This window comes from Tamandua tetradactyla, chromosome 10, assembly GCF_023851605.1.
Source record: "Tamandua tetradactyla isolate mTamTet1 chromosome 10, mTamTet1.pri, whole genome shotgun sequence".
NCBI classification, from domain to species: Eukaryota; Metazoa; Chordata; class Mammalia; order Pilosa; family Myrmecophagidae; genus Tamandua; species Tamandua tetradactyla.
In genome coordinates this window covers 11,179,552-11,251,640 of record NC_135336.1, presented here as the reverse complement: position 1 = coordinate 11,251,640, position 72,089 = coordinate 11,179,552, and the positions used below count along the sequence as shown (strand labels likewise).

Here is a 72,089-nt window from a genome sequence, read left to right as displayed (position 1 = left end):
ATCAGCCATAGATGAAGTTCACATGCTGATGATTTAAGTTCACAGCAACAGAATAACTGGGCACCATCCCCTGGCTCTGTTGATACTTGAAAGTAACTATCACATACACCAAATCAAGATCTTCCTTAGGATTGAATTGTTCCTCCAAGAATTAAGTTCTCACCTGTTTTGGGTTGCCAAACTGAGAGGAAATAAGTTTGGGCTACTAGGAGCCATCTTATCTAGGATATGAACAGTGAAGCTTTTTGCAAAATGAAGCTAAGCATAAAATAAGGAGAGAGAGAATATTTTAGTGTTGAGTGCATAATTCATGTCCTAAAGGATTCCATTTTTTTCCAAAATGCATCATTTAAAATTCTAAGCTACTAGGTATCCTATTGCTACTATGCAATAAGCTCAGATCATGCCCATCAGACAAAAAAAGTTCCCACAAATCCCTCCTGGATAATTCCATCTCCAATCCTGAATTTTTCTGAAATGGCTGACCGGTTCCATGTTTGGTTAAATCCTCAAATGGGGTACTATTTTCTGTGGTGTCCCTTTCTGGAAGCCCAGAATTTTTCAGACCATCAATTTCTGATTTCTTTATACCCTAGAGTTCAGTTATCTCTTTCCTGTCACATTTTTCTATGAACTGCAAAGAGAAGCAAGGCTGCCTTTTCCACACTTAGTTTGGAAATTTCCTCAGCTAAGTATCCTGGGTTGTCTCTTTAAATTCTAACTTCTATCCAACAGCATTACTCAATTTGGCCAAATTACTTGCCATTTTAAAACAAAGGTCACCTTCCTTCCAGTTCGCAATGATATTCCTCATTTCTATCTAGCCTCAGCAGAGGTATCTCTGGAGCCCACGTTTCTACCAACAGTCTCTTCAAAGCACTCTAGGCCTTCTCTATAAAGCTCCTTGCAATTCTTACAAAATCTTCTCCTTATCCATTTAAAAAGCCATTCCAACATGTTTGGCATTTGCAAACTGTAGCAGCACCCCACTCTCAGTACCAAATCTGTTAGTTTGCAAGCAGCCAGAATGCACTGTACCAGAACTAGAATGGTTTTTTAAAAGGGGAATTTAATAAGTTACAGGTTTACAGTTCTAAGGAAGTGAAAGTGTCCAAATTAAGGCACCAGCAAGAGGTTGCCTTCACTCAAGAAAGGCCAGTGTGTCTGGAACAGCTCTGTCAGCTGGGAAGGCAAGCTGGTCCCTTGCTCTTGGGCTTTGTTGTTTTCAGCCTCTGGCCCTGTGGGAGCTCTTCACTTTACTTCTCCAGGGCTGGCTTCCATCTCTTGGCTTCCTTTGGCTCTCTCCAGGTTCTGGCTTTCTTAAAAATCTGATGACATCTGCTGGCTTTCTCTTCAGGCTTCTTCAGAAGCTTCCCAGGGGGCTCTGTCCATCCTGAGGCTCTGTGGCTCCTGTCATTTCTCCAGGTTCTGTAATTTCTAAGGCTTCTCCAAAATGTTTTCTCTTTTAAAGGATTCCAGTAATCAAGTCAAGAACCACCTGGAATGGGTGGGGTCAAATCTCCATCTAATGACAGGTTAGTACCCACAAGTGGGTGTGTCACATCTCCATGGGGATTATCCAATCAAAAGATTCCAACCTACATTCTTGAATCAGGATTAAAAGAAAAGGCTGCCTCCAAAAGATGGAATCAGGATTAAATATTTATGGCTTTTCTGGTTACATAGTATTTTCTGGATAATGATATTTTCTAGGTACATAATAGTTTCAAACTAGCACAACTACCTTATTATTTTTTCCTAGCATCCCAGTCAGTGAAGTTTCTCAGTCAATTTGTTTGTTTGTTTGTTTTTGAATACTTGAATTTGAGCTGAGTTCCTGCCACTTGCATCTGAAATCGTTACTAATATACACACTAAAGCACTACACTTAAATCCTTTCTGCTCTTTTGCAATCTGATAACCAGAATGTCTCTGACCATACACAACAAAAATCTCATTAAAGTTTAAAGATAAAGGGTGGGCCACAGTGGCTCAGCAGGTAAAAATGCTTGCCTGCCAAGCCCAAGGACCTGGGTTCAATTCCCGGTGCCTGCCCATGTAAAAAAATAAAAAATAAAAATAAATTTTAAAGATAAAGTAGAGCCACTTCTTTGGCCTCCTAAATAGCCAAAGATGAGTTTTCAGGGGCTAGGTAGGATTTTAATCTATTTTTTTTAATTACAATATTTTGTTAAAAATTGAAAATCCTTTTTCTGGTATTAAATGAGAATTTAAAATTTGATGAGACAAAATCTATAGCCTCCTCTCCTACTGGATGTGTGTTTCAGAAATTTGTTACTTGGTGCCCTTTGAGAGAAAAATAGGAGTCAGAAAGCTATGGTTTCAGGTAAGCATTATACTGAGAAGCAAAGGCTTCCATGTGGACTATTAGTCAACCTTAAAGCATAGCTAATTCAGGTAGCTAGCTGTACAGCAGGGAGTAAATCAGACTTCTAGTCATTCATGGTTCATACATTCTAAGTAATAGTAACTTCATAGTGATAGTAAATCCAAAGTAACAAGTCTGATGCTACCCTAACCCAATTTATGTTGCAAGACTAATACATTGTTTGATTTATTCTCCTATTCATACAAAATGACCTAGAGACTTTAGCTATTTTCGGATTTTATCTACTTCATGTATGTCCCAATGTTGTGTTTCTTAATAGCCTTAGTCAATTAAAGCATTATATATATATTCAACACTTTAAATCATTAGTAGAAGGGTTGTTATTACTGGTGGGCTGATTTCTATGATCAGGCCATGTCTATGCAAAAAGTTCCTTATTTATATTTTAAAATATGCAATTATGCGTTTAGATTTCTAGAAAGAATACTGGTTTAAATATCTTTTTATTTAAATCATCTTAAAAAGATAAGCACCTTTTTAAAAAATAATTAAACCCAGTTTTCCTTTGACAACTCAATTGCTTTGTCTTGGTATGGGTATTTTCTAAGTTGGCACACAAAATTGTGGAGTTCTCCCTTTTTATTTTTTAACCTAACCAAGAGCCCTTGAAATGAACTGATGCTACAGCAGAACAATATTTTGCAGAGTAATAGTAAATAGTTCCAATTTACTACTGTTTTTTTCAAACATATTAACACAATTCTATGAGAAATATCTATTGAGCACTTCTGGTATGCAAAACTATGTGTCAGATTTCATGGAAGACAAAAAGATGAGGCAGAGACAACCCTATCTTTAGGTTAATGTATTGTCCAACAAAATGGATAAAATTAATATATACAAAAAGATTCATTCAATCATCAGATATTGCACATCTACTGTTTCTTGGCACCATTCTTAAGTGCTCTAAACACAGTAGAGAATGACTTAGGCAAGGTGTCAGCTGGCAGGGAACTTACTTTTTTTTTTATTGTGAAAAATAACATATATACAAAAAAGTAATAAATTTCCAAGTACATTTGAACAAGGAGTTTTACCACAGATTTTAAAGTTTGGTATGGGTTACAGTTCCACAGGGCACTTACATTTTAATGGAGGAGATGTACAATATACATTAAAAAGCAGTATGAGAAAGAAAGCAAAATATGATGATCTGATGGCCAGTGACTGGAAGGCTACTTTACATTGGATGCTCTTTTTAATGGTGGAATTAAAGCTAAGACCAAGAACAATCTAGAGAAGGAGTATTTCAGGATGAATGAACGACTAGGGCAAGGCCCTACGGCCTTCCTATGTCATATGATACACAGTAAAAGGAAGAATATATACTAAGGTGCCCTAGGGAAAGAGGCTCTGGGAACTCAGAGGTGGAAGAATATATGTGGAAGTAAAGATGGGAGTTAATGAAAAAAAAAGCATATAGGGATGTTTAATATTTACCAAAAAATACATGTATATGAGTAACATCAGGAGGTCATTAGTGGACTTCTCCAAAAATGTCAAAAGAAAACATGATCACTTTATTAAGAATTTCAGAGCAAGTATTTCTCGTGATATTAATATCAAAGATATTAATAATTTCAGGAATAAAATCTGATTTTAATTCTTAAAACTTTAATTATATCCTCTTTTTTCTCGTCTTTTGGGATTGATTTTTAATATTCATTTAGAAAATCTTTCTGTCTCAGAATGCTTTAGGGAATAATTGGGATTATTTGAGAATTAGTCATGAAAGGATTTGTCCAATTAGGAGCTAGAAGAGCTCTTGAAGGTTGCCTAGTTCAAAGTTTTTTTGTGCAATGAAGTTCAAAGAAGTAGGTCTTGCCAAGATCACAAAAAAATTAAAAGGATGACCAAAATTTAAACCCCGTTCCTCCTGATGTCCAATCCAGTGCTTTTTCATCTTTTCTCCATCTTGATTCCTTAGTTTGCCAGCTTCATTTGTCCGACTTTCACAGTCCATCTGAGAGCCTTCTTTACATAAAACTGAAATATCAGAGCAGTTTCAAGCAAACACACCATAGTGAAATATGAAGTGTATCAAATGCAGTTTGTTACAATGAAAATTTAAGGTGTTAAAATACATGGATGCCCTTTCATATTTTATAATGAGAATTGATCCAAGTTTATTTCTTTCAATAATGTGACACTTATTCACTTGCATTGAGATATGCTTTCTAAAGGGGTTAGAGAAAAGGGTAGAATTTGTGTTGCCACATTGACGGCATTATATTTGTAGTATAATATTCTTCTGGAGTTCACTCAGAATTTTTTAAATTTAGCTTTATGTTTGCTTAGAAACACAACATAAAAATGTGCAAATGTAACTTTTAAATATTTCATGCAAAAAATATAAATATTGGTAGAAGTTGAACAAGAAACTTGTTCTCATTTCCCTCTGACTTGACTAAATTAAGACTGATTAAGAAAACACATGGTTTTTAATTAATTTTAAGAATATAAAGATATTTATACGACAGCACAGAAAGTATGTTCTCAAAGGAAAAGTTGATTGAAATCTGTTAAAAAATGTATTCTATACCTCTTTTAATGACATTCACATTGTGAAACCTGTTTACAAATGCTTAATTTTCATCTTATTAGATGTAAATATGATCACTCAGTATATATGTAAAACTTTTATTTATTCTGCTTATAAATTGCCTTACAAAGGACAATGTGTGAATCATCTTATTAATCATTTCATCTATTCTGGAATGGCATGACTAGATCCAATACTGGCAGTGACATCAGAATTCAATTTTATGGGAATGCTAATGTTAAGTGAAGGACAGTAAAGCAAGAACAATAAAAACTTGACAAAGTCATTATAAAACCTCCTCTTGATACTGGCTGATTGATGTTTAAGGATTGCCCTAGATTTCTCCATTCACCCCATTAATTTGACTTTCCATTTCTCTTTCCTCTCGACATCAGATTCATTTTTACTGTAAGCCCATCATGGTGGCTTTCAAAACCAGAGATAATTTCCAGCAAGATGGGAAGAGGATGGTATAATAGCACCACCAGTATTTGTCTGAACAAGGAAAAGACCGTTTAATTCTCAACCTTCTATTTTTACACTGTGAAATTACAACATTGGACTCATCCTTTAACCTCTAACACTGTTTTGCTCCTATAGCTATAAGCATTTAGAATTATAGCATTTTCTCTGCCATATATATATATGTATACATATTGAAATTATATATATATAATCAAGAATCACTCCAAATCTCTTATTGGTTAAGAAATGAAGGCAAACAAAAGGAAAATGACTTCTCCAGATCTTGTGTTCATTAATGGCAATTAGAAATCACACCCCCTAAGTCACAGGGTGATATTCTTTACATGACATCAGGTATTATCTAGTCTGCTTTCAGCTAAAACACAGTTTTTCAGGCGTATTCAAACTCCTCAGCATCAATTCAATGTGGATTGGTATCATGGCACAGGTCTTGTAACAGATTTTGGAATTTTAAGAACATATTCCTTCTTATTATCGACCCCTGGATTCTCTCAGCACAGGCTGCTTGCTGGATCTCAGGATAACAACATTCTGAAACCTTGCCCATAGTTGGTAGATAATGAGTGGCTTATGCTTCCAACAGCAACAGTTCTCCCTTACTTTCTCTGTATCAAAATCTTTTACTTACCAGCAAAATCAAATCCACAATGAAGGTGAGCTTTTAGGGATCTTACTATACTTGGCTCAGTGTCAGTGAGGTCCTCTCCAGCACAAAACCTTCACAAGGTAGTTATATTTTCTGAGAAGGTGTAGTTGAATAAATGATTTACTTCTGTCCTTCCTTTGCCTTCCCCATTAGCTTCCTCATTGTTCAAACCTACCCACAAATTCACCCTTCTGATTTATAAACCTCTGACAGCTTTTGAATTATTTACCTTAATTGTCTTACCAAAAAGTACGAACCAGGAAGAGAAAACAGAAAATGAGATTAAGGAAGGAATTTATTTTTATTTCTAGAGAAAGCAATGGAGGTCAGGGAGGTCACGAGAAATATTCCTTTCAAATATAGTACTCATCATTGAGAGAAGAAAACATACAAGTAGTTAATACACACTCCGTCCATCCCCTCAAAATAAAATAAAACTTTCAAAAATCGAAATATTAAAAATGTGGCTGTCCCAATAGTTTGTTTTTAAACAGAGGGAATGATGCGCCTGAATCAGCTCAGCCAATGACGCCTCACATCCTGTCCTTGTTTGAGTTCAATAAATCCGACACTCGTCGGGCAGAGCTGATGTGATTCACGTCTCACCTCTCTTCAATTTGTTTGAATTCCTTTTATCTCAACTGCCATATATCCTCATGTTTTCAGTCATAAATAAGAAACAATATTTGGATGCTGCCTTTAGCATTCTTCCAAAATGAAAACAAGACAAGGCAGCCTTATTCAACAACCAACCCTCTATAGCTCAACCATTCCAAATACCTTCTAAAATTTGATTTGTATATTTTAAGATTCTAATAATTTTCTACTAACAATTTTTCTTTCCGTAATCAAATTGTCTGACATTTACTAAGTTTTAAGTTGCTATCCATTCTCTTATAAAGCAAGGAAGTCCAAAGCATTGCCATTTGAGATGCATTACCTCAAAATATAGCTTAAAAAGATCCAGATACCTCAGAAAAAATCTTGGGGGAAAAAGTTCTCCCTACAAGTTTCTTTTTTTTTTAGGCCACAAGTTTCCTCTTAATCTTTCAGGTAATACAGGAGCTTGACATTATGTAAGCTTCCTGGCTCATACTATTGGGAGAAAGATATCCTCATAAATTTTTCCCAGGAAAATACGGCAGTTATAACTGTAATAGCTAGAAATTGTGTGCAGTGATTGCAGGAATACCTGATCAACTAGTGATTCCTTTCATGGCCTTAGGTAAGTCAGTTAAGCTTTCTTGTCTTCATCCATTTTTCCCTTGTGACGTTAATAGAGATTTAACCTCTCTCTTTATTCTTACATGTAATATACTAAACAGTCAGCCTTGAGGATTGTTGCATGCTATGCTACTGTAGGTGATTACTAAAAAGAAGAATGTAATAAAAAGCAGAACAAGTAGAACCTAAATGTTCTCCAAAAGAAGCACTAAAAATTTGGGTTTATTGTGCTTGTTTCAGCTGAGTGTAATGTGTATGAGTATTAGCTTTGAAATGACATAGAACTGGGTCCTTCTTGATTGATGTGACTGGAGAATGGTAAAAATCTCCAATCTTAGCTTAGAAAAGTTTTCATCAAGCATACAGAATTGTTGTTTCTATTTGGCATTATCATTCTCCAGAAAACAATAACTCAGAAATAGTCACATTCTCAGAAATTTTGATAAGAATTAAATTTTAAAATTCTACAGGTATTCAGGCAGACAAGAAGCTGCAGGTATATGGGTAAAAATCGGAATTGTTTCTGCCTTTCCTTTAGCAACATAAAAACCATAAAATTATGGTTTCAGAAAATTGGGAAGGAAAATTTGCAAAATAATAGTTTACAACCAAAAAAATCCTAATTCATGTAAGAAATTAAATGTTTAGAAATGAAGGATTATTAAAGGTACTATCCAAATAAACTTTTCAAAAATACTTGGATGTTTTCATATACACCTTCTGAAAAAGAATTGGTATCTCAAAAATGTGAAAGTTGTGATACAAAGGATATAATAGTAGTCTCTTAGTTGATATCCCAAATTATGGAAAAGAGTTGGATTATGCCTTGTCAGTTAATATCAGCAGCACAAGGGCAAAATCTGTTCTTCTGTGGCATCAATGTTTTCCAAGTAGCAATCTTAATTCTAAAGTGCAGAAAATATTAATCCTTTACCATATTTAATAAGCAAATAAAGTTATATACAGTAGGTATTTTGTTCTAATATTTATAGTCTATGTTGTTATTATCAGGATATGATACTATGCCAAGAAAATGTCTGATTTAGTTGAGTTGAGCACATAATGGCCATTGTCATTGTCAAGGAACTTGATTAGTGGTTTTTTCCATTAAAGACATTCATTTGGGTCATCTTGTCACATTTTATTTGGTTAAAAGAAATAACCTACCGTTTCAGATATTATATGCAGCATATAACATTTTTATCTAATAACTGTTTCTGGTAGGTATACTTAAATAGCACTACATACAAACTAAGCTTAATGATTAAAAGTAATAATTATAGAAAAATATATAAGAGTTCCCATTTTTAGCAATATGGTAGACTAGGTATTAATGGAAATTCCTCCCACATTAGCATGACTGAAATTGAGGAGTGAAATGCAGAAAGAAGAAAAATCCTATCCACAGTACAGGAGAAAATTCTGTGAGCACTGCAGATTGCATTAACCTGAGGCAAACTGTCCATCACTGATGGCTTAAAGCCTCAATTACAATCAGCCAAATGCACTGGAGAGAAGAGACAAATGACCAGGAAGCTAGCAGAATGGCAGTTCAGTTAACAGATATTCAGAGAAAAACAGGACCTCTGAACAGTCATAATTCAAAGCAGGTTAGAAAAAGTCAGCAGAGATGTGCATCTGTCTCTCTGATTCCAAATGGAGTAGAACAAAGAAAAATAATAGAGTCTCCTCTGAGAATTCTTAGCAGCAAGCTTCCATTTATGTGAGTCTGGAGACAGATTTCTCACTTCCCCTGGTATGAAAGACCCCAAGCCAAAAATTCCTTTTACAGTAGTTCTAGATTGGTATTACCCCCAGAATCCTGGAAAAATAACAGCTTTTTTTTTTTTTGGAAGACTGTCCTTTAAAACAATGGTTCAGAAACTCAAACGCTATTCTAAGTCACATGATGAACCTAAAACAAAAATCAAATACATAGAAACAAAGGGGAAATTATTTAGGCACTTTTATCCATGAAAAACAGCAGGAAAAAAACCCTGAAGCATCAAACCCATAGAGGCTGCAGATATTGGAGTTATCAGAAATAAAACTAAACAGACTTCAGAACATAGCAAACTAGATGAAAACATGTGAGAAATAAGAATAATGTTGGATAGAGGAGACAAACCCAACTATTTACAGTTCCAGAGGAGACAACATAAACAATGGAGGAAAAAGCAAAACGGTTGAAAAAACATGGTGAGAGTTTTACATAACTGGGATGAAAAACTTCACTCCTCATATTTAATAACGTAACTCCAAGAAAAACATTTTAAATATCCAAATTAGGAACATCATAGTTTAGTTTCACTACAATGTGAACAGGTATGGATTGCTTTTTATTTATCCCACCAAGATTAATTTGGCTTCCTGAATCTGAAGATCAGTGCTTTTTAAAAATTATTGGAAATTTTTCAGTTACATCTCTTCATACATCCACATTTTTCTTCAAGTGATCCAATTACTTACGTTTTCTCATTCTCTTCTTTGTTTCTTAATCTCTCATACTTTGTACTTCCTTATCATTCTTTGCTATAATTTGATTGAGTTCTTGAACCCATTTTCCAATATATTAATTCTCTCCTCAGTTGTATCTAACTGCTGATAATTTCATGGATTCAATTATTTCAATTATTTTGTTTTTCACATTTAGAAGTCTTATTTCATCATTTTCAAATCTATTTAGTCATATTTGTAGTCTTGTGTTCTTTTCTCCTATTTTCAAACCCTTTAAAAAATCTGATGCCATGTAGCCACAAATCATTAAAGAAGATGTTTTCTCGCTTCAACTAACGTCAATTTTTGAGACAGAAATTTCCTTCGCAGGTCCCTATTGAATGCCCCGCTTCATGCAGACCTGAGATTTGTCACTTGTCCTCTGCATATCTTGAGGTCATAAAGAAAGAAGCTTCAGTTCTTTGGTTTAGCAGTGGCCTTCATGTAAAAGCCTACTTCAGTTCCCTGCTTACATCTCTGAGTTTCATTCTCAATTAATTTTTACTGTCTGAGAATTTCAAAGTTTTCTGCAATATTTTTGGCGTTTTTATAGATATGGGATGTTTAAGAATATTTTATCTAGCAATTGAAGTTGATTTCAGCAAAAGAATTTTAATTATCAAGTCTGCTACACTGCCAAAAGCAAATTTGATTTTTCTTGTTTATTATTTCTCTTCCGAAGTGGATTGAGGTGGATGGAAAACTTCATCCTAGGCCTATCTTTGATGTTGTATCTTAAGCACATAGAACAGTGCTTGGCACATGATTAATATTTATTGAAGGAATAAACAAATGATAAGTATTTCTACTTTATTCATTTTAATATTTATGTGTATTATATGATTTTGGTCAAATAAAGAAAAATGTTAATTAATACTTTGAATTTACTTCTTTATATTTTTCTGTATTTCCTGAATTTTTCTGGTGAGTATGTATGCTCTCTTACAAAGAAGATATTTTCAAATTAAAATTTAAATATGTAATAATATGACAAATACGCTTAAAATTATCCAAAGGAAATGGCTAGCAGGAAATGGAACTTTAAGAGAATATGGTTATCTATGGATGGTGGGATTATAGGCTGTTTTTTTTTAATCTATTCCATCTTCAAATGTTTCTACAATTATGCAGTTTTAATAAACAAAATATTAATTTTAATTCAATAGAAAAATCCATATGACCCAGAGTATTTATTTTCCTCAAAACCCTATTTCAAATCTAAATATCTATTTTTAAACTAAAATGTATTAACTGTTTAATATATGTCTAACTGATGCTGTATGCCTTATGTGTATTAGCTCCATTAGTTTCCACAAACCAATGAACTGTTTCCAATCTTACATACGAAGAAATTTTCAGTAAGTGTCCATGGCCATACTTTAGGAGAGATGGAGCCGGGACACTTAGATGTTCTGTTACATCACTTAAAGGTTAAAGCCCGGCCCTTAAATGCTATATGTACTCCTGGCTCCCTCTGAAGAAGAAAAGGTCTTCGTATCCACAAAGTATCAGTGGGATTTTACGGAAAAAGCAAGACCCCATCATGCTGAAAGAAGTGAACAGAAATGCAGCTCCACATTAATAATCACTCTCTGATATACCTTCATGCTAAATAAATAAAGTAATAAAAAAATCCTTGAAATTCTATAGCATATAATCTTTGACTAGTGAATACATATATTTCTGTATTGATTATGTTGACAATTTCCCAGCCTAGATATATAACTTTTTGTCATGGAATTTTGCTAAAATTTAATAGCTAAATTCAACATATAGCTATTCTGATCAAGGTACTATGGGCCATATAAAATAAGAACCCTTAACTGAACATTCAAGAAGAGTATAATATAACCAATATGGGAAGGGGGACAAAACGAAGTTGTTTATTAAAGTTTGTACTAGCAGAGAAAGCGCTCAATGAATAACAGCTGCCAAGTAAGTGTAATAGAAGAGACACGAAATACTTTAGATATTAATATAATTAATAGATTACATTTGTAAGGGGAAATATCATATCAGTCCACTTACTGTTTTAATTATGTGGTTAGTTTGTGTTGAACATCTTTTCCTCTTCCCTGATTTAAGGAGATGAAGAAAGTATCAACATAGCTTTTGGGCAAGCCATGTTTGTTCAGACACCAAAAAACGGTGCTCAAGGATTTCCCTTAGAGAATCTTAGGAAATGAGTGAAGAAGAAAAATGATTACACTCATGTAAATAATGTGGCTATTAACTCAAAAAATTCAAAGTTAAGATGATATTAACTATGTTTCTTAGAGTTGTATGAAATAAGCAATGAAAGTTGGATCATTAAAGGAGATACAGAAGGCAATAAAAGAGGAGCAGAGAGAGATTACTAATTAATATTTTAAACCTAGTTAGACAATGAAACCACACTTGAAATTAAATTAGAAATCAATAAAAATACAATATCCTGGCAACTTCAAAGTATTAGAAATTAAACTATGCACTTAAAAAAGGTCATATCAAAATGGAAAACTGGAAAAGGTTTTAAACTAAATGATGAGAAAAACACAGCAAATCAAAATAGATAATATCATAAAAGGTGAAATAAGGAAACCTGGAACATCAGAAGGAAAGAAAGAACAACGGTAAGAAAAAACACTGAGCTACATATGATATATTCACATACTCCTCTTGAATTTTCTAAATTATGTTTGATGTTAAAGCAAAATTTATAATGTTGTCTAGTGTGATTCTCATCGTATATAGAGAAAATATTTAAAATATACAATAAATAGGGATGGAATGGAGTATAAAGGGAGTTCTACCGTCATCAACGATGATAATTTACGTATATATGATGTATTACTTTTAAAAAACTACAAAAAATACACAAAGAAATATACTCAAACACACTATAGATAAATCAAACTTCAATCCAAAAAGATCCTCAAGAACCAACACAAAAGCATCTAAGTCAGGATCCACAAATGCTTAGAGAGGAAACCATTGGAATCAGAAGCTGGAAGAAATAGAACTGGAAACAAGGACCAGCAGATGTCAGCCACATGCCTTCCCATGTGATAGGCATCAGCCTTTCTTCAGAGTCAAAGTATCTTTCTCTAGATGCCTTAATTTGGACATTTGTAAGGCCACAGAACTATAAATTTTCAACTTAATAAAAAGCTGATCCATTTCTGATACTTTGCATTCTCGCAGCTTTAGCCATCTACAATGAAGGGTTGCAGTAACTGGGCAAATGCTGATTCAAGAAAATGCAGCTTTAAAAATGGTAGAAGTTCATGGCATCCTTGTGGGCTGCTCCCCAACTCCTACCCAGTGCCATGTGGAACCACCGTATGCTCCACTTAGATGTCCCTGGCCTTGTTCTGGAGGGAGCAGAATAATTCCTACGTGTATAGTGAAGCACCTGTAGGTTGATGCCAATACATAGGGCGCCAGCCTGAAAGACTGAACCATGAAATTCATCTCTGGCTTCCCCTCCCAGAATTTGCTCTGCTAGCAGAAGTAGCTTGTGTACAACTAAAGCAATAAGAGAAACATTTGAGTCAAAATGACCTGACAAAATGATTACTGCCTTGAAGAAATACAATAGAGCAACTGGGAATGGAGAAAAGTCTATTTAATAGGAAGTATAGGGAAATTTTGGATTCTTATAAATGTGTGAATTCCTAGGGCCACAAGCAAGTACAAGCCCAGGACAAAAGGCAGGCTCACAAAAGATGGAGAGGACTGTTTCAGTGTCTTTGGATGCTCATGAAAATACAATTCAATGGGTTGGACTAAACAATTGAAATTTATTAAATCATGGTTTTGAGGCTGTGTTAGTTAGATTCAGTTGTCAACTTGGCCAGGTGAGCATACCTAGTTTTGTTGCTGCGGACAGAAGCCAATGGTATGTGAACCTCATCTGTTGCTAATTACATCTGCAGCCAGCCAGAAGGCATGTCTGCTGCAATGAGTGACATTTGACTTAATTGGCTGGTGCTTAAATGAGAGAACGCAATGTAGCACAGGTTAAGCAGCTCAGCATTCCTCATTTCAGCACTTGCAGCTTAGCCCAGGCCTTTGGAGATGCAGAAAGAAGTCACCCCAGGGAAAGTTGTTGGAACCCAGGGGCCTGGAGAGAAGACCAGCAGAGACCATCTTGTACTTTCCATGTAAGAAAGAACCTCAGTGGAAAGTTAGCTGCTTTTCCTCTGAAGAACCAACAAAATAAATCCCCTTTTATTAAAAGCCAATCCGTCTCTGGTGTGTTGCATTCTGGCAGCTAGCAAACTAGAACAGAGGCTAAGAAAAACTTCAAATCAAGGCATCATCAAGGTGATGCTTTCTTCCAGAAGATTGGCATTCTGTGCCTGACTGCAAGTGATTCTTAGTCTTAGGCTCCTCTGCCACATGACAATGAATATAGGGGCCTCAACTGGCCTCTTTGTTCTCTTCCAGTTCTGTTTACCTTCAGCTTTTTTATTCCCATTGCTTTCTCTGTCTGAATTTTATTCTGCTTATAGAGTACTCCAGTTATAGGATTAAAATCCATCCTGATTGAGTTGGGCCAGCCTAAATGAAGTAACCTCATCAAAAGGTTCTACTTATAATGGGTTCACATCTATAGAGGAATTTAAGAAAATGTTTTCCTGGGGTACAAACAGCATCAAGTGAGGTTCCTGCACTTTACATTTGCCTCAGGCTGATCTTTTTGCTAGGAAGGCTAACCTCTAGGACCAACAACTGAAAGATCAGTTACCAAAGATTGAGAGTGATGCTTCTTTGCATTGATTGATTTGTTTTTGTTAGCTCCTAGCACTCAAGGAAAATCTCTGACACAGCACTAGCTGTATAAAATTAAAGTAACATACAGCCAAGAGAGTAAATCCCAGAGTTAACACATTAAAAATGTTAACATGTGGGCGGGCCGCGGTGGCTCAGCGGGCAAAGTGCTTGCCTGCTATGCCAGAGGACCTCGGTTCGATTCCCGGCCCCAGCCCATGTAACGAAAAACGGAGAAACAAAATACAATAAAACAAGAAAATGTTTAAAAGATGTTTCCCTTTCTTCCTGTCTTCCTTCCTTCTATCCTTCCTTCCTTCTCTTTGTCTTTCCTTTAAAAAAAAAAAAAAAAAAATGTTAACATGTACATGTGCAACAAAAGAACAGAAGACAAATAAGAATAACAGACCATCCAAAGGAGCAAGATAAAAATTCAGAAGCCATCAGTTGGAAAGACCAAAATCATACCAGACAAAAACTTCAAAAACTGATCTTAACTATGCTCAATAAGATAAAAGAAAACATGGATAAAGAGCTCAAGGATATCAGGTAAAGATGAATGAGCAATATGAGCATCTCAATAAAGAGATACAAAATTTTAAAAAGGAACCAAATAGACAAACTGGAGTTGAAGACAATAGCTGAAATGAAAAATTCCCTATAGGGTTTCAACAACAGAAAGAATCAAGCAGCAGAGCCAGGGTACTCAAAGACAAGGCAATAGAAATGATTCAGGCTGAAAAACAGAAAGAAAAAAGAGTGAGAAAAAAAAAAAAAGAACAGAGCATAAAAGACCTGTGGGATACCATCAAGCATACAAATATTCTCCTATTTGGAATCCCAGAGGAAAAGAAAGAGGACGGAGCAGAAGGAATATTCAAGGAAATGATGGCAGAAAATGTCCCAAATTTAATGACAGATATGAATATGCACATTCAAGAAGCCCAACTAACCCAAATAGAATAAACTTAAAAACAACTATGCCCACAAACATAGTAGTCAAGCTGTCCAAAACAAATGACAAAGAGAGAGTTCCGAAAACTACAAAAGAAAAGGAACATATTATGTACAGAGAGCACCAAAAATATTAAGTGCCAATTTCTCATCAGAAACCATGGAGGCAAGAAGGTAGTAGGACAAGATATTTAAAGTGCTGAAAGAAAATAGTCATCAAAAAAGAATTTAATATATCCAGCAAAGCTGTCTTTCAGGAATGAGGAGACACAAGCAAAAGCTGGGAGAGTTTGTCATCACTAGACATGCCCTACAAGCAAAGGGCCTTCAGATTGAAAGGAAAGGACACTGGAAAATGAATTGAAGTGGCATAAAGAAATAAAGAACTCTGGTAAGAGGTAACTATATGAGAGGTAACTAATTACAATTGCCAGTACTATTGGATTGTATTTTATAATATGGAACTCTGTTTCTTACTTCTTACAGGTTAAAAAATGCAAATGCATAAAAGTATTGATAACTCTATGGTTTTGTATATGCAATGTATAAACATGTAATTTGTAATAATTACAGCAAAGAGGTGAGAGAAAAAATAGAAACAGTGTTTATGTTATTAAAGGTAAGTTGGTATCAAACCAAACGTGACTGTTATAGATTTAGTTTATTAAATTTTAGACCCATGGTAATCATGAAGAAAATATCAAAAAAACAGATAGAGAAGTAAATGAGAAGGGACTCAAAATAGTGCACTACCAAAAATCAAATAAATGTGAAAGTAGGCTTTAGTAGAAGAATTTAGAGTCTAAAAGGTATACAATTTACAAAGCCTGCCAAAATAGCAAAATGGCAGAAGAGAATCCTGCATTATCAGTAGTTACTTTAAACATAAATGGATGGACTCTCAAGTCAAAAGGCAGAGATCTGCAGAATGGATAAAAGAGCATGACCATATGCTGTTTATAAGAGTCATAAATTCAAATACACAAGTAGATTGAAAGTGAAAGGATAGAAAAAATATATAAATACAATTGAAGAGTAACCAAAAGAGAGCTGAGGTAGCTATACTTAGATAAAATGGAATTTAAGTTAAAATCTGTTATGAGGGTCAAAGAAAGAAACTATATTGATAAAGGTGTCAATTCTATGATATGGTATAACAATTATAAATATTTATACACCTAATAGTAGAGCCCCAAAATATATGAAGCAAATATTAACAGATTTAGAGGGAGAAATAGATGGTTCCACATTAATAGTAAGGAGATTTTAACACACCACTTTCAATAAAAGATAGAATATCTAGACCAAAGATCAATTAGGAAATGGAGGACTTGAATGATTCTATGAACCAATTAGGCCTGACAGACAAATATAGAACACTTCACCCAGCAGCAGTAAAATACACATTCTTTTCTACTGCACCTGGGTCATTCTCAAGGATAGGCCATATATTAGATTACAAAACAGGTCTCAGAAAATTCCAAATTATTGATATTACACAATATATCTTCTCCAACAGAATGAAGCCAGAAATGAATAAGAAAGAGGAACTGGAAAATTCACAAATATGTGGAAATTAAACAATGTGTTCTTAAATAACCAATGGTTCAAAGAAGAAATCACAGGAAAAAATAGTAAATATCTTGAAGTAAGTGAAACAAAATCTCAACGTACAAAAGTTATGGAATACAGCAAAAGCAATGCTGAGAGGGTAATTTAAAGCTCTAAATGCCTATATTTAAGAAGAAGAAATCTCAAATCAGAGACCTAACTCATAGTAAGAGTATCTAGAAAAAGAACAGCAAATCAAACCCAAACTGAACAGATGGAAAGAAATAACAAAGACTAGAGCAGAGATCAATGAAATAGAGACTTAAAAAAATAGAATCAACAGAACCAAAAGTTGGTTCTTTGAAAGGATCAATAAAATTTCCAAATCTTATGAAAAGTGACAAAGAAAAAAGAGGGAGCCTGGAAATAACTAAAATGAAATGAAATGGGGGACATTACTATTGTTCCCACAGAAATAAAAAGGATTATGATAAGATAATACAAACAATAAACAAATCAGAAATTCTATATGAAAAGAATAAATTCTGAGAAGCACACAAACCACCTACACAGACTCAAGAAAAAAAAAAAAAATAGAAGACCTAAACAGACCAATAGCAAGTAAAGAGATTGTTCTAGTTTGCTAGACGCTGGAATACAATATACCAGAAATGGAATGGCTTTTAAAAAGGGGAATTTAATAAGTTGCTAGTTTATAGTTCTAAGGCTGAGAAAATGTCCTAATTACAACAAGTCTATAGACATGCCCAATTTAAGGCATCTGGGGAAAGATACCTTGTTCAAGAAGGCCGACAACGTTCAACGTTTCTCTCTCAGCTGGAAGGGCACATGATGAACATGGTGGCATCTGCTAGCTTTCACGTGGCTCTACCAAAAGGGGCTCTCTCCAAAATGTTTCCTCTTTTAAAGGATTCCAGAAAGCAACTCCACCTTCAGTGGGTGGAGACACATCTCCATGGAAATCATCTAATCAAAAGTTACCACCCACAATTGGGTGGGTCACATCTTCATGGAAACAATCAAAATGCTCCCACCCAGCAATATTGAATGAGGATCAAAGGGCATGGCTTTTCTGGGGTCCACCACAGATTCAGATCAGCACAGAAATTGAATCAAGTTTGGAGATTGAAACTAAAATAGTTTTTGGTACCAGAAAGTGGGATACTGCTATTACAGTTATATATAAAACTATTAAACAGCTTTGGAATTGGGTAATGGATAAAAACTGGGAGAACTGTGAGGTGCCTGATAGAAAAGCCTTGATTGCTTTGAAAAGGCTTGGTGAAAATATGGATGTTAATGTTATCTTTGATGAGACCTTATTGGCAACTGAAGAATAGGAAATCCTTGTTATAAAGAGGCAGAGACCTTGGCAAAATTGAGTTCTTATGTTGAAAGGAAGGCAGAATTTGCAAGGGATGAGCATGGATATTTAAGTGAGGAAATTTCCAAGCTAAGCATGGAAAGTTCATCATGGTATTTTTTCTTGTGGCTTATAGTAAAATAAGAAAGGAAAGAGTTAACTGTGAGCATTGGCTCACAGTTTTTCCATCCTGGGTTTTAGACTTGCTTGGGGCATGTGATACCTGTTTTTTTACCAATTTACCCCTTCTGTAATGAGAATGTATTAATTGATTTTGTTATGTTTTATATCTCTTGCATATCTGGGATAAGCCCTATTTCATTATCTTGCATATATTTTTCAAATTTGCTATTGGATTTGGTTTGCTAGTATTTTGTTGAGGATTTTTTCATCTATACTTATAATGGATGTTCATCTTTAATTTTCTTTTCTTGTAGTGAATTTATCTGGCTTCATTATTAGAGTGATGTTGGCCCCATAGAATAGGTTAGGAAGTATTTCTTTTCCATTTTTTTTGGAATGTTTATTCCATGCCAGCTCTCTATCTCTACATCTGGAAGCAGATAACATGTTTTCTATATGTCACAAGTCTAAAACAAGGAATTTTTCCAGGACTCACCACCCCCTTAATTAATTTTGATAAGACTTTCTGCTAAGCCTTGGTACTGAAATGAATTAAGACTTTTGGGATGCTGTAATGGAATGAATGCATTTTATATGTAAGAACAACATGTCTTTTTGGAATCCAGAGGATAGAGTGCTGAGGATTGAATTATATGCCCTACAAAAGACATGTCCATGTCCCAACCCCTAGTCCTGTGGGTGTGAGCCTATTTATAAACAGGATTTTGATGATGTTCTTAGTTAAGGTGTACCCAGCTGAATGAGGGTAGGCCTTCATTAAATGCAACTGAAGTCTTTACAAATAAAGGAAATCGGAGGTAGAAAGAAAAAGGCACAGAAACCATCCTGAAGCTAGAAATCAAAGGAACTCTAAAAAGAAAGGAGAACATGTACATTGCCATATGACAGAAAAGCCAAGAAATCTGTAAGATTATTGGCTAGCCAGGAGATATCAACCCTAGGAGAAATCACACTTTCAAAGTCTTTGAAACTGTGAGCCAATGCATTCCTATTTTAAGCCAACATATTGTAGGGTATTTGTTTTAGTGGCTAGAAAACAAAAACAATCAGTAGTTAAAATACTCTCAAAAGACAAGACCAGAAACAGATGGCTTCACCGGTGAATTTTACTAAACATTCCAAGAAAAATTAATGCCAATCCTGCTCAAACTCTTCCAAAAATTGGAAAAGGAGTACTTCCTAACCTATTCTATGAGGCCAACATCACTCTAATAATGAAGTCAGATAAATTTACCACAAGAAAAGAAAATTAAAGATGAATATCCCTTATGAATACAGATGCAAAAATCCTCAACAAAATACTAGCAAACTAAATCCAATAGCAAATTTGAAAAATATATTTAAGATGATGAAATAGGGCCTTTCCAGATATGAAGACATACAAAACATAGCAAAATCAATTAATATAATAAGCCATAATAATAGAATGTCAGGAAAAATAGCACATCATCCTGTAAATTGATGCAGAAAAAGCATTTGACAAAATCCAGCACATCTTCTGTATAAAAATACGTAGAAACTAAGAAAAGAAGGAAACTCCTTCATGATGATAAAGGACAAATATGAAAGACCAATACCTAACATTATACTCAATAATGAAATACTGAAAAATTTTCCTCTAAGATCAGGAAAGACAAAGATGACAAAAATGCCTCCTCTCATCACAGTTTTCAACACTGTACTAGAAGTGCTAGCCAAAGCAATTAGGCAAGAGAAAGAAAGGCATCCAGATTGGAAAGAAAGCTGTAAAACTTCCCCTGCTTGGAGATGACATAATTATATATATGTCAAATGCTAAAATATCCATAATAAAGCTATTAGAATTAATAAATGAATTCAGTTAAATGGCTGGGAACAAAAAACAGCATGGTATTGGCACATGGAAAAACATATAGACCAGAATTGAATTGAGAGCTCAGAAATATACCTCACATATGGTCAATTGATCTTTGAATAGGGTGCCAACTCCATTCAGTAGGGAAAAAATAGTGTCTTCAGCAAATGATGCTGGGAAAATTGGATATTCATATGCAAAAGAATGAAGATATACCACTACCTCACACCATATACAAAAATCAGCTCAAAATAGATCAAAAGCCTAAATGTAAAAACCAAAACAATAAAACTCCTAGAGGAAACAGGAAGGGGTATCTTCAAGACTTTTTTATTAGGGAATGGTTTCTTAGACTTTATACCAAAAGCACATACAACAAAAGAAAAATCAGATAAGTGAAACCTCATCATAATAAAAGCTTTTGTGTATCAGAAGACTTCACCATGAAAAAAAGACAACCTATGTAATGGAAGAAAACTTTTGGTAAGCATATATCTGATAAGAGCTTAACATTCAGAATATATAAAGATACCCTACAACTCAACAGAAAAACAGTCAAGCAATCCAATTTTATAATTTTATAATAGGCAAATAGTTCTTTCTCCTAAAAGAATATACAAATGGCTAAAAAGAACATGGAAAAATACTCAATATCATTAGCTTTTAGGAATATGTAAATCAAAACCACATTGAGATACCAATGCACAGTCACTAGAATGGTCACTATTTTAAAAAAATTTAAAAATACGTGAAAGTAAAGGAAGTCTCACTCACTGTAGGTGGGAATGTAAAATGATACAGCTGCTCTGGAAACATTTTGGAAGTTTCTCAGAAAGTCATGTATAAAATTATCATATGACCTGACAACACTACCAACAACAATTGAAAGCAGGGACTTGAACAGGTATTTACACACTGATGTTCAAAGTGGCATTATTCACAATTGTCACAATGTGGAAGAAACTCCAAGTGTCTTTTGAAAGATGAACGGTTAATTACAATGGAATTAACTTACAATGGAATATTATTTAGCTGAAAAAGGAATGAAGTTCTGCTACGTTCAACAACATGGATGAACTTTGAGGACATCATGTGCTCATGGATATAAAATAATTAGAATGAGCAAAAACAGAGAGTCAGAAACTAGAATACAGGCTTCCTGGGGCTGAAGTCGAGTGGGAAATGGGGAGTTAATGCTTAACTGGTACAGAGTTTCTCTTTGGGGTGATTGAAATATTTTGGTAAGGAATGGTTTGAGGATAGCACAACATTGTGAATATAATTCACACTAATAAATTATATATTTAATTTCATTAAAAGTTGAAATTTGGATTGTATATATGTTACTAGAATAAACGTTTAAGAAAACATCTAACTGTACATCACAAACTGAACTCTAGTATAACATGGATTACAGTTAATAGTATGATTATAATAATATCATTCCATCAATTTTAACAAAAATACCATGCTAATGCAAAATGTTAATGACAGGAGTAACTTACAGTTTGAATGGAATATCCAAGAACTGTATTTTCTGAATGATTTTTTTGTAAATGTACAACTTCTCTAACAAAAACATAAATAGTATAAATGAACTAATTAAAAGATACATAATAATGGAATATTATGAACAACCCTATATCCACAAATTTAGATAGATATAATGGTTCAATTTCTTGAAAGACACAAGCTAACAATGCACACAAGGAGAAAAAAATAAAATGAATAGACATATCAACTGAGGAAATTGAATCAGTAGTTAATAACCTTCCAAAAACGAAACAATGAAAACTTAAGGCCCAAATCATTTCAGTGGTGAATTCTACTATGTATTTAAGGAGTTCTGCATAAACTCTTACAAAAATAGAAGAGGAAAACTTCCTAACTTATTCAATGAGGCCAACATTACCCCAATGTTCAAACCAGATAAAGACATTATAAGAAAAATTACAAAGTTCTATTTCTCATGAACGTAAATTCAAAAATCCTCAACAAAATTTTAGCAAATCGAATCCAACAATTTATAAAAATTATAAACCATTGTCAAGTAGGATTTATTCCAGAAATGTAAGGCTGGTTCAATATTCAATAATCAATCAAATGTTATTCACCACATTAACAAGCTAAAGAAGAAAAATCCTGTGATGATATCAATTGACGCAGAAAAAGTATTTGACAAAATCCAGCATTCATTTATGGTCAAAACTCTCCCCAAAATAGAAATATAGGGAACTTACACAACTTGATGAAGAATAGTTACTGAAAACCTACAGATAACCCTAAACTTGATGAAAAACTGGACATTTTCGCCCATAAGCTTGAGAAAAAGGAAAGGATTTCCTCCAACCACTCCTGTTAAACACTGCAGTTGTCATACATAGTAATAAGATCAGAAAAAGAAATAAGAATTATATACATAAAGAGGGAAGAAATAATACTCTTTATTCATAGATGACATAATTGTCTATATGGAGAAAATCCCAAAGAACCAATATACAAACAAACACAAAAAAAATCTCCTGTAACTAACCAGTAAGTTTAGCAAAGTCACAGGATATATGGTTAATATACAAAATTACATTCTTCTATAACAGCAATGAACTACTGGAAGTTGAAATGACCATTCATGATAGCACCAAAAATAAATGGCATACTAGGGTAACAACCTACCAAATATGTATAGAACCTGTATTTGGAAATCTATAAATTCTGATGAAAGAAATTTTTTTTAAAAGTTCTAAATAAATGATGATACTTTCTGTACATGGATTGGAAATTTAAATATTAAGATATCAGTTTTCTATAATTTGATCTATAGCATCAATATAAACTATTTAAAGATATCCATAAACTGATTCTCATGTTATATGGGGGACAAAAGACCTAGAACTGTTATCACGATACTGAAAAAGAACAAAGTTTGAGGGCAGGCACTACTTGAATTTAAGTCTTAATATGAAGCTACAACAATCAAAACATCATAGTACTGATTAAGGAATAAATTAATGGTATAGGATAGATAATTCAGAAATAAACTCACACAAATATAGTCAACTGACTTTTTGTTTGTTTGTTTGTTTGTTCTTTTGTATTTTGCATGGGCAGGTGCCAGGAAATGAAAGTCAACTGGTTTTTGACAAAGACAATTAAAAGTAAAAAAAAGAGCCTTTTCAACAAATTGTGCTGGAACAATCCAATGTCCATGTGAAAAATTAAATGGAGATACAGAACTTTATACCTTACAAGTAAATTAACTCACCACAGATCATAAATCAAAATGCAAAATGCAACCCTAAAAACCAAGCACTAAAGATAAGAGAAAATCTATGTGACCTTGGGTTTGAAAGATGAGTTTTTAGATATACCAAAGCATGATCCATGAAAAGAAAATTGATAAGTTGGACTTTATTAAAATTTAAAAACTCTGCTCTGTGAAAGACACTGATAAGAGAATCAAAAGATAATCTATGAACTTGGAAAAAATATTTGCAAAATGCATATCAATAGTTTGTTCCATTTTTTGCTGTGTAAAATTCCATGCTATGGATGTACCGCAGTTTGTCTTAACTATTCACTTATTGGAGTACCTCTGGGATAGGGCTCTATCTGTACTATCTGTTCAAAATTTTTGTAAGCCTAAAATTCTTCTAAAAATAAAGTGTCTTAATTAAACTTGTTAAATGATACATGAAGAAGTTTCTAACTTCACTATTAATGTTAGAAGAGCAAAGCTCATGGACTGTTATCTAATTTGGTTTTCTAGTTGTGGCAGTAAAGGCAATTCACATGCAGAATGACTTATCTGTAGATACATACTTATAAAGAGCTTCAAATCTTTTATCTTGTCATTTAGAAACAAAACACACGTTCAAACCTAAAACTGGATCTTTTAATACAACAAAGTGCAAGATTTTGAAACATCAAATAACAATTTTCTATTTTTGACTCTGTAATACAAGAGTTAAACTTCAGTGTAAGTTTTAACTTCTAGCTGTCCTTCCAAACAAACATATGTCAATTAAGAAAAAAATTATTGTTAACAAAGCATGCTTTTGCTTAATAGGATGTGTCACATTATTAATTGGAAATTGTTGACTTTTTTATTTTATAGATTTTGGACATCATTAAAGTCTAGTTGGCCTCCTCTGCAGTGTTTGAGCTAATCATTAGCTATGGGTAGATGAGTCCCTGCTGCAAAGAACCCTAAACTATAGTTCTTGGAGTTGGCAATGAGAGAAGCAAGGTTTTGGTCTACTATTAGAGCAGCCACCCTTAAGAGCATTGCCTTGGCACTTACGTTTGAGACCACAGGATCGTTTCTTTGTCCATGGGATCTTAGTATCTGTGAAAACCTCGTGATTATCACTCAAGTAGTAGTTCCTTGTACCTCTATTTCAATTGCTATCCTGATGTCCTTAAGCACCCCCCTCCACCGCAAGTGAATTTGGGGCATAACTCATAATCCATATTTACATCCCCAGCATACCATCCATATTTGACTAAAAAAATATGTCTAATACCCTTTTGAATGATGCATTTAAATTTTTTTTAATTTAAAAATATTTCTTAATATTCAGTGGTGATAATATGATCTTTTGAAAAATATTTTATTCGTTTTCAATTTTAAAATACGGAAAATAGCTTGTATCTAATTCTACCTGTGAATCCCCTAGGTTTCTGGGGATCCTAGGCTTGCAACCACTGAACTATTCCATAACCATGTTTTATAAATGAAACCTGAAGCTCAAAGAGAAGAAACCAATTCATTAAGTAGATATATATTTGCTTCTTGTGTTTTGTTAGTAGGCAATATGCCAAGCCACTGGGTATGCTGTGATGGATAAAACTAACATGGTCTCCATCTTCATGAATACAACAGTCTGGAGAGATAATCAACATTAAGCAAATTAACAGCAATATACACCCAATTACAAATTGACATAAGTGCTATGAAGGGGGAAAACATAGCATGCTGGAAGAGGATGACTGTGGAGACAGATTTATATTGGGGTGGGGACCAGGCAAGACCTCTCTGAAGCAATGATGGTTAAACTGAAGCTTCAAATTATTTCAGGAGGAAATCAATCCAGACAGAAGGAGATACATGTGCACAAAGCCTTGGGTTGGAACAGAAAGAAGGCACATGTGCCTAGAGCTTAGTGAGCCGGAGAGAGTAAATTGAGATGATGGAATGGTAGGCAGAAGCCAGATGGTGCAAAGCTCTCCAGGCCATGTTAACGGTTTGACATTTCATTGTAAATGAAATAGGAAGCTATTAAAGATTCTAAGCAGGAGAGTGACACAATCAATTTATATTGTAAAATATTACCTTGACTGTAGTGAAGATTGGAAGGGAAAGGAAAGATAGTAAGGAGGCTGGTGGAGGAAACTAGCCAGGAGCTGTTGATGTCCTGGATGATGGTGATGGCAGTGAGGATGGAAAGAAGCAAATCATTGGAATCAGACCCCAGATGTCTGGGTTTTCCTGGCTGGCACCCCATTGGACCACATGTCTGGCTGGACCTTCTCCCTGAAGCAAGGCTAATTGATATGCTCTAAACTGTTCTTTTCCATAAAGTGTTATTACCACTTGAACTCATTCTGGTTGACCACAGATTTTTCTTGGTGGATGCTATAAACAAAAATTCCCTTTTACAATGATTGCATTTTACCTGCTGATATTTTGGATTTGTGATATATGAGGGGATTCCCCAGGCTTGCCAAACTGTATGGCAAGATCAATCAGTATGAACCTATCTCCTCTGAGATAAAGGACAGTTTTAAGACAAGTCTGTCATTTGTGCAGTTCTTCTAATGTCTGAGAACTGTTATGCCCATACTCTCTCAAATAATATGGCCTGTCCATTTATTTCTTGTGACAAAGATGTGTTTGTGAAAAGGAAGCTTTAAGAGTACCTAAGAAGTTTTATTGCTATCAAATGAGGAAGTTTTATTGGAGAGGATTTTCTGTAAGCACAGAATTGTCTACAATCTCCCACCTACCTTCTCCCTTTTGTCCCAGGAAGCCTTCAACTCCAGTTTAATTTTATTGTTTATTCCTGGCCATTTGCTTCATAGATTTCCATAGTTCTGGGCTGATCACAATTAGAGAGAGAGAGAGAGAGAGAGAGAGAGAGAGAGATCAGCATGTTAGACTTCTTCAGAAGAAAAGGGCAGGGGCTTCCAGGAATTTGACGGAATAGGATAGGCTGAGGTAACCCCTGCTCAGTGGAACAGCTAGAGAAGTAACAGAAAAATGAATGGTACAGCAGTCCCAGAGAGGGTCTTCTATACTCTTTAGGAAGGACCTGAGAAAAAAAGCAGAGAAATTGACACAGAGAGAACAGGGTGAGTGTACACAGTCCTGGCTTCTACTGGGGCAAGCAGCAGTGCACAGGAAGGAGCAGTTCCTGAAAGCACAGAGGGCTCCTGCATTCCTGCTTGTCTCCACCACAAACTTGGGAGATTTTGCCTCTAAGTCTCACTCCTGGGATCTCCCCTGGGGAAAACAGAAGCCAGCAGATATGGGATGCCTACACATAGAGATCTTCCAGCCAGTACACAGTGCCTGCCCCTGACACTGAGGCAGGTCAGTATGGGCCCCTGGGTTTTGGCAGAGACTGGAAAGCCTTCCTTTTTGAGAGTAGGGAGAGACAGAACAGAGCCAGTCAGACAATTGGCCGATGAAAGAGACTCGTTGGGTCCCACTATGCTTCCCTTTCCCCACGGAGGCCTCAAGCTCTCAGGTATGCACAGGAAGAAAGGTGCAGCTGAAGAAGCAAGCTGAGTCACAGCCAGGCACTTCAGGGTTGGCTGAGGACAGGGGCAGTTGAAATACTCAGTCCCACAGCCCAAAACCACCAGACCCATCAGGCCCTACAAATGGATTCTCTGCCAAGGGGCATGCTGCCCACCCTCCAGTCCCAGGGTTGGTGGTTTTCAGTGCACACTAAGGACCAGCAGCCTTGGTTGGACTTGCACCAGGCCTCTTATCCTCCTAAGCCCTCTGCCAGTTAGGAAGAGATGGGCCTGAGGGAAAGAGGTGGCCCAAGTGCACCATCTTCTGGCAAGATGCAAAAATTGCTGTCTGACAAATTGCTATCTGCTTAGCTTTTTTTGAGGGGGAAGGGGGCATGGGCAGGCTCTGGGAATTGAACCTGGGTCTCCAGCATGGCAAGCGAGAATTCTGCCTCTGCCGCACTGTTGCATTGCTCTCTGCCTAGCTTTTAATAGATCTTCAAGTAGAGCTGCATTTCCTCCATGAGGTCTGGGCCTTGCTTAGGTAGGGAATTACTGGCAAGCCGAGATAAAAAGGAGACCTTCAATGCAAACTCAAGCAAATACAAAACCTTAGATGAACGAGGAAAAGCAACTTTCAAAATAACTTTACCAAATAATCAAACACCTCAAAGTCAAAAGAAAATCTCAAAGCACATGAAGCTGCAGGCAGATATGGCTTGCCAAATGACCATATTAAAACACACACACACCTTAGAGCAACTAATCAAAGATGTTCATACAAATCTCCTAAATAACTTCATCAAGTTCTCTAAAGAAACAAAGGACACGAAGAAAACATCAGAGGCACGTAAAGAAGAATTTGAAAGAATAAGTAGAAAAATAGCAGATCCCACAGAGATGAAAGATACTGTGGACCAAATTTAAAATATACTAGAGTCACACAACAGCAGATCTTAAGAAGCAGAAGAAAGAATAAGCAAACTAGAGGTCAGGACAATTGAATTCAAATGCACAAAATAAAAATGGTAAAAAAGATGGAAAAATTTGAATTGAATCTCTGAGAAATGATGGACAACACAAAGCAGCATGCAAATACAAGAATAATCAGTGTCCCAGAAGGAGAAGGGAAGAGTAAGGCGTTAGGAAGATTACTTGAGGGGATAATGGAGGCAAGCTTCACAACCATTTTAAAAGACATAAATATGCAAATGAAAGAATACCAAATAGAATCAATCTAAATAGACACATACTAAGACACATACTACTCAGACTCTCAAATACTGAAGAGAAGTAGAAAATCCTGAAAGCAGCAAGAGAAAAGCAATTCACCACATACAAGGGATACCATATAGACTAAGTTTGAACTACTTAACAGGCACCACGATGGTGAGAAGGCAGTTGTATGATATATTTAAGATACGGAAAGAGAAAGACTTCCAGCCAAGAATCTTTTATCCAAAGAGTTTCCCTTCAAAAGTGAGGGACAAGGGCAGTGCAATGGTGGCTCAGTGGCAAAATTCTCGCCTGCCATGCCAGAGACCTGTGTTCGATTCCTGGAGCCTGTCCATGCCAAAACAAACAAACAAACAAGCAAACAAAAGTGAAGGACAGTGGGGCTGAGAACAAGCCACAAAGATGAAGGCGAGGATGCTGAGCTGGAACCTCAACATCTATGTCCATGAAATAAAGTTGGACATAACAGAGATTTCCAAGAAACTATGATCCTGCCTTACATCCTTTTGAGGTTCCATGAGAATATGCAAAAGCTTTAAATGTTACAAAACTGGAAAGAGTATTTGCAAAACCATCCCTTGCCTCCCTGGATGGTCAGTGAGATGGAGTCAATTGCTTGGAAAACACATCCAAAGAGTCTGGATATAGTCCTTTCTGGGGCATGTGATGGAGACATTAGAATTTGGAACTTGTCTAAATGAAATTGTATCCAAGCAATGCAAGCACGTGAAGGTTTTGTATGAGGAATATTTACTTGCACTTGTGGGACTTAGTTTTTAACTATTGGTGATGACAGCATGTTGCAGCACTGGGAAATGGATGGCCCAGGTTGTGGAGAAGAGGAGGAGACACTGCGTACAATGTTAGGAAAGACCGTATATACCACAACTGATCATCACTGGAAAGAAGCTGTTTTTTGCTACATGTGGACAGCAAGTGGACATTTGGGATGAACAAGAAACCAATCTTATATGTTCAAGGGGGATTTGACAGTATAAGCAGTTTTAAATTTAACCCAATTAAAGACATTTCTTTTGAGAAGTTGTGCTTCTGACAGAAAGATAGTACTATGTAACATGCAGCAAGCTACTCCTCTGAAGAGGTTACCTTAGATAGGAGAATAAATACAATTTGTTGGAACCCTATGGAGGTTTTCATTTTTACTGCAGCAAATGAAGATTTGATATAGTTTTGATATGCAGGCACTTGACATGCCTGTAATGGGACATAATGGATCATATATCTGCAGTGGTTGATGTGGATTACTCTCCTACTGGGAACGAGTTTGTGTCTGCAAGCTTTGATAAATCTATTCTAATATTCCCCGTGGATAAAGGTCAAAGCAGGGAAGCATATCACACAAAGTGAAAGCAGCATGTTATCTGCGTAAAATGGACTTCTGAAAGCAAGTGTATTATGTGAGTATCTGATGAAATGAACATTCATCTGTGGAAAGCTAATGTTTCTGAAAAGCTGGGTGTGCTTACATCTTGAAAAAAGCATCCAAAGAGTATAATCAGAAGTTGAAGGAGAAATTTCAACATCATCCTCAGATGAAACGGATAGCTCATCACTGACATCTACCAAAATCTATCTACAGCCAGATTCAGGAGAAGTACATCATCATGAAAGTAGCTCATCGATGCAAAGAAGTGAATCATCGTAAACACAGAAAGCCTGGATCTGTGCCAATTGTGTCAGAGAATAAGAAACACATGGTGACAGTTGTGAAACAATATTTGGGATTCCTGCCAATCCTAATGGGTAATTATTTGTTATGTTTGGGTGTGTAAACGCTACAAATAAAAGTACTTGCCCCAGTTAAATATCAGGCATTTCAGTTATATGTATAGTACGTTATCATTGCTCATTTTAGCTATGCTGAAAAAATTATCCTTAAAGGTGACCTGGTTGCCAGGACTATCCAATATTTTATATTTTGATCTGATTTCTTATTTCATTAAAGAATGTGATACTTTGAAACTAATTTAGTTTTTGCTGTTTGCATCACAATTGTACTTTTTCTCTGATCTGTTTATTATAGTAGACACTACATGTTTGCATTTATCTTTAGGCCCAACATCTCTTTGTTATCCTTAATATTGTATGAGATAATGATTGCCATGAGTCTACATGACATTTAGAACTATGTCAGAACTTTTTTCAACTGAATTCATTTTCTGTGCTTTATATATATTTAACTTTTTTGAGATTTTAAAGATGATTAGCTTGCATTTATATAACTTTTATAAATAATTATAATTTTGGTCAAGTCAAGATTAAATGCTGAGAGAATTTGTTAGCAATAGGCCTGCCCTACAAGAAATACTAAAAAGAACTGTGTCAGTGAGTGAGGTCTGGAGGAGGACACAGAATTGAGGAGTATTGGTAAGGGTAATTTAAGGGATAAAAAGAGAGAGAATGATAAGAATACATAGATCTGACAAGTAAAAATCAAAGGATAAGATGATAGATACAAGAAATAGCTTACATAATATCTTTGAATGTTAATGGACTAAACTCATCAATTAAAAGATACAGATTGGCAGAATGGATTTAAAAATATGATCCATCTATATGCTGTGAACAAGAAACTCATCTTAGACCAAAAGATACAAATAAATATAAGTGAAAAGATGGAAAAAGATGTTCCATGCAAACAGTAACCAAAAGAAAGCAGAAGTAGCTATACTAACAACAGATGAAATAGACTTTAAATGTAAAGATGTAATAAGAGACAAGGAAGGACACTCTATATTAATAAATCAGACAGTTCACCAAGAAGAAATAAAAATCATGAATATTTATGCTCCCGATCAAGGAGCGTCAAAGTACTTGAGGCAAACATTGGCAAGACTGAAGAGAGCAATAGACACTTCAACAATAATAATAGGAAGCGTCAATACCCCACTCCTCTATAAATAGAACAACTAGACAGTGGATCAATAAGGAAATAGAGAATCTAAACAATGTAATAAATGAACTAGACCTAACAGATATATATAGATTACACGCCAAAGCACCAGTATACACATTCTTCTCTAGTGCTTATGGAATATTCTCCAAGATAGATCATATGCTGGGCCAAAAACATGTCTTTATAAATTTAAAAACATTGAAAGTATTCAAAGCAGTTTCTCATATCATAATGGAATGAAGCTGGAAATCAATAACCACCAAACAACCAGAAGTCTCAGAAATATATGGAGATTAAATAACATACTCTTAATCATTGGGTCAAAGAAGAAATTGCTAGAGAAATCATTAAATATCTGGAGATGAAAGAAAATGAGAATATAGCATAGCAGAACTTATGGGATGCAGTAAAGACAAGACTGAGAAAGAAATATATTGCTCTAAATGCCTTTATTAAAAAAGAAGAAAGAGAAAAAATTGAGGACTTAACTGATCCAGAGGAACTAGAGAAAGAACAGCAAACTAACCACAAAGCAAATAGAAGAAGACAAATAACAAAAATTAAAGCAGAAATAAATGAATTGGGAAAAAAATAACCAATAAAATGAAAATTTGGTTCTTTGAGAAAATCAATAAAATTGACGGACTTCTGTCTAGAATGACAAAGAAAAAAGAGAGAGATAATGTAAATAAACAAAATCAGAAGTGAGGAGGGTTTATTACCATGGACCCTAAAGATATAAAAAAAGAAAAAAATCATTAGAGGATAATATGAACAACCGTACGCCAACAAACTAGACAACTTAGATGGAACAGACAAATTTCTAGAAACACATTAACAACGTACATTGACCTTAAGAAAAAATAGGAGATCTCAACAAACCAATCAAGTAAAGAGAGCCAAGCAGTCATCAAAAATGTTCCTACAAAGGAAAGCCTAAGGTCAGATGGCTTCACAGGAGAATTTTACTGAACATTCCAAAAGGAACCAACACCAATCCTGTTTAAACTCTTCCAAAAATTTGAGGGAAAAAAGGAACACTGCCTAGCCCATTTTATGAAGCTAACATCATTCTAATACCAAAACCAGATAAAGATGCTATAAGAAAAGAAAACTACAGGCCAATCTCCTTAATGAGTATAGATACAAAAACTGCTCATGAAAATATTTGCAAATTGAATCGAATGACACCTTAAAAGAATCACACACCATGACCAAGTGGGGTTTATGCCAGTCATGCAAGGATGGTTCAACACAAGAAAATCAATCAACGTAATACAATTCATTAACAAATCAAAAGAGAAAAATCACATGATCATCTCATTTGATGCTGAAAATGCATTCAACAAAATTCAATATCCTTTTCTGATAAAAAAACATTTCAAAAGTTAGGAATCGAAGGAAACTTCCTCAATATGATAAAGGGCATATATGAAAAACCTATAACCAGCATCATATTCAATGGTGACAGACTGGAAGCTTTCCCCCTAAGATCAAGAACAAGACAAGGGCGCCCAATGTCACCACTATTATTCAGCATTGCACTAGAAGTTCTAGCTATAGCAATCCGGCAAGAAAAATAAATAAAAGGCATCCAAATCAGAAAGGAAGTAGTAAAACTTTCATTATTTTCAGATGGTGTAATATTATACTTGAAAAATCCTGAAGCATCTATGACAAAGCTACTTAAGCTAATAAACAAATTCAGCATGGGGCAGGATACAAGATTAATGTGCAAAAATCAGTGATGTTTCTACAAACTAGTAATGGCCTAACTGAAGAGGCAATTAAAGAAAGAATTCCATTCAAAATAGTGACCAAAAGAATCAGGTATCTAGGAATAAGCCTAACCAGGGATATAAAATACCTGTATACAGAAAACTATAAAACATTGCTAAAAGAAATAAAAGATGATCTAAATAGATGGAAAGACATTCCTTGCTCATGGATAGGAAGGTTAAATGTCCTTAAGATGTCAACCCTAATTCTATCCAAATTCATCTACAAATTCAATGCAATACCAATCAAAATCCCAACAACTTATTTTGAAGGCTTTAAAAAGCTAGTTATCAAATTTATTATGAAGAATAAAGAGACCTCAAATAGTCAAAAATATCCTAAAAAGAAGGGTGAAATAGAAGGACAAACACTTCTTTATTTTAAAGCTTTCTATAAAGCCACAGTGGTCAAAACAGCATGGTACTGGCATAAAGATAGATACATTGATCAAGGGAATTGAATCGAGAGTGCAGAAATAGACCACGAAATCTATGGTCAATTGATCTTTGACAAGATTGCCAGATCCACTGAACAGGGACAGAACAGTTTTTTCAATAAATGGCCCTATACAAAAATTAACTCAAAGTGGATCAAGGACCTAAATATTAAAGCCACTACCATAAAACTCCTAGAAGAAAATGTAGGGAAACATCTTCAAGACCTAGTAATAGGAGACAGCGTCTTAAACTTTGCACCCAAAGCACAAGCAACAAAAATAAAAATAGATAAATAGGAACTCCTCAAAATCAAATGTTTCTGTGCCTAAAAGGGCTTTGTCAAAAAGGTGAAGAGGCAGCCAACTTAATGGGAGAAAATATTTGGAAATATTTCAGATAAGGGATTGATATCCTGTATACATAAAGAAATCATACAAGTTAACAAAGGAACAAACGCACAATTATAAAACAGGCAAAAGATATAAATAGACATTTTTCTGGAAAACAAATACAAATGACTAAAAACACATGAAGAGATGTTTATATCCATTAGCTCTAAGGGAAATGTAAATCAAAACTACAATGAGATATCACCTCACACCTATAAAAATGACTTCTATTAAACAAGCAGGAAACTACAAATGCTGGAGAGGATGTGGAGAAATTGAAACACTTACTCATTGCTGAAGGGAATGTATAATGGTACAGTCACTGTAAAAGACAGTTTTGTGGTTCCTTAGAAAACTAAACGTCAAGATGCCCTATGACCTAGTAATACCACTACTCACTATATACCAAGAAGACCTGAAAACAGTCACATAAAAAGACATTTGCACACCAATGCTCATAGCAACATAATTCACAATTGCTCAAAGATGGAAACAATCCAAGCCTCTTAACAGATGAGTAGATAAATAAAATGTGGTATATACATATGATGGAATGTTATGCAGCAGTAAGATGAAATGAGGTCCTGAAGCACATGACGATATGGATGAAACTTGAGAACATAATGCTGAGTGAAATAAGCCAGACACAAAAGGACAGATACTGTTTGATTTCACTAATAAGACTATGGTAAAGGTAACTCAGAATCTAATAATGTAAAATGTGAGGGACCTGGAGATACACAAAAGCTAGGGATGGATGAACAGTTATCTAATGAGGTTGAACTTAAATGTATGGGAATGGATAGAAATGATGGTAATTCATTAGTGGGTTTATAAGTAATATTGCCATATTGAAGGTGAATATGATTGAAAGAAGTTGTATAGAGCCATGTATCTCACCGATCAATGCTAAAAATATAAGTTCTTGCATGAACTTCTTCAGAGGTCTGAATCTTGTACAGAGTCAATAAGAGAGGGGTAGAGGGGGATAACTATCATTGCATGCTATGGTCTATATTTAACAGGAAAATGTCAATAATACCACAGCAATATTAGGGTAGATAATTGGGGAGGGGTGGAAGTGACAAGAGTTAAGAAGAGTTTGGGATTTTCTCTTTGGTGAGGCTGTGTTTATTTGTTATTTTTCTATTTGGAACAATGAAAATTGTCTAAAATTGAGAGTGAAAATGATTGTACAACCAAGTGAGGATCCTACCAAACATGTATTGTTTATTTTGGACATTATCCATGATGCTTAATGGATGGAGGTGGCCAAAGGGTGCAATGACTAAGAAGCCAAAAGGAGAAGTTGAGTGTATGCATATGATGGAATATTGTTGGCTTACAGAAAAGAACAAAGTCATGAGGCATATAATGAGGTGAATGAAACTTGAAGGCATTTTTCATGCAAAATAAGCCAGAAACAATAAGACAAATATCATATGGTCTAGTTCAGAGTACATGTATGAGAAAATTGAAGCCTAGGTTGCAAGCTCTTATAGCAGTCACATTTATTCCTGAGCTTTAAGTGCTATTTCTAGATTCTGAGATGTTGTGCTATATGTGTATAACCTGGTATTTCCTTGCAGCTTTGGGTACTTGTGTGAAACCTAAGCCTCAAGTTGGAGTTCTGCAGCTCTGAAAGTCAGCATTGCTAAATACAGCAACTGTTAAAGAAACCAAAATAGAGATGAGGTTTCAGAGGTAAGAATGAAGCTGATCAGGTCATCATTAAGGTAAATCATAATACAAGGTAAAGGATGACAGTGTCTGTATTTTAGAGCTTCACTTATCATGTGAGACCAAAGAAAGAGAGGTTTAGTCTGTCTAAAATCTCAATTTTCTGTAGCACATAATCTAACTCAATCTCTCTGGATAGTTCATTTAAACAACTCAAGCACACAGAGCCCAGAACGGGAACAAGGGCTTGTAGTTCTGTACAGCTTAATGTAATAGTCAGATATATCCCAAAGTATGTTCAGCAGATAATTTAAAAGTATTGGCAAAGTCCCTTGAGGGATTGGAGACAAAAACATGGAACCATTAAACTTTCCCACTTGGGAAACCTCTCATACTCTCTAGGAACTCCCAAATTAATAGGCCAAGCCCTTGACCTTGAGGCTTTCTCTTATGAAACTTATTTCTGTAGTGGAGAAGCTAAGCCTGCCTATAATCATGCCTAAGACTTAATTCCAGAGAAACTCTTACATTGCTCAGATGTGGCTTTCTCTCTCTCTCTCTCTCTCCCCCTCTCTCTCTCTCCCTCTCACTTGTGCAAGTAAAATCATTCCCCTCCTGCTATGTGGGATATGATGTCCAGGGGTGTAAGTCTCCCTGGGAACATGGGACATTCTCCCAAGGTTGAGCCTGGCCCTGGCACCATGATATCAACAATGTCTTCCTGACCAGAAGGAGGAAAAGAAATGTAACTAAATAAGGTATCACCTTTTTACGCATTAAATAGATATCACCTTGTTAGGCAAGATGTAATGGAGAGGCTGGAGGGAACTGCTTGAAAATGTAGAGCTGTGTTCCAGTAGCCGCATTTCTTGAAGATGATTGTATAATGATATAGCTTTCACAATGTGACTGTGTGATTGTGAAAACCTTGTGTCTGATGCTCCTTTTGTCTACCTTATCAACAGATGTGTAAGATGTATGGAATAAAAATAAATAATAGGGGGAACAAATGTTAAAATAAATTTAGATTGAAATGCTGGTGATCAATGGAGGGGAGGGGTATGGGGTATGGTATGTATGATTTTTTTTTCTGTTGTCTTTTTGTTTCTTTTTCTGAATTGATACAAATGTTCTGGGAAGTGATCATGATGATGAATATGCAAGTATGTGATGATATTGTGAATTACTGATTAAATTTGTAGGATGGACTGATCATAGGTTAAGAATGTTTGCGTTTGTTATATTTTTTTAAAAATTAAAAAATTAAAAATAAATAATAGAGATCAAATAGAGTCAAGAGGCTATTCTGGAAGCTACTCTTACGCAAGCTGCAGCAGATATTGCTAATTGCCATGGTTTCCAACCCCAACCAAGATCATTCTTGTTAACCCTAAAGAACACCCAGGACTCTACATGAGATCCTACAAAAATTTCATGTACTAAGTTTACTTTTCAGAAATCTAAAACCTTCAGATGTTTCCTAGGCCAGACAATTCCTGAAGCCAAGAGATGCAAGTCTTCTAAGACCTTCACCCAGTTTCATCTTCTTATCCCATACTGTCAATACCCCTTTTCAACATGAAAAAGCTAGAATGTGCATAGCCCCAAAATCCCCAAAGATTGGGAGAAGGATCAAAGGAGAAGAAGGAGTTATAATGGGGAACTCAGTATTTAACAAATGAGTGTGACTACTCTATCAGTATCAATATACTGAGAGTATTTCTTTTAGTCTCCAGTGTCTTGAAGCAGCCAGAAGGAAAAACCTGAAATTATGAAATTGCAACCTATACCAAACTTCGAAATCTTTCTATAACCATTTGCTAAAAATGTATTTTGAACTTTATTGCTTTTTCACAATTTATTGCTATTTCACAATTTTAAAAAGTTAAAAAAAAAAAAAAAAACAAGGGTAGAAATCCAGACCGTCACTGTTGGGGATCCTGCGGCATGGCTCTGCCTGAAAGTTGTCACAAAGGCTGAAAATGATGACAATGAAAAAAAGCCTGTTCTGGAGGCCAAAATCTGAAATCAAATTGAGGTTAAAAACTTTAATCTAATTGTAGAAGCATTGAGCAAATTTAAGGCAGAATTCATGGGAATAAGGGAAAATAAAACTAAAATCAGACAGTCTCCAAGCAGACCTTTGCATGAAGTGACTGATGAGTATAAAAATTATGTAAAAACAACCAGACTGTTTATATTTAAGTCTTTCCAACTGATGCAGCCCTTGAGGACATAAAAAAAAAATGGTTACAAGATCAAGTCAGGTACTAAATATTCAGATGAGAAGAACACTGCATGAACCATTTAAGTGATCGATATTTGCTGTTTTTGATGGCAATGAATCTGCTATAAAGTTTATAGAGACACCTGATCAGAAATGCAAAAGTAGACTCACCAATACTTTTTGTTCTGGTTTGCTAAAACTGCCAGGATGCAATATATCAGGAATGGGTTTGCTTTTACACGAGGGATTTATTAGGTTACAAATGTACAGTTCTAAGGCCATGAAAATTTCCAAATTAAGGCATCAAGGGGTAGATACCTTCTCTCAGGAAAGACCACTGGCATCCAGGGTTCCTCTTTTATATGAGAAGGCACATGGTGATGTTTGCTAGTCCTTCTCTCCAAAATGTCTCTGCACATTTCTCTCCTAGCTTTTCTCGGGGCATTCTCTCTCCTTGTGAGTTCTCTCAAAGGACTCCAATAAAGGATTGTGAGCCACCTTGAATGGGTAGGTAACATCTCCATGGAAATAACCTGAACAAAGTGTCTCACCCACAGTAAGTCTCCACCCACATGGGATAGATTAAAAGAAATAGGCTTTTCTGGGGTACATATAACAGATTCAAACAGCACACATTTCAAGGAAGATTACTTTGCAAAAAAGAATGAAGAAAGGAAGTAAAATAAAGTGGACATTATATTAAGAACTAAGAGTGAGAAGAGAATAGAAGTTGGAAAAAATGCTGAAATAAAATCTCTAGAAGAAAAGATTGGATGCTTGCAGAAATTATCCAGTGATTTAGATGAGCAGACCTATAGAGAAGACTTGCACGTCCTTTTCTCAAGTCATGGCAAACTAAAATGGATAGACAATGTCAGAGATGTAAATGAGGGAATAATCTTATTTAAAGGAAAAAGAAAGTAAAGAAACTTTACTTTCTTTTGGATAAAGCTAAAGATGCAAATAACAGTCACCTACAATTAAGGAACAAAAATGTGATGTGGGAAGTACTAGAAGGAAAGGTGGAGAAAGAAGCACTGAAAAAGAATCATAGGAGATCAACAAGAATCCCTAAACAAATGGAAGTCAAACATCACAGAACTAAAGGGAAATAAAACTGCCCAAGCAGGATCTACTAAAGGAATAGCACAGTTTTAGGGCAATAAAATTAAATTTGATAATGCTCAATAATGTAATAAAAATGGTGCAGCTGGAACAGTGAAGAGCAAGAGAAGCAGATAAGGAACCTGCATTTAAACAAATGAAAACAGAAAATGGTGCTGGAGGCTGGTAGCTTAGTAAATATTTTTTAAATTTATTTTAACTAGATTTTAAGCTGTGTTTGTCTTTAGAGGTTTTTAAAAAGAAAAATGATTTAGGTCCACACCAATGTCTACATGTAAGATATGAAAGATTTGCTTTTTGTCTTTTTGTTTTTGTCTTGTTATCCAATTGAGAATTTGTAAAACATTTAGTTCTATTTGTGTTATTTCAAATTATTCAAATTTCAAAATGAAGGTTCTTCCAATAAATTGCTTTTGTAATATGATAATGTATTAGTGCAAACTAAAACTAAGAAATATATATGCTATATAAACAGGAAGAAAAAGACAATTGGTGATTAGTAAAAGAAATCGTTGAAGAGGAGAGGGATTTGGCTTCAACCCCTACCTCTGGCATTTAGTAGCTCTGTGGTTTGGAGCAAATGACAACCTCTGTAAGCCTGTTTCCTAACTACAGTGTCAGAGTCAAATCATTTCTGTGAAAATTCTGAGATGATCCATGTTAAGTGCCTGGAATATTTTAAGTGCTTGGCAGTTGTTATCTGTGAATGAAACTTGGGAGAATTCGCCCACTGCTACGGCTCCTAACCATGGGTCTGTCTTCCACAGTAACTGTCTGAAAGTTAAATATACCGTATAAACATGGCCATTTCCAAGCCATGTAGCACACTATAATGTGTGTTCTTTATACCTCAGAACAGCCTTCAGAAATAGGTTTTAGTCATTCAAACAATTTCACACAAAGCAGAGTTTGCATGAAGAAACGAAATAGCTTTCTGGATACTAGGCAGCTAGTTGGTGACAAGGCCAGCATATCTTCTGGGAGATATGAAAAATGGTTTTCATTTTAAGGAACAAAACACAGAAAGAGTGAAATATATTAAAGAGCCCCACCTCCAGGGGATGGGAGATGTGCTGCCTCTGGAGTCTCCCCATCCCCTGGTGTTCTGCTTATTCATCTGCAAAATGACCTTTGAATTATAGATCATCTGGAAGGGTTTTTCTGGATCTCAACTTTCAGATTCTAGTATTACTTTCATGTCTGAAATATCTTGTTGTTTGAATTCTCTAGAGCTCAATCTTGAATTGTTTGGAAGACCACGTCCATTCCAGTTCTGCTTCACTGGGTGGTGACAGTCAAAGCCAGTGAGCTGTGACTCTGTGAGGCTGACCAGAATGAAAATCCCCATCCACAGAAAGGCAACAAAATAATATGGCTTCCAGAGAATGCCCCACATTAAGCTTTGTTCACCCATAGCTACCATGATTTTCTCTTCTTAAATGAGGTTCCCTTAGGGTCCTAATGTTGGATTTGAAGTTAGAGAGGAAGATTGCACATCTCATCATCCACTAAGTATCTGAAATATTAGCACAGCTGAGCATCGTTAGTCCCTAGACTGGCATCTCTCGATCTTGATTGCCACTGCCTAGAGCCCTTATATGTAGTAGCTCCCAAAGTGGTTTCCAGGACCACAGTATACACTATTCTAATTAATCCTTCTTTATTTTTCCACATTTTGGCTTTCTAAAATACTGCATGGACAATTTCATCTCCTAACTTAAAATACTTCAAAGTCTCTCAATTGTTTAGAGGTTTCTAAAGTGGATGGGGCAGAAAGTCCTTTGGTATGTGGAAAAAAAATATTATAACTTCTGTTTATGCCTAGCATTGATATCATTTTAAAATATCTACTTTGATTGATAATGCACACAAAATTAGAACAGTGTATGCATGTAACACATAAATAAACATACATCAATGGAGGCTATGTATTTATTTATTTTTACAGATAAGAATGAATAATCAAAAAAGTTTGGAGGGCCAGTGCAACCGTGGCTCAGTGGCAGAATTCTCGCCGGCCATGCCAGAGACCCGGGTTCAATTCCCGTAGCCTGCTGACACACACACACACACACAAAATAAAGTTTGGAGATCACTGGTTTAAAGGATAAAGAAAATGTATTAGATTTGTCTAAGACCTTTCTAGTGTTCTGGACCCATATTTCCTCTCTCCTGGCCTCCCTTTTTTTCCCAGGCACTGCCTGCCCCCTCACCCGGCCCCCACCCCGCTCAGCACATGTGCCCTGCCCCTGGGAGGGTCCTCAAAGCAGAATCCTTCTGCCTGTTCAAGGTGAAATTTAAAGCGTTGCTTATCTCTGAAGCCTTTCTTAACCGCTTCCTGTGCCAGAACTCAGCATTTCCGATAAAATTAACACCCCCTTCTGCGATTCCACGGCATTTTGTTTGTTCCTCTATGACAGCACTTTTCACGATCACTTCTAAAATGATAAGTTGTGTATGTGCCTCCCTGAGGAAGCTGTGGGTGCCTTCAAGGCAGAAATTGCATCTTACTCAGCTCGGCACCCAGCACTGAGTACATGCTGGAAGTCAGTAAATGGTGTTTGGGTGATTTTACATTTTCATGAGCATATTATAGACAATTCTGGCAGAGAGGGGACTAATGGTATAAGGAATAAAACTGGCTTAGTAGAAAAAGCCCATCACTATTGGCATTTCATATCTTAACTCAAATTCCTTTTCCTGCTTCTACTGCCTTGCTGAGCTCAGACTGCTTTAGTGAAGAGGATACTCTGAAAAAGCAAGCCTGTCCCTCCTTTCCATTTAGCTTTGAGGCAGTATGAAGGTTAAGGATTGCCCATCTCAAGGTCACTTGACTCCTGATGAAATGTCAGGCAACTCAGGGTTTTGGAGACTGTGCAGCTTATGGAGGATGCCGCTGTGCTTGTTAGATTGTGTTCAGAGGGGAGGGTCTGAGACTAAAAACAGAAAGAAATGAACTGAAGCCTTATATTAAAAGGCTCTAATCAGGTCTTTCTTGCAAATGAGAATCTCCTCTGAAAGTCATGGGTGAGAATGGAAAATTTCAGATACAACCTCTTCGTTCCTCAACGTAGGAGCATCCCTCACCCATCCTGTGTAGAGCACTGTGCTGGGTGCTGGGAAAGAGTGAAGAATAATTTAAGTCCCAGTCCTTGAGGAGCTCACGGTTAAACAGCAGATAGCTGTGTTAAAATGAAAGTCTGAGAAACTGTCACTGACTAAAGAGACCAGAAGAGACATGATGACTAAATGCAATGTGGACCCTGACACAGAAAAACGCATTAGGCAAAATCTAAGCAAATCTGAAAATACAACAGAATTTAGTTATTGTGTCATTATTGATTCATTAATTGTAAAATGCTTTAAGCAAATGTAAGATGTTAACAAGGGAAGTATGTGAAGTATATGGTAACCCTCTCTGCGCAACTTTCCTATAAATACAAAACTATTCTAAAAGAAAAGGCTTCTTTTTTAAAAAGTGCAAATTATAGACTGGGAGAAAATATTTGCAAACCGTAATCTGACAAAAGACTAGTATCTGGGATATATCAAGAACTCTCAATGAAGAACGCTAAAACAACAAGCAATCCAATTAGAAAATGAACAAAAAGACATGAACAGAAAGTTCACTGAAGAGGATAAACATACTAGCGGCAAAAAAGTACATGAAAGAATGTTCAGGATCATGAACCATGGGAGAAATGTGTATTAAAATCATGAGAGATTACAACATCTAATAGAATGACTAGAATAAAAATAGTAACCCATCAAATTCTGGTGAGGAGGTGGCGAAGCTGGAGCACTCATACATTAATACATTGTCATTTGAAATGTTAATTAGTGCAGCCACTCTGGAAAACAATTTGGCAGTTTCTTAAAAAAAAAAAAAAAAAAAACTGAACATGCAACTTCCATCTGGCCCAGAAATTACACACCTGGGCATTTACCCTAGAGAAAGAAAGGTTTATATTCACACAAAAACCTGTAAATAAATGTTCAGAGCAGCTTTATGTTTAATACTCAAAAACTGGAAACAATACAGATGTATTCAAAAGGTGAATGGTTGACAAAAACCTGTGGCGGGGCGGTGCAAGCGGGGCTTAGCGGCAGAGTTCTCGCCTGCAATGCCGAACACCGGGGTTCCACTCCAGGTGCCTGCCCATGCAAAAGACAAAACAACAACAAAAACCTGTGGTATATCAATACAATGAAATTTTATTCAGTGATAAAAAAGGATGAACTACTGATACACACAAAGCTTCAATGAATCTCCACAGAGTTATATTGAGTAAAAGAAAAATACCTAAAGTTTACAAATTGCATTTTTCCATTTATCAAATATTGTTGAAATGACAGAATTATAGAAAGGGGGAATAGATTAGTGGTTGCCAGAGATTAAGAATGGAAGTGAAGTGTGTGAGGCCATGGGGACGAGGGTGCGGTTATAAAAGGACAACATAAGGATCCTTGCGGTGATAGAAATCATTCTGTATCTTTGATATATCAAGATCAATATCCCGGTCATGAATATTTTACTATAGTTTTTTTTCAATTAATTTTTATTTGTAAGCACTCTATATCCATTAAGCAAAAATTCCTCCTCCCTCCTAACCCCATTTCCTGGTAATCTTTAATCTACTTTCTGTCTCTGCGAATTTGCTATTCCTAATTAAGTGATGTCACTCTTTTAAGTGACATCATATAGTTCTCTTTATGTACCTTGTTTACATCATTTACCGTAATGTTTGCAAGGCTTTTCCATGTTACAGGATGTTGGAGAACTTCATTCATTCTTACAGTCAAATAATATACCCTTGTGTATATATGCCGCATTTTGCTTATCCATTAATCTATTATGGACACTGGATTTCCTCCTTTTGGCTACTGTGAATTATGTTGCTATAAACATTAGTGTACAAGTATCTATTTGAGATCCTGATTTACTTTCTTTTGGTATACACATAGGGATGTCATATGGTAATTCTGTATTTAACTTTATGAGAAAGTGATATAATTCTTTCCACCATGGCTGCACCATTTTACATTCTCACCAACAGTGCACCAAAGATCCAATTTCTCTTCATCCTGACCAACACTTATTTTTCTATTTTTTTAAGTTATAGCCATCCCTGTGGGCATGAGTGGCATCTCATTGTAGTTTCCATTTGCATTTCCTTAATATTTCATGATGCACAGCATCTTTTCATATGCTTCTTGGCTATTTGCATATCCTCTTTGGAAAAAAATTATCTTTTCAGGTCCTTTGCACATTTTTAATTGGATGGTTTGACTTCTTGTTGCTATATTGTAAAAGTTCCTTGTATATTCTAGATAATGTCTGGATACTATATGGTATGTCAAAGCTGCATGAAAAAATAAAGATATCTAGTACAGGTAAATATATGGGTTAATATAAGCGATAGTATAATTGCATTTTTCTTTTGTAATGCAGTCTTTGACTTCTTATATGGCTTAAAATTCAAATTCAAATAATAAAGTTTTGTTACTGTGCACATAATGCATAAAGATGCAATGTGAGAAAAAAAATCACATAAAGGTGATGGACAGAGGGTTACAGGCACAGTGCGTGTAGGCTGTTGCAGTTGAGTTGGTATCAATATAATCCAAATCATAATAAATTCTGGAGGATAAACATAACCCCCACAGTAACTACAAAGAAAATATCTTTAAAAATATGCAAAAAAGGAAATGAAAGTTATTCAAAATGACTTATTATTAAAGTTCAAGTAAACAAAAGGGAGGCAATAATGGGGAAAGGAAGGACAATATAAGGTACAAGTCACACAAAAAATAATACTCAAAATGACAGCTGTGAGTCTTGCCTTGTCACTAATAATCTGAAAAGTAAATGGATAAATTCTCCTATCAAGAGGCAGAGATTGGCAGAATGGAAATAAGCAGAATCCAACTTTATGCTATTTATAGGAGACTCATTTTAGACCCCAAGACAGAGATGTTGAAAGCAAGTAGAAGGCAAAACAATTCCATGCAAATAGTAAGCAAAAGAGTACTCTGGGGCTATACTGATATCAGACAAAATAAACATTAAGATAAGTCTGTTACAAGAGACAAAGAAAGACATTACATATTGATAAAAGAGTCAATTCAGATGAAGGCATAACAACTGTAAACATATATGCACTTAATAACAGGACTCTGAAATATATGAAGAAAATACTGACAGAATTGAAGGAAGAAATAGACAGTTCTACAACAATAGCTGGAGATTTTATACACCACTTTTAATACTTAGTAGAACATGTACATAGAGAACACAGAGATAAAAAAGGAAATAGAGATCTTGAATGACAGTAGATTAAACACATATACCAAAAACACATAACTCAACAACTGCAGAATATACATTCTTTTCAATTGCACATGGATCATTATGACACACCGTATGAAAGAAGTCTCAGTAAATTTAGAAATATTGAAATCATTCAAAGTAACATTTTTGACTGCCACAGTATGAAGATAGAAATCAGTAACAGAAGGAAAACTGGACAATTTACAATATGTGGAAATTATTTGGCACAAGCTTAAACAACATATGGGTTAAAGAAGAAATCATGAGGGAATTAGATAATTATCAGAGATTATGAAAACAAACACATGATCTATTAATATATATGGGTTGCAATGAAGGCAGTGTTCAGAGGAAAATGTATTGCTATGAATGGCTACATATAAAAGAAGAAATTTCAAACAAATAACCTAACTTTGCATATTGAAGAACTAGAAAAAGAAGAGCAAAATAAACACAAAGTTGCACAAGGAGGATTATGATTAAGATTACCGAAGAGACAAATGAAATAAAGAAGAGATAAATGACTGAATCAATAAATCTAAAAATTGATTTTTTAAATAAAATTGACAAACCTTTCATTTTGTCAAATGAAAATAACATTACTATGGATCTTATTGAATTAAAAAGGATTAAAGAGAATACAATGAAAAATTGCATACTAACAATTAAATAATATAATGAAATTTAAATATTCATAGAAACATGCAAATTGCCTAATCTGATTCAAGGAAGAATAAAAAACATCAACAAACATCTAACAAGCACACAGAATGAAACATAACAAAATCCTTCCACCAAAGGATACTCTATAATTAGATGGCTTCTGTGGTGAATTCTAACAAACATTTAAAGAACAGTTAACACCAATCCTTCTCAAGCTCCTCTAAAGAATTCTAGAAGAAGAAATGCTTTCTAATTCATTCTGTGAGGCCAGCATTATCCTGATACCTGTGGAACAATTTTCGTAATGAGTATAGCATAGATGAAAAAAATCCTTAAAAGACTAGCAAAACAATCCAGTCTTTTCTTTTAAATATTATACACCATGACCAAGTGTGATTTATCCTAGGAATGCAAGTGTAGTTCAACATATGAAAATTTGTCAGGGTAATACACCACATAAATAGAACGAAGGAAAAAACACATAATTATCTCAATAGACTTAAATAAGACATTTGAAAAAATCCATCACCCTTACTTGATTTATTAAAAAAAAAAACACTCAGAAATCTATGAAAAGAACTTTCTCAACATAATAAAGGTTATTTATGGAAAACCCACAGTTAACATCATACTCGCTGATGAAAGATTGAAAACTTTCCTCCAAAATTCATGAAAAAGGTAAGGATGCCTGCTTTCACCACTGACATTCATTATCAAGATAGTAGTTTTAGGTAGAGTAATTAGGTAAGGAGAAGGAATAAAACGTACTCAAATTTGGAAGAAAGAAGTAAAATTACCTCTGTTTGCAGATGGCATTACCTTATATATAGAAAATTCAAAGGAATCAATACAAAAACTACTAGAGCTAATAAAAAATTTCACCAGAGAGGCAGAGTAAAAGATCAATACATAGTGTTTCCATACAGTAGCAATGAACAATCCAAGAAGGAAATTAAGAAACTAATTTTTCACTCATGATAGCATCTAAAAGAATAAACACCTAGGAATGACTTTAACCGAGGGTATGAAAGAGTTGTACACTAAAAAATATACAAATCATTACTGAAAGAAATTTAAATTTAAATAAATGGTAAGATGGGTTGGAAAATGTGATATTTTCAATACGTCACTATTACTCAACATGATCTACAGAGTCAGTGCAATCTCTGTCCAGCAGCCTTTATTATTTTGCAAGACATTGAGAAATCAATCCTTAAATTCATTTGGAACTGCAAACAAAACAACTTTGAAAAAGAAGAACAATATGGAAGACTCACACTTCCTAATTTCAAAATGTTCTACAAAGCTACAGTAATCAAAACAGTGTGGTACTGGCATAAGAATAGACGAATAGACCAATGGAATATAAATGAAGGTCTAGAAATAGATTCATACAACTATGGCCAACTGATATTTGGCAAAGAGGCCAAGTACACATAACCGGTGGAGGAACAATCTCTTCATTAAATGGTGTTGGGCAAACCAGATATCCACGTGCAAAATTTGACTCAAAATGGATCAAGGACCTAAATATAAAAGCTAAAATCATAAATCTCTTAGAAGAAAACACAGCAGTAAATTTTACTATAGTTTTGAAAAATGTTTCCTTTGGGGGAGACTGGATAAAAGATAAATGAGGACTCACTACATCATTTCTTAAAACTGCAATTATATCAAAATAAGTTTAATTTAATTAAAATTAATTTAATTAAAATTAATTAAATAGTAAAAATTACTAATACTATTTTTAAATGTAATGCTTATCTAAGAAAGTGGGAAAAGATCTAAAATCAATAACCTGAATTTCACCTTTAGAAAACTTTAAAAAGAGTACTAAAATAAGCACAAACTTAGTTTCAAAAAAGAAATAGCAGTAGAAATAAATTAAAGCAGGAAATGGACAAATAAGAAGAAGGTTAATAAGATCAAACTTAATTTTTAAAAAATTCAACGATTGTCAATGCAGATGACATTACTGTCATGGTTAGGGACAGGTGTCAACTTGGCCAAGTTGTGGTACCTGTTCATCTGATTGGGCAAGCGCTGGCCTGTCTGTTGCAATGAGGACATTTCATAGGATTAGGTCATGATCACGTCAGCTACATCCACAGCTGATTCCATTTGTAATCAGCCAAAGGGGAGTGTCTTCTGCAATTAGTGATGCTAAATGCAATCATGGGAAGCCTTTTAAGGAGGACTCAGAGGAGACAGGTTCCATTCCTGCTTTGGCTGGTGAGCCTCTCCTGTGGAGTTCATCCAGGCCATCCATTGGAGTCATCAGCTTCGCAGCCTGTCCTGTGGATTTTGGACTCTGCATTCCTACGGTCACGTGAGACACTTTCATAAATTTTATATTTGCAAGTGTTCCCTGTTGATTCTGTTTCTCTAGAGAACCCTAACTAATACAATTACCTTATATAAAGAAAATATATAATGATCCCCTAGGAAGCTAACGAAGAAAAAAAGAGAAGACATGCACCAATATCATGAATAAAGGAGAAATTTTCATTCCAAATCCTACACACATCAAATAAATAATAAGAAAATAATATGAAAACCTTTATGTAACAAATTTGACGTTTTGATCAATGAAAAATGTTCTTAAAAAATACAACTCAAAAAACAGATACAGGAACAAACAGAAAATTATCAAAGACATTCACACAAATGAAACTTTAGCCTAGGTGGTTTCAAATGTGAATTGTATTAACAATTCAAGAAAGAAGTGTCACCAATGGTACACAGACTCTTTTTTAGAAAATAGGAGAGGAAGGCACCGTCCAAATCATTTAAAGAGGCTAGTATAACCCTAATATGAAAACATGACAACAATATAACAAGAAAATTATAAAAAAATAAAGAAAATATCCCTTATTAACATAATAAAAAATCTTCAATAAAATATAATCATTCAATGCAACAATGTAAAAAATCATAATACAATAAAAACAATTAAATCACAGTATAAATATGTAAGATTAACATTCTGATATCAATCCAAGTATTTCACAGTATTAATAGAATAATGAAAAACATATGTGACTATTTCAATAGATACATTTGACCAAATTCAATACCCATTCAAGATGACACTATTAGCAGATTTGGAATAGCAGGGGAATTAACCAAAAACATTTCAGTAACATTATACTTATGGTGATAGACTGAAAGCTTTCCACTTAGAAACAAAGCATGGAAGCCCATTTTCTCAAGTACTATTCAGTGCTGTTTTGGAAATCCTATTAATTGGAATATGGAAAGTAAAAGCAATAAAAGATATAAAATTCAGAAATAAAGAACTAAATGATCTCTTTTGGGAGATGTCATTATTGCTTATATCAAATATTCAAATTAATCTACAAAATATTAGAACTAGGGTGGGCACTGGTGGCGCAGTGGCAGAGTTCTCGCCTGCCATGCCAGAGACCCAGTTTCAATTCCTGGTGCTTTTCCATGCATGCAAAAAAAAAAAAAAAAGAAAATACTAAAACTAATGGGTGAATTTAATAAGGTTGTAGAAAAAATGGTTAATATATAAAAATATTTTGCATTTGCATATACTAGTAGCAAATAGAGAAGAAAACTTTTAAAATATCCATTTAAAATAGAGCCAAATTCCATAAACTACTTACAAAAAATATAATTAAAGAAAAACAAAACCTACACACAGAAAATTATAAAACATTATTGAAGGAAATTAAAGAAGTCATAAATAAATGGAATTATACCATGCTCATGAATTGGAAGATGTCACTTCTCCACTAAACTTTCAATGTAGTTCTAATCAAAATTCTGGAAGATGTTTTGTAGAATTCGACAAGGCCAAATGTAAGGGAACAAGATAGAAGTGAAGGTGGTTCTCTAGTGGGTCTATAAGTAATATTACCATAATGAGGATGAACAAGATTGAAAGGGGTTGTATAGACCTACATGTCCCACTGATTAACACTAGAAATATGAATTAGTTCTTGCAAAAATTACTTCAAAGATATAATTTGTATACAAAGAGTGTTTAAGTCTAGAGTATAGGAGGAAAACTCTTATTGCAGATTAGAGGCTGTGTTCAAAAGGAAACCATCAGCACTACCACAGCAACAGCAGAGGTAAATAATGGGGGGAGGGACAAGAGTTAAGAAGAAGTTTATATTTTCTATTTGGCAAGGTTGTGTTTATTGGTTTTCTTTCTCTCAGAAATAATGAAATTATCTAAAATTGAGAATGTTGACATATTGTGGACTTTGGGTACTATACAAGATGCCTGATGAATGCAGGTGGCTGAAGGATGCACTGACAGAGAAGTAGATTGGTGAATGATGGTGTATACTTATGAATGAAGGTTGTGCTGCTACAAAAAGGAACAAAGTTGTGAGGCATGCAAAGATGTGAATGAACGTGTGGGGCATTTGGTAAGACAAAATAAGCCAGAAACAAAAGAAAAACAACAGTATCGTCTCCTTTAGAAAATGCTTATAAGAGAACAGGGGCCTAGATTGTAAGTTTTTATAGCAGACACATTAAGTCTGGAGTGGTGATTTTTATTTCTGGATTTTGACAGGCTGTTTTATATATATATATATATATATATATATATATATAAAACCTGATGTCTAGAGATAAGAATGAAGCCATTCAGGTTGGGGTTAAAGTAATTCAGAAAACAGGGTAAGTGTTTATATTTTAGACCCATACATACTCTTTGAGACCAAAGGAAGAAAGGTTTATTTGGTCCGGAACTGAAATTTTCTGTAGTGCATAAACTAACTCAACCTATCTGTATAGCTCATTTGAACAATTGAAACACAGGGATCCCAGAATAAGAAAGAGGTCCTTTAATCCTGTATAGATTATTGTAATGCTTGAATACATCCTAGAGTATATTAAGCAGATAATAAAAAATATTGGCAAAGTCCCTTGAGGGATGGGAGAAAGAATATGGAACTATTAAACCTTACCATCAGGGAATCCCCTGATACTGTGTCAAACTTTAGGGATGCCCAAATCAATAGGCCATACTGTTCATCCTGAGGCTTACTCTTGAGACACTTATGTAAGTAGTGGAGAAGCATACCAAAGAGTTACTTCTGGAGGACCTCTTTTGTTGCTCAGATGTGGCCTCAGTCTCTCTAAGCCCAACTCTGCAAGTGAAATTATTACCCTCCCCTCTATGTGGGACATGACATCCAGGGGTGAAAGTGTCCCTGGAAACCTGGAAGATGACTCCCGGGGTGAATCTGGCCCTGGCACCATGGGATCAACAATTCCATCCTGACCAAAAGGGGGAAAAGAAGTGTAACTAATAATGTATCAGTGGCAGAGAGAGTTCAGATAGAGTCAAGAGGCTACTCTGGAGGTTGCTCTTATGCAAGCTTCAGTTAGACCTTGCTACCTATCATAACTTGCCAAACCCCAACTAGGACCATTCCAGCCAACCCTAAAGAACACCTAGAGCAGTATATAAAATTCCACAAGTGTTCCATGTACTAGAGTAACTTTCCAGAAGCCTACAACCTCCAGACGGGTCTCTGGTCCTTATAAGTCCTGAAACCTAGAGGGCCCAGCCTCTCCAGAACATCAGATAGTTCCATCTCCCTATCCCATATTAGTGACAGACCCTTCCAATATGAAAAAGTTAGAATGGTCATAGCCCAAACACCCATAAAGAGTGGATGGAAAGATCAAAGGTGATGGTGGAGTTATACAGTGAAGATAGGATTTACCAAATGAACATGAATGTTCAATCATTAAATTGATATCTCTTTTAGTCTCCAGTATCTTAGAGCAGCTAGGTAAAAACCTAAAATTGTGAAATTGTGACCCATGTCAAACTCTGAAATATGTTCTACAACTAATTGTGCTGCTTTGCTTTGAAATTTATTGCTTTTTTGTATATACACTGTTTTTCACAATAAAAGAAGGGGGGAAAAGGTTGATTGTGATGATAAAAAAAATATTTAAACCTCTAACCTATATTTTGGAGCAATGAGAAGGGAAAATCTGAGAGGATGGTATGGTAGCCCATCACAAACTCTGGGATCTGACCTGTAACTACTTGTTGAAGAGGGCTTTGAAAACTATTGCTTTTGTATTTCTTTGCTTTGTATATATGTTATACTATACAAAAAAAAAAAAAAAAGAAAAAAGAAAACCAAGATCTCCACACAGAAAATTATAAAACATTGTTGAAAGAAATTAAAGAAGTCCTAGATAAATGGAATTACATCATGCTCATAAATTAGATGTCACTTCTCCATTAAATGATGTAAGCATTCAATGTAATTCTAATCAAAATCCCAGAAGAATTTTTGTAGAACTTGACAAGACCTTTCCATTCATCTGGAAATGCAAATGACCTGTAATAACAGAATGTTTTTTAAGAAAAAGAGGAAAGTTAAGATAATTACCATACCTGATATTAAGCCTTAAAGCTAAATACTCAAGACATTGTAACAAGCAAAATTTAGACAAATAGAGCAATGGAACAAATTTAAAAGTTCAGAAACAGACACACACATATTTGGTTAAACGATTCTCCACAAAGGTGCTAAAGAAATTCGGTAGCAAAAGGAAATTCTTTTAAATAAATGTCACTGAAACAGAGTTCCTTCTGGATTTTAAAAAACTAAGCTTACCTCATGCCATGCACTAGAAATCTATCATATACCTAAATGTAAAACCCTAAATTGTGAAACTTTTATTGAATCTATCTGGAACTTGGATTCAGCAAAGATTTCTTAGAACATAAAAAAAAGCATGAATCATAGATGGAATTGATAAGTTGAACTTAGTCAAAACTTAAAACCTTTGCTCTTTGAGAACACTGTTACTAAAACAAAAGGGCAACCCTCAAACTGAGAGATAATATTCACAGCACATATATCAGAGAACACCATGTATCCAAAAGATATAAAGAACTCTTTTAACTCAAAAATGAAAATGTGGACAACTCAATAAAAATGGACAAAAAAGTTGCACACACACTTCAGAAAATGATACTCAAATGGTCAACAGACACTTGAAAACATCATTAGGTATCATCAGGCATCAGGGAAAATCAAATTAAAACGATTAAATGTTACTACACTATTTTAGAATGACTATGATTAAATAAAGATTGAAAAAACAAGTGTTGGTGAGTATGCCAAGGAAGCAGAACCTTCATATTTTGCTAGTGGGAATTATAGCCAATCACAGAAAGTGAGGTCACTGTAGAAAGGGAAAATTTCAAACTCTTCCACAGCATTTTCACAGAGAAAAGGAAATTCCCATTATATCTCAGTTAAAATGTAATTTCTTCTGTTAATCTTTCATTTATTTGCCACTCATTTCTTCCATAAGTTTAGAAAAAGTATTCACTCACTCTACTTTTTGAACTCATCAACTTGGCAAATATAGTAGACAGGCCCAGTTCTCTTGGAACAAAGAATCTCTGTAATTTCAAAATACCTTGTTGATATTAGAGCATTTTTACAATATTTTATATTTAGCATATGTGTCCATCTTCCTTACTAGGTTGCTAGTTGACTGAAAAAAGCTATATGTTAATTTGTTTTTTTAATTCCACAGTACCCCACATAGTGCTAGGAAGGAAGAGGGAAAGAAGAAAAGAAGGAAGGGATGAAGGGAGGGAAGGATGGAGGGAGGTGGGATTGAAGGAGGCAAAGAAAGGGAGAGAAGAAAGGAAGATAAGTTGCAGCCCATTTTATTTACTCTTCATTTGCTCTATTTGATATTTCTCAGAATCAGAGATAAACATTTTTATAAAATATTATGAAACCTGCATAGTCCAAAGAAAAATAAATCCACCTCCCAAAAGCCAACACTAGGTTCACAGGCAAGTAATTATTCAGCTAATATGACATTTATCCAAAAGCTGGCTACCAACTTAAAGCCTGTTCAGACAGGATTAGTATTTATTTCACAGGGATTTTCACAAGTGCTCATTTGTACCTGTGCGTGTGAAATTCCTGCTATGAAGTTGGTTTGGGGACCAAATTTCAAAATCAATCTGTTCTATGTGTAACATCCCAGCTGGGCCATCATCTTCCCAAGCCAGTCTCCAACCAAATGCTCAAGTGAACACAGCTAATTGCTCTAGGCTGAACAACTGCCTTAGTCACCTCTCAACCTCCAAAGCTAGTAACATGGATTGCCTGTGAATTCCATACTATGATTGTACAACAACCCAAATGTCTGAGTCCACCTTAATGGGGAAAACTCCTTAGTTCTCCCAAAAAAGTCTTCTGTTCTTAAGTGCTGGACTTAAGAAGAAAGAAAATTTAATTCTATAGCACATTCCTAACCACTTAATTGGGGGCTTTAGAATGTTGCTGCAAACTTACAGTCATACCATACCTTGAAACAGAAAGGCCAGGCAGTCACTGCTTCATATATCAAGAAATACAAATAAAATAATATTGATAACAAGGGGTGCAAGGGTGGTTCAGTGGTAGAATTCTTGCTGGCCATGCCAGAGACCCAGGTTCGATTCCCAGCCCATACACTTCCCAAAACACAAGCATACAAAAAACCAACTGATTGGGAGCAATGAAATTATCTAAAATTTAGAATGTTGATGCATTGTGGACTTGGACCTCTCTACATGATGCCCGATGAATGCAGGTGACTGAAGGATGCACTGATAGAAAAGTAGTTTGGCAAATGATGGTGTATACTTATGAATGAAGGTTGTGCTGCTACAAAAAGGGACAAAGTCGTGAGGCATGCAATGATGTGAATGAACGTGTGGGGCATTTGGTAAGACAAAATAAGCCAGAAACAAAGGAACAAGAATGGTATGGTCACCTTTAGAAAATGCTTATAAGAAAACAGGGGTCTACATTGTAAGCTTTTGGAGCAGAAACATTGTGAGGAGTGGTGATTATTATTTCTGGATTTTGAGAGGCTGTTTTATATATATAACCTAGATATTTAGAGATAAGAACAAAGCTGAACAGGTTGGAATTAAAGTAATTCAGAACATAGGGATGAAGAGGTAGCAGAGAAGCTTAGACTACCTATAGGCAAGCCTAAGAGTTACTTCTGGAGGATCTCTTTTGTTGTTCAGACGTGGCCTCAGTCTCTCTAAGCCCAACCCCACAAGTGAAATCATTGCCCCCCCACCACATGGGACATGACATCCAGGGGTCTCCCTGGCAATGTGAGAGAAGACTCCCAAGGATGAATACAGACCTGGCACCATAGGATCAACAATCCCATCCAAAATGGGGGAAAGAAGTGTAATTAATTAAGTATCAGTGGCAGAGATAGTTCAAATAGAGTCTAGAGGCTACTCTGGAGGTCACTCTTATGCAAGCTTCAGTTAGACCTCACTACCTTTCATAACCTGCCAAACCCTAACAAGGACCATTCCAGCCAATCCTAAAGAACACCTAGGGAAATATATAAGATTCCACAAGGGTTCCATGTACTACAGTAACTTTCCAGAAACCTACAACCTCCAGATGTGTCCCTGGTCCAGATAAATCCTGAAACCTAGCCCAGACTCTCCAGAACATCAGATAGTTCCATCTTCCTATCCCATATTAGTGACAGATCCCTCCACTATGAAAAAGTTAGAATGGCCATAGCTCAAACACCTGTAAAGAGTGGATGGAAAGATCAAAGGTGATGGTGGAGTTATACAGTAAAGATGTATAATGAACATGAATGCTAAATCATTAAATTGATATCTCTTTTACTCTCCGATATCTTAGAGCAGCTAGAAGTAAAAACCTAAAATTGTGAAATTGTGACCCATGTCAAACTCTGAAATATGTTCTGCAACTAATTGTGCAGCTGTGCTTGGAAATTTATTGCTTTTTTGTATATATGTTATTTTTCACAAAAACAAGAAGGAAAAAAGTCAATTGTGATGATTAAAAAAAAATATTTAAGCCCTCTAGCCTCCTATATTCTGGAGCAGCTAGATGGAAAAAATGAGAGGATGGTATGGTAACCCATGACAAACTCTGGGCTCTGTTCTGTAACTACTTGTTGAAGTGCTTTGAAAACTATTGCTTTTTTATTTCCTTGCTTTGTATATATGTTATACTATACAATAAAAAAAGTTAAAAATTAAAAAATAAATAAATAAAAAGGCAGGAGATAAAAATGTTACTGATGTTGAATACATGCCAAGATAGAAATATATAGCAGTGGGATGGAGGGACCATAAAATTGCAGAATAATTACTATTATGATTCTATTTATGTAAAAAAAATAAAAACTATGTATGTAAGCAGTTTTGCAAATTTATTTGAATCTATAATCATTTGAAAATAAAAAGATAAAAAAAAAAAGAGACCAAAACCAACCGAACAAAAATTCAACCAATTGTGCTACAACAACGGGATATTCACATTGAAAAAGAATGAAATGTGACCCCTGCCATATACCATACAAAAAATAATAATGATATTGATAACAATAAGAATAACCACTTACATTTTAGTATTCTGGTCATATACACAAATTCAAAATAAATTCATATGACTAAAATTAGTATATGCATTAACCAAATGAGGAAAGTGAAGGTAAGGGAGCAGAGAAGCATTTAAGTCATACAAGTATTACAATTTGGAGCTGTAAGAGGCCTTAAAGTTCTCCTTGTTGAACCCCACTTTAAAAATGAGGAAAGAACCTTGAAGGGAATAATAAATGTTACCATACTCCCCCCAAAAATAAAATAAAACATTATCTTTGCTATAGAAATACCAATAGAGATTTCACTTGTAAGAGGGACAGACTAAACTAACTTCACAGGAGGTCAGCTAGTTATTCTAAAACCTTTTGCAGTTAATGTTTCCTCTGACTGGAAAGATACTTGCATGTCACAATTCCTCATGTCTCTGCTCAATAAATGTCACCTCCTCAGCGGCACTTCCTTGACTACTCAGCCTAAAATAACAACCCTTGTCATTTTCTATTCCTTTACTCTGTTTTACTTTCTTTATTACAGTTATCCCATCCTAACACCATAATTTGTTTTATTTTTTTCATATTTATTCACACACACACACACTAGAATGTAGTTTTACAGTGGCAGGAGTTTTGTCTTACAACTGTATCCCTGGTGCCTTACATGATTGCCTGGCATGGATTAAGTGCTCAGTAATTATATGTTGAATTAATGGATAAATGAGTTTCATGAGAAGCTCATAAAGCTCACTATCATAGTTTTTTCCTGCACTCTCATAGTCTATCTCCATACTTTCCTAATCATGCAAACATAGATAAATGGAGGCATACATGACATAAACACAAATACACACACTGACACATATATACAAGAAAGTTTGTCTCTGTCACATTCAACAAACATCATGTGTCAATGTATCTTCCAGGTTCTGTTCATTTGAGGGCAGTGTGTCATTTAAGGGAAGACATAGTCTTTGCCTTTGAAGAGCCCCTGTCAGGATAACATGAAGAAGGAGTTAACTTCGTCTGATTCACAGTAGAGCATTATTGGCTGTGTAACTTTACAGTGTCTGAGGATATGGAAATATAAACTCTTATAAAGGTAACAACATTGCCATGTGGAATCTTGAAAGATCTGGATAGGTCCCAGGAAGAGGTTTTGGAAGATGAAATGGGCAACATTCCAATCAGTAGAAAAGGACAGAAAAAGGCAATCCAGGTAGAGGAAACTATGCAAGAAATGGCGTAAAGGAATGAGAATGGCAGGGTATTGTATAAAAAATCGCATGATTGAACATGTAGGGGCAAGAATATGTTGATTCCAACTTGTGGTGAGATGTGAATCACTTGGAGACATTTATAATTTATTATCTTCTTAATGGGAACCCATTGGTAGTTATGATTAGGAAAGAAACATGAAACAGAAATTGTGTAATATTAACTTAATACCAGGTGTCATTCTAAGAAATTTGATATACATAGTCTTATTTGATCCCTTCAATAAATCTGAGAATAAGATTGTAGGGTTGAGGAAAAAGATACTTAGAATCGCTTCTCGGCCTTTTGGCTAAGATCAAGTGTAGTATCTGTTCTTATCAGTTTAATGTCTGATACAACATTAATGTCCTCTATCCGAGGACAATATATTGGATGGATTTTTGGAGCAGGGAGGTGGAATAGGAGCTTGCTCCGTCAACTCCACGCATCGACCTGGTGTTGCAGTGCTTCCAGGAACGGTGCACTAAACAAAAGAAAAAGAAAAAAAAAGATACTTAGAAAATATAAATAACCTAAAAAGGATAAAAGTGAGCTTGGAAGTACAGGAAGTGGTTTTAAAACAGGTCTCCTGGTTTCATGTCCATAATTGGTTCTGATTCACCTGTCCTGATTAAATCTGCAATTTAAGCATGACTGTGGAGGCATTATTTATGATAAACTATAATGAGAAAAAACCCACTTATCGATATTATTTAGGTATCTTCTGTAAAAAAAAAAGACAAAAGAAAAATCACAAAATAATGAATTAAAACAGGGTAATGGAAATCAAAGGACAGATGGGATAGGTACTGTGAGTTTATTACACAGACCACTGGACAACTGGGCATTTTCCCTCTGGGGCAGTTAAATTTTGAAGAAGAAAATAAAAGTAAATTGCATTTAATTATTATTCATTTCCTCAAATAGCATAAGGGAAGAAAAATGAAAATAGCAGTAGAATATAAAGGCAAAGTGCCAAGAATGACTTTTAAAAGGAATGGACACTATAATTTATTTACTTCTGTACTCTTTTTTTAAAAAAGAGTTATAAAAGCTTTCAGTGTTTTCAGGTTTCCAAATCCACCCACTTACACCTGTTCAGAAACATCTGTTTTCTTGTAAAATGGAAATAGCAAAAAATAAAAAAGCCAACTAATAATAACATATGGTGAGGAGAAAAAAATGTGTTCGTTTCTTTAACTTTATTTTGTTTTTCTAGGCTAACAAAAAGGTCATTTTTAGAGTGATATGTCTTTAGAACTAATCACCACATTGTTGGCTAAACCTAGCCCTGGATATTTGGGTCTCCACCATATGTTTGGATTCCTGTTACCTCTTTATTTGTTAATGTTAGTGCATCAGTTATTTTCATATAGTTTTATAGGTATGTGGCTATTCTGAGTATTTTATGTCACTGTTTTAATTTATTAAGATTTGGATTTATAGAGGAAAAAATACCATGATCTCAGAATAGAGTCAAAAGTGTTGACATCTTTAATCTTAGGTCTTCTAAGATCCCAGCAACTCTAAATAAATTGGAGGGAGTGGGAGAGCAACAGAAAGGTTGGCAGAAATAAAACTATGCTTGCCGAGAAGGTCGTGGAAGAAAGTTTTTTTCTAGGTACAGTAGGAATTCACTGGAGTGTTTAAGCAAGAGAATGATAGACTCAATTCCTGTTTTTAAAAATTTACTCTGTCAACTCTGTCAGTAATGGACGTGGGTAGACAGGGACAGAAGCCAGAAGATCAGTTAAGAGGCTTTAACAATAAAGGCAGGTAAGAAATGATTGAAGACTTGGACACAGAGGTATCATCTTGGGGATATTCAGTGGTTTAATAAGCACATTTGGTTATAAATTTGCACAGAGTTTATGTTTCTCCATTTATATTCATTTGGTCTATGCTATGCATAATTTTTTCTTTTAAAGAGGTGAAAAATAATCTATAATTTAAAAAATAATAGTTAGATTAATGAACTTTTAAAGTACAGTTAAGAACCAGAATCTCTCCATTCTATACACTAGTTTTTAGTGCGAGGTTTTCCTTACATATTAATAAAGCCCTTTTGTCCATAAAACAGCATTTATAATATAATATTTACATCAAATACCATTATTCATTTATGTAATTTATTCCCTATAAAATCCCTTTAGTTTAATATTGCATCATTTATCTACTTTTAAATTCATTGAACTATGTTACTTTAGCAGAGATTTTATTTAAGGATGTATAGGGAGATATATATATATATATATATATATATGAATTTCTACAGAAGCATACCATCATAAACAAAGGAACTTCTAAGAGCTCATTTATTTCCCATTACATGCACTGCAACTTAGATTATAGGTTCCTCTGTGCATGAGTTAAATTATAGCTGAGCCATTCGATAATAACCATGGCCGATGCTTTTAAAACAAATATAGTGAAGTTTCTGGAAACGTATCTGTTTAGTAGGAATTGTGCAGTTTATATTTTCTGCTAAAGTATGTTCAAACTCAAGTACTGCTTGTGTAATGAAATAGTCTACATTATACTCTAATAGTGGTTTGTTGCATGAGCATCACAATGATAATGTGTGGTAATTTATCACACCTGCCATTGAAGGCACTCTAAGAATTTCACAAAGAGCCCCTCATTAATCTACTCATTTAGTTCCTTTTTCTCTTGAAAGTTCCCAGAGCCATTTAAGAAATTGTGCAATAACTATGGGAAGGCAAAAGTTTTGGAGAATTCAGTAAAAAAGAAATAGAAGACAGGTGCAGAGGTACAAAGATAGTTAATTCCAAATGAAGCTATCTAGAAAACTGTCATAATCACATATGTGATAAAATCATGTTGTGTTAAAAAGTGAAGCACCCTAAAACATTTAGTTCAAGTTCCTCATTTAAGAAGTTGAGCGTCCTTGTGTAGTTTCCTACTTATTTGATCTCCCTGAACAGATTTAGAGCAGGTCAGAGTCCTGGAAACAATCATGCTAAAAGAAGTGGTTGTTCTTCTCTACTGTGACATAATTACATATTCAGAGACTGGTTCCCATGTAATTAATATTGATGCTGGTGTACACATAAATAAATAGCATTTAATAACAGTATATAAAGTGTACTCAATATATTCGTTAAGATGTACATTCTTAACATATCTTTTGTTCTTTGACAAAAAATGTTATGCTTGCTAGAACATATTGTCTATGTTCTAGACACAATTGTTCTTCATTTTTGTGGTCTCTTCACATACTTATTTACAAACTTATATTCTCTATTGATTTACAAGCACTTATAGAAAAACCTTCATTTGATTCACTTTGCATAATTTTCCCAAAATTCTAATCCTTAGGTGAATTTTTTAAAGATAATACCCTGAAAAAATATTCCGAGAATAAAAATGAATCAACATGCATCTTGATTTAAGAAAACAAAGAAATGGCAAAACAAAGAATAGGCAATGATTGTTTTTATTCCCATATGAAGATATTTAAAAAAAAAACCAAATATTCACTACAGGGTTTGTAGAAAAATCACTTTAGATATTCCTGTCCAAATTATTTCCTATTAAAATACTATTTAAAGTGATATGATGGGAAATGGATTAATGCTGGGAAAAGATTTAGATTCTTAAAAGGTAATAGGTTTGAATGGGGTTGAGAAGCTGCAAAGCTTCCTGGGGAAAGAGAAGGGAGCGGATGTAGCCAATTAATTATGTAAATGTCAAATCAAGCGTCCATCCACAGATGAAGTTTGTTATTCATTTATTGCAGAATAAAGTGTCCTCTTAATTAGAAAAGGACAGTCATATTTAGAGAGAATTCCCTTTCTGAGCAAATGGAAGCAGAGCACCTATGCGGATGTAACAAACACGTAGCTTCAACAGGATTCAGGTTTAGCAAAACTAGTTCCTTATTTTCTACAAAAATCAGAATCTTCTGCAGAAGAAAACCTACAAGATGACTCCAAAACTTAAGTACTCCTTGGGACTGGCCACAAACCTGGGGACTCTTGGTCCCAAGCAATCTTAAGTGTAAAGAGAATATCATAAAAAATATCTGTGTAGCTACCACTCTTTTTCACTAAATTTAACCACTTTAGAATTATGTAGTAAAAATCATTTTTGTTAATAAACTTAACACAGGTAGGGTTGAACCTCTTGCATGCCCTTGCATTCCATGGTCTTCCTTCTCGAGAGGCACTAAATAAGTTTAATTTTGCATTTATCAATACCATGCACAGTTTCATATATTTGCTTCCTTATTTGCCTTCACTGAGAATGAATAGCATTGTTTTGTATGCTTGAATCTTGATATAACTGCGATCGTCCTGTATACATTTTTGCAACTTATTATTATTATTATTATTATTTTAGCTCTTCCTCCCACCAATCCTCCCTTTCCTTGCCAAGTCACTAAGAAGTTGGAGGAACCATGTTGGGAGATGCCTGTTGCAGCTGTTTACCGTGGCAAGGCTCAAAGTACCAAGAAATGAAATGAAACGAAAGACTGGGGTCATGGGTCCTGTAGACATCTGTCAACAGGCAAGTTTATTGTCAGATAGCAACAGGTTATATAGGGCTACAGATCATAGGACTAGGAACAAGTATGCAGTGTAGAAAGCAGGCTTCCTGGTGGCACAGTTTGTTTGCTACTTTGAAATAGATAGAAAGAACACCCAGCTATGTTCCAGGACACTCTCTTCCTCTCAAGCTATCAAAGCAATCAGTCCTAATCTAGGGCTGCAACCACAGCACTTCCTCCTCCTAGAAGCCACCACAGCATTTCTAGGTCATGGCCAACATTAACTCCTGCAGATGTCTAGCCCCTCTTGCCCAGTCATGCCTCTCTGCCCACATGCAGGCAGCCACGGCGTCCCAAGGACAGGGCCTGTGTCCTCACCTACCTCTCTCCTCATGGTGCTATACTGACCCCCAGGTCCTTCCAGCTCTCCCCCAGTCTGACCTCAGGAAAGGTCATTTATCACCTGGTACCTGGATTTAATCCCTGTTTGTGGCTGAAAGGCCTAGTAACAAAGTAAGAGTCCTCAGGGCAGGACCGATGGGGAAGCTTTGCAGAAAATGTCCACTATTTTTCACTCATCCACTCCTCTGTCCATTCATTCATTTGTGCAATCAGCATGTCTTGAGAACTTACCAGACAATAGAAGCACCCTGAAGAAGAAAGAATCAAAACTAGCCAGGAAAATTTTGCAGAAGAAAAACAAGTTGTAGGGTATATCAGCCACCACTCATTCATCACTCAAGATCTTTTCTGCTTCCCCAAGTTTTCTACAGCCATCTCTGAAGCACCTTGCTGTGTGTGGACTCCAACCTAACTGTGCCCCACCTTATGCCTTTGTTGTGCCCTTCAGGCCTCCTGTGTTAGGGCTTCTCATTATGAGAATAGGAGTCTCTGCCCCACACACAGATGAGACAGAAGTACAACAGAATAAACAAACACCTGTGTGAACCCCCTTTCTCCCCATATATACAATGCCCTAAGACTCAATGCATACTGCATCTTTGAAGTCAGTCCTGCATATCCAGCAATTGGCAGTCCTTAAGGGCTCACTCACCTCCTTTGCTTTACTCCTATTGTCTCTCACTTCTCCCTAGGATTACATTTCCCAAAAAAGTAATAGCATACAAACTCCCTAATTTAGGTTGTGTTTTGTTGACAGAACAGCAATACATGTGTTGGGGCCATGAGTAAAAACATAACTCACACAGAATCTGATGGAAAAACAGTTCAAAGAAAAGAGAGAGCAAGGCCAGCTTCGCTAGTGGGCATCAGTCCCTCATGGCCAATGGGTCTCAGTCCACTAGCCATTGCCCATGGCTATTGTGATCTATGTAATCCTTTGTGTTAGTTAGATTCAGTTGTCAACTTGGCCAGGTGAGCATACCTAGTTCTGTTGCTGCGGACACAAGCCCATGGTACGTGAATCTCATCTGTTGCTAATTACATCTGCAGTCGGCTAGGAGGCGTGTCTGCTGCAATGAGTGACATTTGACTTAATTGGCTGGTGCTTAAATGAGAGAACGCAATGTAGCACAGCCAAGCAGCTCGGCATTTCTCATCTCAGCACTAGAAGCTCAGCCCAGGCCTTTGGAGATGCAGAAAGAAGTCACCCCGGGGAAAGTTGTTGGAACCCAGGGGCCTGGAGAGAAGACCAGCAGAGACCATCTTGTGCTTTCCACGTAAGAAAGAACCTCAGTAGAAAGTTAGCTGCCTTTCCTCTGAAGAACCAACAAAATAAATCCCCTTTTATTAAAAGCCAATCCGTCTCTGGTGTGTTGCATTCCGGCAGCTAGCAAACTAGAACATCCTTCTTGTGTGAGTGTGCTGTGATAGAGGGAAGCTGCAGCGGAGAAACACCAGCCCCTCCCCACCAGGGACAGACCACCAGGGACTTGTAGACTGATGTCATAGCATATTCTCACCTTAATCAGACTGTCTCCTGTGTGTATTTACATATGCTTGGGACAACAGAGGAAGCAATGTACCGGCAGTCCCCTTATCTGCTAGGGGATTGGTTTTTCTCTCACCAGGCCAACACATGTGGTCCTGAGCACAGGAAGCATCTGTGGGTCACAGGGGGAGGTGGCAGCCTGCACTCAAACCATCCCCTACAACATAGAAGAATGAAAGTAGACTCAATGGATTCACAACCTGATATAAGGGCTAAAACCATGAAACTTTTAGAAGAAAATATAAGAGAATGTCTTCAGGACCTTCTATTTGGCAATAGATTCTTAGAATTTACACCAAAAGCATAAACAACAAAAGAAAAAGATAAATTAGACTTCATCAAAATTAAAAACTTTTTAGCATCAAGGACACTCCAGGAAAGTGAAAAGACAACCTACATTATGGGAAAAGCATGCATTTTCCAATCCCAAAAATTACAAAATGGTTGCCACTAAGGAATGGAGGGTTTTTGCAAGGATGTCCAGGAAAGATAGCAAACAGACTTTCTTTCCCCTGGGGAAGGGCCAGTATATTCCCTTGAAATGCCTTGATGGAACTACAATTGCTTTGCCATATAATGTACATTCTCCACAATCAGCCTATTTCTTTTTGAAGTGAAGTAAGAGAATTTTTCCCTCCGATGAGGTCCACTATGGCCACTGAGAATGAACTGCCAGCCTATGTATGCAAAGTGACGAGTATGTGCTCGGCTCTGCAAATGGGGTTATACACTGCCCAGGCAGCACCAGGACAACCTACGCCCTTCTGCCTCTCTCTTCTCAGTCCCCTGCCAAGTTCTGGAACAGTGTTTAGATGAATGGGCCTGCGTGATGAGGCACACCTGTGGCTGTGGCCTCTTCCATGATCGGTGTGTGGAGGTCCAGGTCCAACTCCAGAAGGAGAACATTTGAGAAATAACTTGAAAAGCAAAAATCACTTTAAGAGAGTGGTTTTCTAACTCTTTTGACCTCTGACCATTTTAATGGGACAGGAGACAACAGAGACAAAGCATTCCTTCCGCTCTAATCCCCTCTTGGCCTCCACAACTCCTTTGTTCTGTTTTTCTTTTAAAACAACAAGCAAAAAAGATACAGTAAGGCATTGGTGCAGGGAATGACCAAAGGGGTGGAATAGGGTGACTTAAAGCAGACTCACATATACAAAGACACACTGAAAGATTATAAATTTCTGGGGGGATCCATATGTAATAGTCAATAAATTATAATTAGACAATTGGATTCTATATGGGAAAAGAAAGATGCTTCCTCACGCCACAGACAAGAACTCAGTTTTGAGTCCTTAATAAGAAAAGCAAAATTTTAAACTTTAAGAAGAAAATATGGAAAATGTGGAGACCTTGGAACATAGTTGGAACAATTTCCTTTATAGATATGAGGTGCAGAGCCCAAAAAAGAAGAGGGTTAACTCTGCCTAGATTAGAATAAAACCGTTGTCATAGAAAACTATAACAAAGTGGAAAGTAAAAGCAAAGACTAAAAGAAGTTATCTTGGAAATATAAAATAAGAAACAGTTTAATACCGAGAATCTATTTATCTTATAAATATCCAAGAAATCTATAAGGCAAAGAAAAACAAAAAGAAACATAGTTAAGGATATGAATTGTATTTCACAGAAGAGGATAACTAAAGATCAAATAACATGCTAGTTTTAAATATTGATCAGGGATATAAAAACTTTATGCTTGGTGTTGGCATAAGATTGGAAAGTTTTATTCTGGACTACATTTGTTACTGTCAGATTTTTGTCAGATTTTACACAAAAAAAGTGAAATTATCCCCTCTTTTAGTAAGGCTGAGTATCCTTTAATCCTCACAAAATCCTATAAGGCGAATATAATCAGTATGCCCTTTCACTGACAAAGAGACTTAAGAAAAGTTAAGTAACTTCCCACATCATATAACCAGAAATTGTCCATATCGACTACGAAACCAAAGAGTTTAGCTCCAGGCTCTGCAATTTATTTAACCATTATGCTAATCCTTGCTCTCTAAATGAGCAGTGACAAAGTGGTTTCTTCTTTCTGAACCTATTACCTCTTACATCTTTATCTTTTGTTTTCTTTTTAATCAGGTTTGTAAAGACAACTGATCCAATGTTAAACAGAAGCTCTAATATCAGACAGCCTTTTTCTACTTCTAACTTTAAAAGAAACACACTTAACATGCCAGCCTTGAAAATGACCTTAGTTTGAAGATTCCTTTAGAGCAGCTGCTAGCATGGAGGTCTAGAGCCAGCTACTTGAAATTCAAATTCAGCTACTAGGTCTAAAGCCAGTTACTTGAGATTTAAATTTGAGTTTCTCTCTTTATTCTCTGATATCTAAATTTTCCATTCGTCTGTCCTCCCCTGAAAGTGGAACAAAATAGTACCTATTTAGAAGAGTCATTAAAAAAATTAAATACATTATTATGACTAAAGTGCTTAGAACAGAGTCTGGCATGTACTAAGTAGTCAATAAGATTATAGCCAACATAACATCCTTGGCTATACAAGAATAAGATAAATATGAAGTCTGTTTACATCATCATAAATAATTACACAGTTAGATTTATTTCTTCTATCTTCAAGTTTATTATTTACCAAACTTTTTTCAACTCTTCCCCCACCCCTCCTTTCTTATGTTTGATTAGAATGATCGAGGTCAATTGACTTTTTTTGTCCGTCCATTGATTTGGAAGTTGTATAATGTTTCTTATCTTCTAGACTTTTTACTTAGTGTATTTGATTTGATGGTTTCTAAAGTTGTCAATATCTCTAACTTTGTCCTAACAATAAAAGAACTTGTAAACTTAAATCGTTCATCCTTATCACCTTTCACACTATTGTTTTCTTTTTTCAAATCCAACTTGTTTTTGTATTTTCCAAACTAATCTGACCACACATGCATACACAAGTGCACATTGAGATTCATCTGCATGTTTACCAGTTTCTTTTTTCACTATTCTTTATTGCTTTTCATTATTTCCTTCTTACATCAACTTCCTTCTTCCAAAAGTGCTGACTTTTCATTTTTTCAGCGAGGATTAGTCAGCTGGCTTGAGGGTAGAGAAGGGTCACTGGTCTCTGATTCCATGGCAATATCTTCATCATAAGTTTTGTCAAATATTTTTCAAATATTGTCAGATATTTTTCTGCTTGCTTCTGAATTTAATTCAGATATACAATTTATCCACTCCTCAACAGTGCCATACAATTGTAATTATTGTTGTCTTAACACATCTTGGCATTGGGTAGGAGCTTTATGTGCATATGTTATATGAGCATATGTGCATATTTATATATAATATTTTTATTCTTATTAGATTATCTTCTCAGATACAGTTTTGGGCTATTTTGGTTAATTTTGTCTGGACTTATACTTACTTAGTAGATTAATTTGGTTATAGTTAACACTTATAAGGTTATTTCTTGCTTCTCCCGTTTGTTAATGTTTATAGGTTCATTAAAAAGTACTTGTAGTTAAATTCATATAAATCCCAAATGATTCTTGAATTTATTGAAATATATCTTATGTCTGATTTTTGTTCTTAGTTAAATTTTCTTTTCTCTATTTTCTGATTGCTTATTCCTAAAATGCAAAGTTTTAAATTTCTGACTATTTATTTTAGGATCAGTGACTCTTTTAAGTTCTTTTCTTAATTCTAACTGCTTCATCAGTTGATTCTACACATTCTTATGTAAATATTCACTATTCGGAAAAGATGATGATTTTGCTCCTCTTTTCCAATATGCATACCTCTCCTTTTTCTTTTGTTAAATTCTTGCATTATTTATAATTGCCAGAACAATTTTGAACAGCATATATAGTGGCTATATTTTATTTATTTTTGACTTTAAAGGAAATGTTGCTGGAAATTTATCATTAAGCATGATGTGGATTGTAGGTTTGGGATACAAATTTGTCTGTATTGTATTCTTTAATTTGTATTCTTTAATTAAAGCTATTGCTTTAATTTGTCTTTTTACAAATATACATTTGAAGCATAGGGCTCTAAAAGATTATTTTACCAAATAATTGACTGAATATGCTAAATCAACTTATTAAATTCATGTCTCTCCTACTAATTTACAATGCCTTCTTTCTATGTATTAGGTGACTAAATGTACTAGTGTCTATTAGAGTATATAATTCTTCAGTTATTATGCCACCTCACTTATGTGCTATAAGCTGAGACTCAGTTAATAGCGTCTCTAGAAATTCTAGACATTATTTGAGCAATAAAAATATAATAATAACAAAATAATAATGACAATTACAACTAAATGAGCTTTTATTTTGTCTTAGGTTCCAAGCTAAGTGTTTTATGTGCATCATCTCACGTAATACTCAAAACCTTCCAACTTATGTGATTCTACCAAGGAGTAAATTGCAATTCAATGATTTAATAATGGCCCTAAAGCTAATAAGTGGGAAGATTAGAATTTAAACATAAGTCTGTTGGACTTCGTCAAATATAATAGGTGATCAACCATCCATCTATCACAAGGTAGGTTATTTAAAGCATAAGAGAAAATAGAGAGCATCACGAGTTTGCCTTTACCTGTACCTATAAATCAATAAAGTGGTAGCAAATGCTATATGTTCTTTTAAATGTATGCTTATTAAATTTTTAATATCACTCACATCTTATATATTTGTTTCGATCACAATTTTTTAGAAACATACACCAAATTGCAAGTATTAATTTGTATACGTGTAGCAAATATAATAATAACTACACAGGCATTTACCTATTCTCTATTGGCAAGAATAAACTTTCTATTTCTACCCACTGTGACCTGGCTTGGGCCTCACTGGTTCATCCTTTTAAAATAAGACGTCTGGTCTAGATAATATGCAACTCTCTCTAAAATCCTCCTGTATACAGCAACTTATATATGAGAGTCGTAGTATTGCAAATCAGATTGAAAAGTACTAGCTAATCAATAAATGAGTGAATCAATTGGTTATCCATATGGAAAAATTATTTCCTCTTCTACACTGTGCAGAACATACATTCCAAAGCAAACCCTTGAAAAGTAAATTCTTGAACTTTTACCAAAAAATATATATTTATTACCTCAGTTTAAGGAAGGATTGTTAAAAATAGGAATTGAAAAGCACAAACTTTACATAAAAAGCTTTTGCTACACTGAAATTAACACATATATATCAATATATATAAAACATTAAAATATATTTATATGCATTCAATAACATAAACAAAACATAGTGCTTATATATATATATAGGTTTATATACATATCAAAGTGAAAATTTGTCAGAAAGTAGTAGAATATACTAGTATCAATAAGTAAAAGACAAATAAAATGCAGGATGGGATATTTTTGTGGTAGACTTAAAAAGGCAACTAGAATTTTTCCACAAAAAGTATTCATAAAAATCAAAGATACCAAGCAGCTACTCTGCTGAAAGAGGATGGGGTTTTCCTTTAAGGTGATGAAAATATTTTGGAACTGGGTGGAGGTGTGGTTGCCCAAGATTTAGTACTGTACTAAATGCTGCTGAATTGTTCACTTTATAATGACTCATTTTATTTTATTTGAATTGAAACACAATATAAAAAACATTTTAGATGAAAAAAATCTTGCTTATTTGATCATTGAAGCTAGCTAATTAAATTTTACCATAAAAATAGAGAATCATTTTATCATAAGTTTAAACATAGAAGGTGATCATTTTAATGCATTAAATATAAAATGAAAATTTATGATTCTAAAATCCTGACAAGATCAAGGACAGAAAAATGTTAGAACATATCCTTTTTGCCAGATGTCTGGCACACTAAGCCCGAGTATTGTTTGATAAAATATTATGTACACTTGAGAAAAGGTTTGATTTCCATTGAGACAAGATTAGATGACTTTTCAAGGTGGTTTGTTCATTCCCTGATGGCTGCAAGTTCAAGGTACAAAAGTTATTGCCATTTCCTCATCTTTTACTTCTTTCACTTTCCTTTTACCACCAATTTACCCTAATCGTCAAAACACAGCCAACCACAGAGATAACCTTATTATCTCATTTCCTCCTCCTCCTTCAGTAGGCTGTTTGACACAGAAATGAATCTGAGGTCACACCGTTCAGAATCAAAGTCATTTAGGGGCTTGGTCTGGAAACATTACAATATAGTGGTTAGGACAGGCGCTCTGGAACTAGACTCCCGAGTTTCAAATTCCAGCTCCATATAATGTCAATCGTGTGATGCTGGAGAAGTGACTTAAATCCCGCAGGCCTCAGTTGCCTGATATGGGAATGATGATGGTGATAGTTCTTACTATCAAGATTGCTGTGATTTTCTTAAATATAATGCATTCACAACTGTTTCTGTCATATGGTAAGATCACAGTAAATTTTAGCTATTGTTATGATTGTCATCGTTAGCATAACCTGGTAGCAAATTCAGCTTCCCATGAAAGCACCAAATTCTGCTTATATGGAGTCTAATACCTTCTGAATTCTGAATCAGTTCAGATTCAAGAGAAGAAGCTGCACAAGCAGGAGTGACACACACACACATATGCATACACATTAGTTGATTGATAGTATTTGCTCTTATACAGTTACGGGAGCTAGTTAACCTACATAAGGCTGGTCTTTGTGTCTGGTGCTGAAGTCTGAGTTGGAAAAGGAAGCAAAGAGCCAGCCATATATTGGTTACTTTTGGAAAGCTGGTGCAGAGTCCTGTGCACTGTTGCAGCTCACTCACATTATTACCTATTGGCTATTGGTTAGCGAGGGAGAGAAGTGGGGTCAGCTGTCACTCCAACTCCCACCAGAGTCTCCTTCAGCCATCTAATTTTTAGCCCAGATTTCTGTTTAGCACACTGACTAAGCATGCCAGCATCAGCTGCAGGACAACAGTATCATTTTTGTTAGAGGCATGAAGGCAATGGCATATCAATGCGGTTCCCAGCACAATGTGTGTTCCAGCTACCTACTCAGAGGCTTTTCCTCACCATTGTCCGGCGCCGTCTCGCTCAGCTTCTGGTCCCCGGCCGGCGGAGGGAACAGGAGGGAGAGAGAGACAGACGCAGACAAATCCGCGCTGGTGAGAAACACAGATCCAAGACACGTAGCAGTTGTAAGCACAGACCTTTACTGGAGTTAAGCTTGCATTCTCTGTTACAGGTTCCGCGCGGGCGAAATATCCCGCGGGGGAGCAACCTCTATGCGGCCGTCAGGCACGGCTCCCTGTGGGTCGTCTCCACCCACCCCGTCCGGGTAACCTCTTATATACTGTGCCCAAACCCAATAGGTTAGTGCCACGTATACAGAGGTGATTGGAAGATAGGGTTGGTGGGCGTGTGCGTCATTTGCAAAAGCAGGATGTGAGCGCCATCTTGGCTCACTCGATGGGCGGGGGGGAACTCTAGAGCAGGCTGCAGCGTGTCCACTAGGCCAAACCCGGAAAGCGGCTCTCTACATCTCCCCCTTTTTGTTTTTATAAGAGGCATGGTCCGTAGACCGTATTCTTGTACCCAGTGTCTCTATTGATGATGGTGCTCCCGTGGGCCTGAGTGGCTCACAACATAGTTTGGTGCTTTGGGGAGTCTGGACTAGGCTCGCGTCATCACACGACGGAGCCTCTGGCACCGACCAGAATGCTCACCTCATATAGAGACCGGAGAGTCCGTGAACTGGATACCACGTGACTCCTCCCTGCAGTGCTTCGCCTCGCAACTGGGTCAAGCGGGGATTATGAGAGCGACAGCCAGGGCATAGGAAACGCTGCGGAGGCCTCGGTGCAATGGCTAGAGCCAAGCCCAGTCTGGCCAGGACTGCGGCCGCAGCTCCACCGTCGAGGCGGCTAGGCGCGCAAAATTAACAGCCTCTGGTGCCTAGCTAAACACGGGTAGTGGCCAGGGAGCCTGCAACAAACCTTGCTGACAAGAGCTTTGCCCCAGGTGATTCAGACGGGCTATCTATCGAGGAGGGACGCACACCCACATTTGACTGGGAAGACATAGCTAACATGGTAGAAA

The 72,089-nt window shown here is 35.5% G+C and overlaps 1 non-coding gene and 2 pseudogenes across 1 annotated transcript; all 3 read left to right on the top strand.

Moving 5' to 3' along the window:
• The first annotated feature begins 28,805 nt into the window (after positions 1-28,805).
• Positions 28,806-30,196, top strand: LOC143648919 (DDB1- and CUL4-associated factor 13 pseudogene; annotated as a pseudogene).
• Positions 30,197-35,615: 5,419 nt separating this feature from the next.
• LOC143648918 (lupus La protein homolog pseudogene) lies at positions 35,616-39,126 on the top strand (annotated as a pseudogene).
• An 18,788-nt stretch (positions 39,127-57,914) lies between these two features.
• On the top strand, positions 57,915-58,114 carry LOC143649013 (U2 spliceosomal RNA). Its single transcript, XR_013158895.1, has one exon. It is a non-coding gene; the product is annotated as a U2 spliceosomal RNA (small nuclear RNA).
• The last annotated feature ends 13,975 nt before the right edge of the window (positions 58,115-72,089 follow it).